Source organism: Myxocyprinus asiaticus, chromosome 35 (genome assembly GCF_019703515.2).
Source record: "Myxocyprinus asiaticus isolate MX2 ecotype Aquarium Trade chromosome 35, UBuf_Myxa_2, whole genome shotgun sequence".
Classification (NCBI taxonomy): Eukaryota; Metazoa; Chordata; class Actinopteri; order Cypriniformes; family Catostomidae; genus Myxocyprinus; species Myxocyprinus asiaticus.
The window spans coordinates 37,922,322-37,983,269 of NC_059378.1; the positions used below are offsets into that span (position 1 = coordinate 37,922,322).

At 37.0% G+C, this 60,948-nt stretch overlaps 3 protein-coding genes across 8 annotated transcripts in view; 1 reads left to right on the top strand and 2 right to left on the bottom strand.

Moving 5' to 3' along the window:
• The window catches only part of LOC127426607 (coiled-coil domain-containing protein 50-like), a 44,529-nt gene extending 26,017 nt beyond the window's left edge, over positions 1-18,512 (top strand). The window contains exons 6-12 of the mRNA XM_051673531.1: positions 11,595-11,697; positions 11,859-11,944; positions 12,360-12,419; positions 12,697-12,813; positions 14,770-14,879; positions 14,966-15,060; positions 15,145-18,512. Of these exons, the coding sequence (XP_051529491.1) occupies positions 11,595-11,697; positions 11,859-11,944; positions 12,360-12,419; positions 12,697-12,813; positions 14,770-14,879; positions 14,966-15,060; positions 15,145-15,290 (717 nt within the window). The 3' untranslated portion in view covers positions 15,291-18,512. The remainder of the gene's footprint in view (positions 1-11,594; positions 11,698-11,858; positions 11,945-12,359; positions 12,420-12,696; positions 12,814-14,769; positions 14,880-14,965; positions 15,061-15,144) is intronic.
• A 5,516-nt stretch (positions 18,513-24,028) lies between these two features.
• LOC127426600 (protein FAM83E-like) lies at positions 24,029-40,262 on the bottom strand. Of its 6 annotated transcripts, XM_051673510.1 has the most exons (10): positions 39,913-40,262; positions 38,996-39,813; positions 36,918-37,064; positions 34,405-34,529; positions 33,629-34,060; positions 31,330-31,383; positions 31,167-31,220; positions 30,828-31,053; positions 30,435-30,614; positions 24,035-24,690 (listed from the first exon to the last, which is right to left on the bottom strand). In XM_051673510.1, the coding sequence occupies exons 2-10, from the start codon at positions 39,461-39,463 to the stop codon at positions 24,502-24,504; spliced, it is 1,875 nt and encodes a 624-aa protein (XP_051529470.1). In that variant the 5' UTR covers positions 39,464-39,813; positions 39,913-40,262; the 3' UTR covers positions 24,035-24,501. The 6 variants fall into 6 exon arrangements, with proteins under 6 accessions (XP_051529475.1, XP_051529471.1, XP_051529472.1 ...); XM_051673515.1 differs by having other exon boundaries at positions 24,029-24,690; positions 30,435-30,611; positions 30,828-30,936; positions 38,996-40,262; XM_051673511.1 differs by having other exon boundaries at positions 24,030-24,690; positions 30,435-30,611; positions 38,996-40,262.
• Positions 40,263-43,137: 2,875 nt separating this feature from the next.
• On the bottom strand, positions 43,138-53,507 carry LOC127426608 (epithelial membrane protein 3-like). The gene is made up of 5 exons (XM_051673532.1): positions 53,384-53,507; positions 51,865-51,953; positions 49,192-49,294; positions 46,350-46,490; positions 43,138-44,961 (listed from the first exon to the last, which is right to left on the bottom strand). The coding sequence occupies exons 2-5, from the start codon at positions 51,940-51,942 to the stop codon at positions 44,786-44,788; spliced, it is 498 nt and encodes a 165-aa protein (XP_051529492.1). The 5' UTR covers positions 51,943-51,953; positions 53,384-53,507; the 3' UTR covers positions 43,138-44,785.
• Positions 53,508-60,948: the final 7,441 nt, after the last annotated feature.

Below are 60,948 nucleotides of genomic sequence, written 5' to 3' on the forward strand. Positions count from 1 at the left end.
ACTAGGGGTCCCTATACAAAATGCCACAACTAGCTGAACTGTGTGACGTGGACTGGCGGTGCGAGACGGGCAGACCGCTGTGTGAGGAGGAGAAGCCGTTGAAATGTGCCGTAAATCCAGCAGTTTGAGGTGAATGGAATGGAGAATTGAATTCAGTGCACTGAATGCAACCGCTCGGCTCTGAAGAGAAAATCTGAATGAGTGATTGCATACCAGCTCCTTTTATACCCGTATGTCCGGGGGAGTGGCATGCAAATTCCACTCGCCAATTCCCATTGGCCTTTTTTCAAAAAGCAGAGGTGTTTGGGGCTCCCAAGAGTGACCCCTAGTGTAACTACATCAACACAACGTCGAGTGAGTGATAGATAGGGAACTCTGTTTTCAGTTTCCTAACATCATCGTTTTTTGTGTCTTTTTGAAACGGTAATGGCATTTTCGAAACACTCCATTTTTGGTGGAGGAAAACGGCATTCTAGTGTGGATGAAAGGCGTAAACGTAGTAAAATTAATTCTTTTTCAAATTAAAATGTATTCAGTTTCCTACTGTCATTGTTTTCCAAAGTGTGGTAATGGTTTACAAAATGGTAATGCCACTTTCAAAATGCTCCATTTTTGGGATAGTAAAATGTCATTCTAGTGTGGATAGAAGGCATAAACATAGCAAAATCAATGCATTATAAAATGAAGACATTTTTGTTTGAAACTTTTTCATTTTCGTTTCAATACTCAAGTTTTCTGTTTCCTTACGTCATTGTTTTCCAAAGTATACAATAATGGAGAGCGTTTTTAAAACGCTCTGTTTTCAGTGGAGGAAAACTGCATTCTAGAGTGAATGAAAGGCGTAAACATAGCAAAATGAATGCATTTTCAAGCAAAAATTTGTGTGGATATGATTCAAAAGAGAAAGTCCAAGAGAGAGCAGACACTTCATGTATAAATTATGTATAGACATCCCTTGGCAAGTTCAATTACTTGTGATTTGCAGTCTTCGTAAGCATTTTGTTCATTCTTCTATTGTTATTTATCTTTCAAGCTGCGTCCTGCATCTGATCGAGTGCTAGTTGTGTAGAGATGCTTGTTTGTAGCAGAATAAAGAATAGACAGAACATAAAAGAAAAAAAAGAAAGAATGAAGACTTAAACCCTACTTGTATGAGTGGGATCTTGCACTCTGATATCCATTTACTTCAAGGATTCTATTCTGCTCTCAACACATCCTTTATTTAGCTGTTGGGCGACATTTCTTTTGCCTAAAGGAGTGGCTTTGTCATCTTTGTTGTCGGAGTGGTTTTAAAAGTGTTCCCATGGCGATGTCTGTGGTATTTCCGAGGTGACAAGTGGTTTGGCAGGGTGGAAGTGACCACTCATCTGGGAGGGCACATCCCGTTGGATGCTTCTGTAGTGAGCGATGTGAAACAGTGAGGTTCTGTATTTGTGGAAAGACTGTTTACAAGAAGCTTTCTGAAGCAGTCTGTCTGGAGCCTTTATTCTACACTTTGGAAAATGTTTTAAGGAAGTAAATGTCTATGGTGTTTCTGCTTGTACTAGTGTAAACAGTGTCGCAAGTAAGTATTTGGACACTTAAGCCACACTTAAAAATGTATGAAGGTTTTAAATGATAAAACATTTGTGTGTGGGTATGTATATATATATAGCAGTTACAGAAATACTCAAACCAACCCGTCCGGCACCAACAATCATGCCACGGTCCAAATCACTGAGATCACATTTATTCCCCATTCTGCTGGTTGATGTGAACATTAACTGAAGCTCCTGACCCGTATCTGCATGATTTTATGCATTGCTCAGCTGCCACACGATTGGCTGATTAGGTAATCGCATGGATGATTGTTGGTGCCAGATGGGCTGGTTTGAGCATTTCTGTAACTGCTGATCTCCTGGGATTTTCACACACAACAGTCTCTAGAATTTACTCCAAATGGTGCCAAAAACAAAAAACATTCAGTGAGCAGCAGTTCTGTGGATGGAAACGCCTTGTTGATGAGAGAGGTCAACAGAGAATGGCCAGACTGGTTCAAACTGACAAAGTCTGCGATAACTCAGATAACTGCTCTGTACAATTGGGGTGAGAAGAATTGCAGATGTGGGTTGGTGCTGTTTTGGCGGCACGAGCGGGACCTACACAGTATTAGGCAGGTGGTTTAATGTTGTGGCTGATCAGTATATATTGTGTATATATTATATACACTGGCGGCCAAAAGTTTGGAATAATGTACAGATTTTGCTCTTATGGAAAGAAATTGGTACTTTTATTCACCAAAGTGGCATTCAACTGATCACAATGTATAGTCAGGACATTAATAACGTGAAAAATTTCTATTACAATTTAAAAAAAAAAAATTTTTTTTTTAACTTAAACTACTTCAAAGAGTTCTCATCAAAAAATCCTCCACGTGCAGCAATGACAGCTTTGCAGATCCTTGACATTCTAGCTGTCAGTTTGTCCAGATACTCAGGTGACATTTCACCCCACACTTCCTGTAGCAATTGCCATAGATGTCTTGTTGGGCACTTCTCACGCACCTTACAGTCTAGCTGATCCCACAAAAGCTCAATGGGGTTAAGATCCATAACACTCTTTTCCAATTATCTATTGTCCAATGTCTGTGTTTCTTTGCCCTCTCTAACCTTTTCTTTTTGTTTTTCTGTTTCAAAAGTGTCTTTTTCTTTGCATTTCTTCCCATAAGGCCTGCACCCCTGAGTCTTCTCTTTACTGTTGTGCATGAAACTGGTGTTGAGCGGGTAGAATTCAATGAAGCTGTCAGCTGAGGACATGTGAGGCGTCTATTTCTCAAACTAGAGACTCTGATGTACTTATCCTCTTGTTTAGTTGTACATCTGGCCTTCCACATCTCTTTCTGTCCTTCTTAGAGCCAGTTGTCCTTTGTCTTTGAAGACTGTAGTATACACCTTTGTATGAAATCTTCAGTTTTTTGGCAATTTCAAGCATTGTATAGCCTTCATTCCTCAAAACAATGATTGACTGGTGAGTTTCTAGAGAAAGCGTTTTCTTTTTTGCCATTTTTGACCTAATATTGACCTTAAGACATGCCAGTCTATTGCATACTGTGGCAACTCAAAAACAAACACAAAGACAACGTTAAGCTTCATTTAATGAACCAAATAGCTTTCAACTGTGTTTGATATAATGGCAAGTGATTTTCTAGTACCAAATGATCAATTTAGCATGATTATTCAAGGATAAGGTGTTGGACTGATGGCTGCTGGAAATGGGGCCTGTCTAGATTTGATCAAAAATGACTTTTTTCAAATAGTGATGGTGCTGTTTTTTTACATCAGTAATGTCCTGACTATACTTTGTGATCAGTTGAATGCCACTTTGGTGAATTAAAGTACCAATTTCCTTCCGAAACAGCAAAATCTGTACATTATTCCAAACTTTTGCCGCCCAGTGTATATATCACTTGTGAGAAGAATATTTTTATTAGGTGTCATTTCTAATCAAGCTGTAATTTTGCCAAATTATGCAAAAGGTGTAAAATATTGTTTAAATGTGTGTATTTAGGATACATAAAATATCAGCTATGAAATTTGCCTTATCAAGAAAAGGAGTCAGCCGTTTTATTTCAAAACATTAAAAATGACATTTCCATCAGTGTCATTAAATTAAACCTAATTGAAAGATCAATATGGTTTGCCTGTTTTTAGATTCAGAGATATTAAAGGCTGGAAGCTCTTTCTGTTTTCATAGATCATCAAGCATTTTAGGTGTTTGGCTCTTTTGCAAATGGTCTGCAGCTTCTATGCTGAAATAAAAGAGGATGTCCTCCAGACTAACAGCACTTGCTGTTCTTGTTAGCTCAGGCTGTTTATTGTCCAACGTGGGCTGTAGTTGCTGACTGTGCATGATCACCAGGTGTTGAGCATCCTCTCTGTCTAGTGCTGATGGTTTTAGACAGCAAACAAGAGAGCAGTCAATACAGTTCAGTGAGGCAAAAGGGATTTTTACTGGTAACTGATGTACTATGTGTTTTTCAAGCCAGTTAACTGTCTAAATAGAAAGAGTCTAGCTGTGTACGGTCAGTGGAGCTGTAGCTTTTTATTACAGCTTTCTAGCAATGGCTAAATTTACCCATCATTCATATTTTTGCTGTGTGGCGGCATGCTGATTAGAATCTACAACTCTGTTTGGCTTGTAACGTCTGCAGATATTTTCCTAGAGTGAATTTATCTGCTTGTTACCCCATATGACGTGTTTCAACACTATGTCAACTATTTTAAGATGATATTAACTTATCAGAAAGCTTCAAGTGCACTGACAATAGAGGAGGCAAGGCAAGTTTATCATAGCAGATTTCATACACCATTGTTATTCAAAGTGCTTTACTGTACATAGAAAAGAAAAGTTAAAGAAAATAATTACACATAATAAGAAATAATTAGACACAAAAAAGTAACATTTAAAATCATAACTTTTATTAAATCAATGAATGAAGGTCATTGACAAGTAAGGTTGTCTGAGATTATAAAAATTAGAAATCTTTTAAAAATCTAGTTTAACCTCCTGAGACACAAGCGTGACTGCTGTGTAGATTTTCCATTCCTCTATTTGTTTTGTAACTAGTAGCATCTAATCAACAAGCAAAAAAATAAATAAATACAAATTCTAGAGCAAATAATTTTCCTGAAAATTGATGTCCACATATGTGGACAGTGAGACTAAGTTGTGAAATTTTAAATAATACCAAGCTATAGAAAGTCAGATTTTTTTAATCAAATTGTTTATTATGTTTCCAGGAGTGTTGCTTATTCATGTTTTTGAGATGTTACAGACATGACATCAGAAATTAGCATAATTAATTCTGATTCAAAGTAATGGCCAGCATTATCCAATCACTGCCAACCATGTAAAAATAAAATTATACATTATAAATTCTGAATCTATGTACTGATTACCATTATTCCATGTCTGCCAAACATGTTGAGTGGTCCAAACATCATCTGCAGCCTGAAACTGAACTTTAAATAGGAAGTTTGGATTGAATGCTGCATAGAGAGCTACATAATGCACACTTGCTCCCTATTTAGTGAATAACTTAACCTCCAGTGTGCTGTCTGTCTGCGCTGGTCTCAGAACAGTTTGAAATGCACCTTATTTTCATCCTAACTCCATATAAATCCTCTGAAAGCAACATTTTCCAGCTTTTGGATGAATACATTTATTCTCAATGTGAAAATGCACAGTAAATATATAGGATTACTAAGGAAAAAATGCATTAAAGTACACATTAGTGTTAAGCAGCATGGCATTTTAGGATAAATCGCTCAAATTAAAAAATGGCATATCAGATGAAACTAGAGACTCTAATCTTTTGACTCAAACAGGTTTCAATGTAAAAACTTAATTAGGTTTCTCACCAGATGTAGTTCTGTTGCCGTTTCTCCAAAAGACAAACTCTGCTGTGGTCATCGCCCTGTTGTTTTGTCACATGACTCTGTACTTCGAAAGTTTAACACTTTACTGATGACACTGAGTCTCCTGAAATTAAATCAGTTGGTTTAAATTAATTTAATTGTGTTGCATATAGCAAAGCGAAAATACAACATCCACACGTGTGCATGCGGGGTCTCACGAGGTTAAAACACATGGATCAAGTTTGTAGGAATCCAATCCTTGTGTCCATGTTGGTTTACATTTTTGAAAAACATTTATAGCATTTTCTACCAAAAAACAAACAAAAACAAAATTATGTAAAAAATGTCATGTGGTGTAACCATCAAGTAAAATGTATTAAAATACTTTCCTTGCACCTTGAATACATGTGAGTAGTGTACACAACAAAATAGGTTTTCACACATTTTTCAAGGTTAAAAAGTATTTATTACAAATATGAATTTTCAAATCACAAATATCAAGAAGTTTTCATAGGGTTACTCCATTTGACATGACTAAAATGTGTCAAAATATCTGATATAAAAAAAAAAAATTAAAAAAATCATAAGGGTCTTGCTTGTTTTATGATGTTTTTGTTTTTTTGGTTTTTTCAATTTGGAATGCCCAATTCCCAATGCGCTCTAAGTCCTCGTGGTGGCGTAGTGACTCGCCTCAATCCGGGTGGCGGAGGATGAATCTCAGTTGCCTCCGCGTCTGAGACCGTCAATCCGCACATCTTATGATGTGGCTTGTTGAGTGCGTTACCGCGGAGACCTAGTGCGTGTGGAGGCTTCACCCTATTTTCCACGGCATCCACTCACAACTCGCCACGTGCGCCACCGAGAGCGAGAACCACATTGAGCTACCCAGACCCCCTATGATTTTATTTTTTATTTATTTTATTTTTTTTTAATCACCTGACTTTGATTTGGTGAGCAAAAGTTTTTCAAATATTGATCATATTTTAAAACAAAATTGTTTCACAAGACATAAAATTAAATATTCCAAAGTTATGCCAACTTTTCTTTTTCCAAGAATTTCAGCTTTTAATTAGACTTTTTATTTACTTTATTTTATTGTACTGTCACCAGATGGATTCACCGCTTATTTTTACTTCAAACTTCAGGAAAATTGTTTTATTCAAAAATACTTTGAAGTTGAAAACATGTTCATCATAGTCAAGAAGAAATTGTTTTGTGAAAATTGCATTTTTTTTTTAAATAACTTAATAGATCTGGACAAAACAATGAGTCATGTCATTGACCCATAAATGAATGAATGAATGAAAAAGGAGAAAGGAAAGAAAAACTTTTATTTAATTTAATTAATAAATATTTAATAAATAATAAGACTGAAGTTCAACTAAATTAAAAATAAAAATGTTGCACAGGTAAACAGATATGCATGGTGTGTTTATGTGGATATTTTTTCTTCTAATTATGTGTTGGATTAGTTTGAATGGCAAAAACTTATTACAGAATTGAGAATTTGTGGCTGTTGGTATATGAGTGTACAGGACTTATAAACACACACAGACTTCTCCCAGCCTCTGTCACTGCAGTCACATTGAGGGTGGGTCCGTTGGCATCAGCATGAAAACTCTTTTACCATGGTGCCAAACCATGGCAAATACCTCACCATGGTGTTGAGTCACCAGAAAAGGGCATGTTGAATGCATGTTTTAATTCTCTCGATCACCCTTAAGTATGCTTGACAAAAGAATTGCAAACCCGCAAGCATTTGGCCCTAAAAAAACGAACAGCTCCAAGCTTGCTAGGACTGGAATACCCATAAACCCACATGACTGTAGCATCTGATGTTTGTTTATTTATGTAGGATCAGTGGGGAATTTACTGTTCAATTACAAGAAGTCATTTACTGACCCTTTGGTAGTTTCATACACGTTTCATTCGACATTAGAAGGGATGTTTTTTAGTAATAATGACTTCATTTCAGTCTGTTTCTCACACAAAAGGGATCATATGGCTTCAGAAGACTTATAGTGCTCAAGCAGTATGGACTGCTTTTATGGTGCTTTTCTGTCGCTTTAAGAGTTCCACAGTGTCCATCTTCATTCACTTTCATTGTATTTAATTTTTAATTGTAATTTTTCACATTACTGCCCTCTAGTGGACAGATAAAGTACATACTACTTAGTGTGTGCTTCTCATTGCTTGTTTTTTATTTTTTTGGGGGGGGGGGGTCTGGGTTGGTGGTTGGGGCGATTTTGGGAGCATAAATTATCTTTCAGTTCAGCTCACTTAAGAAAAGCATTCCAAATTGACTTCCAGATATTTTCATTGTTGATAATTTATGTTGAGCTCACTTCCTTCCTGTTATTATTTCCCTTATTCAGCTGCCCCATTTCCTGTTGCATAAGCTGACCCATGTGACAAAAAGCCTTTTTTGGGGGGTTTCCTGTTCTGTCTGTGTAACTTATAAAGGGTCATGAAATGGGCCAAGTGTGAAATTATGTCACATCACGTGTCAGACTCAAATAATATTGCTAAATAACAATTTACCATTGTTACCTGCCAGACTTAGTAGTAGCTACCACTGTCATAAATATTTTTTATTAAATTAATTCTGAACATAAATTCATGCATTCGCAACCCCTTTTACTCCCATAATTTTTCGTTTTTTCTGAAGGAAACAGGAAATCAATAAGAAATAATTGATTTTATTCATCGGGAATTGATTGGATGGTGAAAGCTGGGCTGTGGATACTAGAATGGAGCCAGTTGATTGGAGGAGAGGAGCTGAAAAATAAGAGGGCTCGGTGACATCAGCAGAAAATTCAAGTTGTTATAGAGGCAAAACAAGTTATTACATTTTGATGAAGGATTATGAAGAGAAACATTTTCTTTAGAATGACGTGCACCGATGAACAGTTAAAGGGGTAGTTCACCCAAAAAAAAAAAAATTCTCTCATCATTTACTCACCCTTATGCTATCTGAGATGTGTGACTTTCTTTCTTCTGCTGAACACAAAGATTTTAGCACTGTTGGTCCTTTCAATGCAAGTGAATTGTGACCAGACTTTTGAAACTCCAAAAATAACATAAAGGCAGCATAAAAGTAATCCATAAAATTCCAGTGGTTAAATCCATGTCTTCAGAAGTGATATGATAGGTGTGGGTGAGAAACAGAACAATATTTAAGTCCTTTTTTTTCATAATCTCAACTCTCACACTTTCAAAATGTGAAAGACTGTGAAAGTGAAAGAAAAAGTGGAAATTTAGAGTAAAAAAGGACTTAAATTGTTGCGCACCCATACTTATCATATTGCATCTGAAGACATAGATTTAACCACTGGACTCTTTATTGAACATTTTGAAAACCAAAAGTTTAAGAAAATGGTTATATTTTACTCTAAAATCAAAAGAAACAAATAAGAAATAAATGTTTTGCCTATAGAAAATTAGGCTTTTTGACAAGCACTTTGTGACATTATTTTCATGACAGCTACGCACATTTTACCCCCCAATTCTCATTCAGTGTCCATTATGATATTCTCATTACTGCAATGAAAAAAAACAATATTATTTCAATTAAAAAAAAAGTATTTATACATCATAATAGAACTCCTTGGTACTGCCATTCATTTGGGCTGATTTTCTCCCCCTTTTCTCCCCAATTTGGAATGCCCAATTCCCAATGCGCTCTAAGTCCTTGTGGTGGCGTAGTGACTCTCCTCAATCCGGGTGGTGGAGGACGAATCTCAGTTGCCTCCGCATCTGAGACCGTCAGTCCGCACATCTTATCATGTGGCTTGTTGAGCGTAATACCACGGAGACATAGCGCATGTGGAGGCTTCACGCTATTCTCCGCGGCATCCACACACAACTCGCAATGCGCCCCACCGAGAGCGAGAACCACATTATAGCGATTACGAGGAGGTTACCCCATGTGACTCTACCCTCCCTAGCAACCAGGCCAATTTGGTTGCTTAGGAGACCTGGCTGGAGTCACTCAGCATGCCCTGGATTCAAACTCACAACTCCAGTTGTGGTAGTCATTGCTTTACTCGCTGAGCTTCCCAGGCCCCCACTTGGGCTGATTTTAATAAAATAAAATCAAAAGAATTGAACTACAGCATCTTTTTTTTTTCTTTACTGTAATACAGTAAAAGAATGACTGTTTTACGGTAATGAGAATCATCTTATGGGAGTAGTAAAAGGAAAATATACTGCACTTTACGGTAATGAGAATTGGGTTGTGAAATATGCATAAGTGTAGTGAAAATAATGTCATAAAATAAATGTAGGCTTAATTTTTTGTAATGTAAAATGTAATTTTATATATTTTTTTGGACCCACTTTATACTAGGTGTCTTTAACTACTATGCCCTTAAGCATTTGTTACAATGTACTAATTATGTAAATATGTGTTGTTACATTGTACTTACATTTAAAGTACCTTCATTTAATTTCATCTTTAGTTACACTCATAACCTTACCCCTAATCTTGATCCTACCCAACCCTAACCCTAAATTTACCTCTAATCCTACCCGTTTTCTTACGGTCTTTCCTACGGACATTTTCTTGACAGGTTTTGTGAGAATCACCCCTAAAGGGCCAATTTTGATTTCATGTTGACTTAAAACGAAATGTCAGAAAGATTCTGAAACTGTTCGAAAGAGAACCCATATTAATTTATTTAAATTTACAGTAGTAATGATAACTTACTTGGGAATTTTGGTGAAAACTATGGTTATCATGCTAAATTATTGTTAGGGAAACCATAATCAGATACACTCAAAGACAGACAATTATTCTCACAGTTCCCACTCAAAGTAAACACTTTAGATCTACATTGCTCTTTATGGTAATGTTCCGTGATGTCAGTGTAAATGAGGTTTGCAGTAAATCAGCAGATCTCAGAACTGTCCTGAGAATGATCTCTGTGGGCATCACACACATATAGAGTGTGTGTGTGTGTGTGTGTGTATTTTAATGTACTGTTTTCACAGACTGTGATGATGCATTTCCAACTTATTTTAGCAGCGTAACTCTAGCAAAAGTTTTTATATTTAATTTTTTTTTATTGTTCAATGTAAGTTTAATATCATATATATATATATATAGATATATATATATATATATATATATATAGATAGATATATATAGATATATATATATATATATATATATTTAAGCAATATCACACGAGCAAGAGTGTGATATGGCCCTACATCAGTACTGCTGTGATTCGGCCGCAGGCTGAGTGCCGCAGGTAATCACAGCAGTGCTGATTTAGGGCCATATAGCACGATTGCTAGTGTGATATTGCTTATATACAACAGTTCAATGAACAAGTAAATTTTTAAAAAATTAGGAAAAACTGAGTACGGTCATAAAAAAGCATTTGTGCATGGAACTACTTTCTTACGCGACGGATCAGAATCTGCCGTTGCTGGTTCAAACCAAATGATGCGTCCAAGCCTTCATTAGTAATTCATAAATGTCACTTCAGAAATAGTACACTACGCCACCACAAGGATCTACAGTGCATTGGGAATTGTGCATTCCAAACTGGGAAGAAAAGGGGAGGGAAAAAATAAATAAATACGTTTTAAAAAAAGTAAAAACTGTTGTAATGCGGTTTCTAATCCAGCTGCTGAGGGAGTGACAGAAAATGTGGCATCTTCTGTCATAATCCACCGCTTTCTATTTTATTCTTCTTTTGGAAAGTCCTGGAAATGTAATAGTGGATTTTGTCTGTTGCTGTTGGAGCAAATGGGAGCACAAAAATAATATTTGCTGTGGTCTCCAATTCACCGCTATAAAAGGTTTACCCTGTTACTACACTTCAAACCTGGAAATGTGAAAAAGGTCTTTACATGTTCTTGGTCTTATTGTGCATGATTCATCGATGAACATTATTCCAAAGGAACAAATGTTTATCTTTGTTACCTTTTATGAATATATAATAATCTGTGGTGCCTCTGAAATGACTTTTAGCAAATTCCAGAAAAATATCAACACACTATATTTATCAACACCTCTTTTACTCGGAAGTACGCCACCATATGCAAGTAAAGAGGGTTGCGAACGCCATTTCACGTTGACTTTAACAGTTATGGTTACTATTGATCGAAAGCACACTGTATAATCACATGAGAAAAAAGTCATTTTTATTATCAAGTGTGTGTAAGAATTTATTTTTTTCTTAACAGGAAATAGCAAAACAGTTACAGGAAGAAGAAGAAATGGAGATGAGACAGCAGCAGGCTGCCGCTGGTTACCATGGCAGTAACTGCGTCTCTCCACTCTGTGAAGGTAGCTGATGATGTAATTTAATTTGTTTTGGTCACAAATGTATTTAAAATAAATGTTTGCATAGTATGCATAAGTGCTATATATTTAGGTCTTAAAATAGCTCTCTCTCTCTCTCTCTCTCTCTCTCTCTCTCTCTCTCTCTCTCTCTCTCTCTGTTTCAGGGTTGGGAGTTTGGGAACAGGTGCTTCAGGATGCTGAATTAGCCCGAAGACTACAAGAGGAAGAGGAAATGCTGCATCACAGAGAGGTGTATTATATTGACAGTGTTTTTTTTGTTTTTTTTTGCTTTTTGTTTTTTTGCTTATACAAACACATACACACACTTGAGATCGGCTACTCGACCCAAGCCTGTTGAGTTTTGTGTTGGGTTTGGGTAAATTGATGTAAATGATCATAAACTATATTTCTAAATATTTTGTATTCATTTAATCGTAACCTGTAATTCGCTATCCATTTTTAAGTTAGAGCTGTGAGAACTTGTGCTTCTGGGTCTGTTTGCCAATAGAGAAAATAAAAAGAGAGTGATTTGTGCCATGTTTGGTCTTAATATAATACAAAACTGGTTAGGATCTCATTTACGAGCTAGGTTCAGCTTTGTAATGTCTGCACACACACACATTGACTCACTCATTCTTTTTTATTTTATGTCTACTGTTCTGCAGTTTTCTCAGAGTTCTGGATCAGAGGTGGACTTCATAGCAGCCCAAGTAGCCCAAGATGAGGTACAAAAATGTTTGGGATAACCTTACCCCTAACCCAACCCTTACCCTAACCCTAATCTAAACCTCAACCTCCATAGCACCAAATGTGAATTTAATGAAATGATGGGTGAATAGATAGATAAATGTTACATTTAGTATTGTATAGCTCAAGAAGATCAAAAGGTTAAATATGCTATTGATTATTGAATGCCTCTTTCAAGTAAATATCAAGTGTGAAATTGCTCCAGAACTCTCTGGGGAACAAATACTAACTCAGCTGTATATGTACGTTTATAAGGAGATCGCCAGATGCATGCAACACCAGCATAGAAGAATCAACAATAGGCCAGAAGACCTAGAGATCCAGACGAAGCCGATTGAACCAAGAGATGAAGGCAAGACTACAACCAGAAAGGTCTGAATTTCTGGGATATATAAGTTTTAGTTTATAAAACACAGTGCAGACCCTAAATTCCGACTGAATGAGATATGTTTGATGCCGAGTAAAATAGCAGACAAATGCACATGTGTGACTGCACATCAATTTAATTCTGCATTAATGCACCAAGTTGCTGTCTTGCTTGGCAATCATAACAGCCTACAGTTTGCAGTTTGCTAATGCAGTCATTTTATTACACTTGTTTTAATAAAAATTGTATTACACATGTAACACATGGCCACTTGTGGCTTAAATCTGCAGTCCATTCCAACAAAAAAAATTAATTCAGTCATGTCAACTCTCTAAAATAAATGTAAATATATTTTTAAATATTAAATATTATATTTTAAATATTATAATTGTATTGTCTTCCCTGAGGTCCACTGAAAATGTTATTTTTAGAGTTATGTTTTTTTTTTGTTGCACCAAAACAGTCATAATTTAGTATTATATGATAATTTTCAGCACCTCCTTTAAACTTCAACTTAAATGCCCACTGTTATGATTGGCTAACATCATGCAGCTCCTCGAAATCAGCCATATTTGAAACTCAATCAATGGGAATGAACAAGCTCCACAACATTATAAAACTAAATTTCAGGGTTTACACATAACACACATCCAACACATTGCATCTGAATATATTAAACTGTTCATCTCAAGCACAGCTTTTAACACTCAGCACCATAAACTATCAAACAGTCATGACATTTGAAATATTCATAAATGAAACTGGTTATGTATGGTTTTGCAGTCGGGTCCAATAGTGTTTTAACTTCCCCATCCTTCGATAACAGTTCCTTTGCAATACTTGAATCGTATTGTGACTGGTTCACAAGCAATCCACGCTTAAATGAGCCGGTGGAAAAAACGCACATACAGTACATAGTCCAGAGCATGGTGAACTGATGCACACACATAGGCGCACATTGCCGGAAACGCATCGAAACGGTCAAAGATGTCCATCTAGTGTATGTTTACATACACCAACAATTAAAAATAGCACAGATGGCGCAAGAACGCAGCAAGAGGTAGAGCAGCTGAATTAATCACCTTTTTTGAGTCGTAACTTGACAGTGCATCTTTTAAAAGCGGCGCGAAATACATGACAACGGTCAAAGACATCTGTCTAGTGTAATTTTATATACAAAAATAATTAAAAATAGTCCAGATGGGTCCCCTTTGGTGTTCAGGAATAGTTGGCCCCACTAGACCTGTCTGTCCTGCTCTCTCTGTTTACGAGATGAACAGAGCACCAGTGGGCGTGGCCAAGGGTACGATGACGCAGTTTGTGGGATGTGTACAAATGAGCAATGTCTCGTAACGTTGCGAACACACAGATATCAAAACAAGATGTTTCAGCAGGGTGGCAACTATAAATGCTCTTTCTAGACTGGGGAGGAAGTTTTGAGTTCTGAAATTTACAGTATGTTTTTATAGTAGAGTTACCTCTTATATGTCTAAATATCAAGGAAAATTTGATTCTCCATTTCATGACCCCTTTAAGGTGTTTTTAGTGATATAACTAGTTGGTAGGTTTGGTCTTGTTGGACTTTATCTGCTTACGCTGCACTATTATACATGCATACAATCCCTTTGAAGCTGATTAGACAGGTGGTGCTGGGGATAAGGAGGGTTTCAGAGAGAAGATTCGTAGCATGCTGAACTGAAACCGGCTTACCTGCAAACAACTAAAATGTAAAAAGAGTACACAAGTTAATTGGCTAACAGATTACATGTTCGAAGGACCTATCAGCTTGTGCCATGTAGAATTTCATGGCTGAACTTAGAATCATTTAGAACTATCACTATTCAAAGTGACATTAAAAGTGTTTTGAAGAAGTGTCTACTGTATATTTACCACAGTGCTAAGTAAAGGGGCATTACTGGACCTGGTACATAGATTCAGGGCTGTATTTCCTTTGGACTCAGGCGCTCCAGATGTTGAGAGAGAGGCTGAACTCAGACGGACTGCACTCATCTGTAGAAGAAGAGGACTACACCATAGAAAACCATCTACCAAGCCCGTCATGCACTGCACTGTGAGTCACACACACCCTCAAATTACTTATGTTCCTCAAGAACATATTTCAACACTTATCTTAGCACCTTGTTTATCTCTTTTCAGCCGAACACAACAGATACACAATATTGCAGAAGAACTGGACCCAACGTTTAAGGCTAGAAAGCTCGAGAGCCAAATTTCCACCAGCCCCCTGTCAGGTACCAACATACAGTTATATAATAGGAAACATCAATAACTGTAATTATATGCCACATCAGCAGCATTTCCTGTTTCCTCCGCAGGTTTGTGTTTGGCCCCCCGTAACCCGCACAGTATCTTTTATGACTATTTACCAGAACCCACCTTTGTACCACCAACAAAACGGCAGAGCGACAAAGCAGGACGCCACAAAGCCAAAGACAAGAAAGAGAACTGTAAACAACAGTGATCATGTAACTAACACAGTGCTGTCTGCTTAAATATGGCTTAACCGTGTTGTTTTGTCTTTGTAGTGTAAAAACAACTACAACTAGTAAACAACTAGTATTGTTTAAACAACTAGTATTGTTTAAACCAGCTTGTGGGCACAGATTAGGCTTTTTTTAGGCTAACAATGTAAATGGCGATTTCCTGTCGAATTTAATGCTTTATCTAATGCTGTATTCCATCCAATACCTAGAAAAGTGCGATAGAATTTGATGTCAAACTTGGAAACTTGTATGGAAATCCATAAGCCAGATTTGACCAATGTAAACATACAGATGCACCGTTATTGATAAACGTTCACTTTTAAGCAAATAAGTGCATTAATGCATCAAAGTTTCTACATTGTAGGGCTGTCAATCGAGTAAATTGGATTTATCACAATTAACCTGGGTAGCTCAGTGGTAAAGACACTGGCTACCACCCCTGGAGTTCACTAGCTCAAATCCCAGGGTGTGCTGAGTTATTCCAGCTAGGTCTAAGCAACCAAATTGGCCCGGTTGCTAGGGAGGGTAGAGTCACACGGGTGTTGTTAAGGAGGTGATGTCTGTTTGTTCCATAAACATTTCCTGCTAGATGCGAACTCAGACTGCATTCCAAACAGGATAAATCACCCTCCAAAGGGCACTTTGAAGGAAGAATAATCATGATAGTTATGCTTTTAGATAGCTTCAAACTGAATTTCCAATAAAAATGACCTAAAAAGAGAGTTCTGAATTACCCATATTTTTGAGCCATTCAGAGCTCTTAGAGTGGATGGTAAAGTCTTCCTGTAAATGGTAAAGTTACTAACGTTAACACGATTGTCATAAAATGCCATTATTAAAATGTGGACCATGTTGTTCGGTGGCTGGATGTTCCTTGGATCCCTGGAACTAACGGAAATTAAAGTGTTGAAAAAGCAAAGACAAATGGACGCATGAAACGCTTCAGTGAAACGAGACGGCTGGATGGATATGTGCAGTACTAACAACTGTAGCACACATCTTGTCTCTGGTAGGTGAACAAAAGTGAAGCCAAATATTTGTAAGTTTGAGAGGTAGAGCTCTAAAAGTGACTATCGCTCCCATTATATGAATGAACCTCCACAAGTCATTGACTTTTACATTTAGCAGATGCTTTTATCCAGAAGAAAGAGAAAAGTATTTTTATCATTAAAAAAAGAAATCCTTACCTGTCTGCAGGTCACGTAGACAGCTTTATTGAAAAGCTTCATTGATTATAACAGGAGCGATCCAATATTCCCGATCTTCCCACTGAGGAAATAATTGTGAGCATCTAAACTACGATACAATTTCATTGCCTCTCTCGCATAGATGCGCTCAGTATCAACAACACGTCTGGATATGTCACTTCAGGTAAACGTTTGATGTTCTTTTTTGACACCTCATTGTTTATTTAGAATTTTTGCAAATATCTCGATTTGTTCATTTTTAGTTTGACTCTAAAAGGAAGTGCTAGTAATTTTATTTTGACAGTTCTGGGTTGCCGCTACCGGAAATACTTCAGGGCCAAACATGTACAGTAGCATTCTAATTCTTTGGTTATTGTTTACATCCTTGAAATAGTCTATAAACATATGCGTCAGACAGACGCTTTTGGAGCGTGTCACCTTTTTTCAGTGCTTCTCTGCATTTTTAGGATGTTGTGTCAAGTTAAAAGTAGTTAAAACTATGAAAATCGAATCTCGAGATCCCTGCATTCTGTTTTGCTTTGTCCAGTTGTCAAGAACGCCTCATAATTAGCGGCTCTCATTCAGTGGCTGCGCTGCTTGTGAGGTTTGTTGAGGCGCGCTGACTGACCCCTGCTGACGTGGCGCATTAAAACATGAAGTTACATATTCTTCAAGCTTGAACTGCTCAGATGGTAGAAAATTATGCACTTTAATTGCAGAATTTACGTAAGGGTTAGTAAGCAATATTACCGGTAATTGCATACATTTTTTTAACGCATTATTTTTTTATAGAAATGTATCATTCTAAATAACGTTAAATCACCAGCCCAAAATTTTTGCAAACATTTGTGTAAAACAGTAAATATCTGTTAATAATTGCACTGCTACAGTACAACGGTAATGTTGCTATTTTAGTTCTTTACGTGTCATCTTCGGAGCATCAGGATTTACAGGCCAAAGTATATTTCGGTTGCATGCGTGCTGCTACAGCTCGCGCACAGTGTGCAATGTAAATTTCATCATGCGTACAGTCCGTTCGTACTGTCTGCATGGGGCCCAATATTTCTAGACACCTGGACAGTCCACATCTTTGGTGCATGCGCCTGGCATTGACTGTACTAAAGAGTATCACAAAGCAATCGTAGTGTGCATGCATCAAATGTGTCGGTACATGTCGCAGCCAAAAGACTGTACTTTGAAATGTCGGTGGGTGAGACAGAACGGCATGTGGAAACAAAGTACACCCTAGCTTAGACTTTATGGTGGGATGTCAGAGATATAGAATATCCCACATCCAGCTTTGGTTGGATACATAGCCGCAGCATAATCTACATAGAGTTTTTTAAATCTTCAGGTTTTTTAATAGGAATATGTTTAATATACAGTGAAACAGGTTTGACTGAAAAAAGCAACAGTTAACTTAATCAAGGAAAAGGTGCCATAGACCTGTTTTGTATTTTTGTTTAAGGGATAGCATGCCTTATTTCTGTTACTGTTTATTTGTGCGTTTTCTACACAATCATCTGATTTCAAAACATATTAATATAATTTTTTTTCCATGTTTGTTTTGTTAGAGTGCGCTCCTTATTTTCACCTCTTAAAAAAAGAAAATGTGTTTATTGATATTGGGAAAGACTGTGCTGAAGGTCAGAGGTCACAAAGACCCTGTGAAATCATTTACAAGAATTTTAAAATCCTGTTTTTCACAGCTGAAAATTTTGTGGATTCTTTTAATTAATGTGATGCTGGGTAATTCTGATGGTGTTAAATTATAATATCAAGTATCATGTCAGCCTACAGTATTTCAGTGCAGATTTCTCTGCTGCCCCCCACACACACTGTAAGACGATGACATCAGCGTCTTGAACGCTCCTCTCAGCTCTGAAACACTAGAGGGCAACTGTTCTTGTTTTCCTTAAACATAAAGGTGAGAGTTCCCATGCTTTATTTCTAACAACATGTAGGAATGTGGTTAACATCTGTTGTGTTTTCATAATAAAAGTCCTCAGAACACATTTTAGTAGAGTTTTTAATTGTACATTAGCAATTGATCCATGACTGAAATTATTACAACTTTGGGGTGTACTATAAAGTGATTTATTGATTAGTAACAGAACATCATTATTGTGGATGGTGTTATTTCTTCAATCTTCTCAATAAACAAACATTGGGCCTAGTTTTTCCCCACCAACAAGGATCATTTTAATTTTGCCAAATAGGACTTGTTCCTAGAGTATTTTGTTGGAAAAGAGTTATCTTTTTTTTTTATCAAACAGAGTCCTAACCCTAAGCCTAATAATCAACTACCCCCTAAAATTAGAAACAAATTAGAAATTAATATGTTAAGAATGTTGGTCAGAACCCTAATCTCAGCCCTACCCTCAAATCTGATCATCATAGGAATGTTTATGCAGGTACATGTTCTACTTGCCAAAAATCTCTGTAAGCGGCAATAAGACCCTTGTATTAAACATATTGAAGCGTTAGATTTAGCCAAGCACATCCTCTAAAGAAAAAAGTTACATTTGTTTTAATTGGTAACCCTGAGCAAACAATTCTAAGTTCAAAATTGTCTCTTTCAAAGCATAGGCACAACAGTATAAAAATAAAAGAACAAGTACATTCTCCTTCTAAGTTAACAAAAGTTTCATAAACATTTTGAAAGAAGTCCTGTGAATCCAGTTGTATAGCTCATTCAGTAGGATTCACCAAACAAATAACACTGCACAGAAACACTTTCTACATATCCACAGATCATTCTACAGGTGAATGTGTGTGTTTATAGCAAGATGATCATTATTAACAGAGTGAAACACTTTCATGCTTCTAAAGGCATGATCTTGTCCTCTGAGACCAGCAATGCCATTGAGCTCTGACTGCTGCCTCAGCTGCTGCCGTGTTCCTGCTGCAGAAAACATAAGCTGTACTCTTCAGGAAGAGACGTATAATTCTGTCCTGATAAACAGAGAGAGATAAAAGGCTTTAAGTCTGCTAATGGGTGAATCTTACAAAGAGGAGCCTATGTCACATTTGTCCTCCAGAAAAAAAATTATATATACACCAGTCAGCCACAACATTAAAACCACTTGCCTAATATTGTGCAGGTCCCCCTCATGTCGCCAAAACAGTGCCAACCCGCATCTCAGAATAGCATTCTGAGATGATATTCTTCTCACCGCAATTGTACAGAGTGGTTGTCTGAGTTACCGTAGACTTTGTCAGTTTGAACCACTCTGGCCATTCTCTGTTGATCTCTCTCAACAACAAAGCATTTCCATCCACAGAACTGCCGCTCACTGGATGTTTTTGTTTTTGGCACCATTCAGAGTAAATTCTAGACTGTTGTGTGTGAAAATCCCAGGAGATCAGCAGTTACAGAAATACTCAAACCAGCCCATCTGGCACCAACTATCATGCCACGCAATAATCTAATCAGCCAATCGTGTGGCAGCTGTTCAGTGCATAAAATCATGCAGATATGGGTCAAGAGCTTCAGTTAATGTTCACATCAGCCAACAGAATGTGGAAAAAATGTGATCTCAGTGATTTGGAGCTTGACATGATTGTTGGTGCCAGACGGGCTGGTTTGAGTATTTTTATAACAGGATCTCCTGGGATTTTCACACACAACAGTCTCTAGAGTTTACTCAGAATGGTGCCAAAAACAAAAAACATCCAGTGAGCAGCAGTTCTGCAGACGGAAACACCTTTTTGATGAGAGAGGTCAACAGAGAATGGCCAGACTGGTTCGAGCTGACAGAAAGGCTACGGTAACTCAGATAACCACTCTGTACAATTTTGGTGAGCAGAATAGCATCTCAGAATGCGGAGCATGTAGAACCTTGAGGCGGATGGGCTACAACAGCAGAAGACCACGACGAGCACTTTATTAGTGACCATGGTGTATATATATGTTGTTTTATTAACTGTGCTGCACGTAGAGTAACATTTATGGTACAGTAGTGGTATCAGATGGTAAAACTATGGTACTCTGATATAAACACCATGGTGTTGAATGATTACTATATTCATGTACCATGACATTTACATGGTACTCCGAATACCATGGTATTTCCATGGTTCGTGTCTAAATATTACTGTGTTACCATGTACAAACAACCATGGTAATTTGTCCAAAAACATGGTAATACCATGGAACATGTCATAAAACATTGTATCACCATGGTACATGTCAAAAGACCTGCTAATGTGTCCAAAAACATGGTAATAACATGTTATATGTGCAAAAACATGGTACATTGTACCATGTCCAAACAGCCATGGTAATATGTCCAAAAACATGGTAATACAATGTTACATGCCCCAAACCATGGTAATATGTTCAAAAACATTGTAATACCATGGTACATGTACAAAAACATGCTATTAATATGGTACCATGTCCAAACAACCATGGTTATATGTCCAAAAACCATGGTAATATCATGGTACATGTCCAAAAATGGGGTATTACCATTGCAACATGTCCAAAAAAACATGGTATTACCATGGTACTTGCCCAGACAACCATGGTAATATGCCCAAAAACATGGTAATACCATGGTAAGTGTTTAAAAAACAAGGTATTACCATTGTGTCATGTCCAAAAAAAACATGGTATAACCATAATACCATGTCCAACATGACCATGGTAATAAGATGGTACTTTTTTGTTAGTAAGGAGAGTTCCATTAATGCAACTAGTTAAAATAAAAATAAAATAATTGACACTTTTTGGGTAGACAACATAATACCTACACGGATTGTTTTATGTTGCCGACAACATCTGAAAGTCATGAAAAATGCAATAACTGATCTTGCAGAAATTCACCTGGTTGTACTGCACATCAGTGGTACCATTAGTCCCTTTCTTAGTGTCGTCATACCCTTGGGTTAAAACTCACCTAGTTTACACCTCTTTCATCAGACGTTTTTGGAATCCTTGACCACACTCCAGTCCTGGCATCCAGATTCCACACCGTGTCCTGCAGCCTGAACTGAGGCAGCTAAAAGCAGGACCAATTTATTGACCAGCCTCATTCTCCACATATACTTGTCACATTTGTCTCAAAGATGCTGAGAATAAAGATCTTCTCCAGCAGAACTGCTTCAAAGAAAAGTCTTGAGACTCAGTGGTGGACTGAGGCACTCACACGTGAAATCACAATTGTAAGTGCCTAAACGTCACAAGTTTACACACACACATACACACAGATGCATAAAGTGCGTCTCTGAAAGTGAGTCATCAACTTTTAGAGGGTTTTACATAAATGCTGACAACATCCAGTTGAAAAGTGCAGGGATATCCTTTTAAATAATGCCTGGAATTTCTCTTTGGAAAGAAGAATGTCCAAAAAAACACCAATCATAATTATTTATATATATATAAATCAGTTTTATGATAAATGATTAGTCATTCATTTTTAAATTCACTGTACTTTTCTATTAGGTGTCAAACTTCTGTTTAATTTAAGCAGCCTAATAAACTCACAAACTAACACAAACTAATAAAATAGTTTGTGTTTGCCGTTTCAGGTTGACTTTAAACAGAATATACAAGGTGCATTAAGAAAGTATTCAGGCCCCTTAATTTTTTCACATTTTGTTATGTTGCAGCCTCATGCTAAAATGCTTTAAATTATTTATTTTTTTTCACATCAATCTACACTCCATACCCCCATAATGACAAAGCAAAAACCAGGTTTTTGATAACTTTGCAAATTTATTAAAAAGAAAAACTGAAATATCACATTGACAGAAGTACTCAAACCTTTTACTATGACACTTGAAATTTAGCTCATGTGCATCCCATTTCTCTGGATCATTTCTTTATTTTTATTTTTATTTTATCCCCTTTTCGCCCAATTTGGAATACCCAATTCCCACTACTTATTAGGTCCTCGTGGTGGCACCGTTACTCACCTCAATCTGGGTGGTGGAGGACAAGTCTCAGTTGCCTCCGCTTCGGAGACCGTCAATCAGTGCATCTTATCACGTGGCTCGTTGTGTATGACACCACGGAGAATCCACATGTGGAGGCTCATGCTACTCTCTGCAATCCATGCACAACTTACCACGCATCCCATTGAGAGCGGAACCCCTAATCGTGACCACAAGGAGGTTACCCCATGTGACTCTACCCTCCCTAGCAACCGGGCCAATTTGGTTGCTTAGGAGACCTGGCTGGAGTCACTCAGTACACCCTGGATTCGAAATCGCGACTCCAGGGATGGTAGTCAACATCAATACTGGCTGAGCTACCCAGGCCCTCTCTGGATCATCTTTGAGATGTTTCTACACTTTGATTGGAGTCCACCTGTGGCAAATTCAGTCGATTGGACATGATTTGGAAAGGCACACACCTGTAAGGTCTCACAGCTGAAAATGCATATCAGAGCAAAAACCAAGCCATGAGGTCAAAGGAACTGCCTGTAGAGCTCAGAGACAGGATTGTGTCGAGGCACAGATCTGGGGAAGATTACAAAATATATTTGGCTGCATTGAAGGTTCCCAAGAGCACAGTGGCCTCCATAATTCTTAAATGGAAGAAGTTTGGAACAACCAGGACTCTTCCTAGAGCTGGCTGCCTAGCTAAACTGAGCAATTGGGAGAGAAGGGCCTTGGTAAGAGAGGTGACCAAAAACCCGATGGTCACTCTGGTTGAGCTCCAGAGATCATATGTGGAGATGGGAGAAACTTGCAGAAGGACAACCATCACTGCAACACTCCACCGATCTGGGCTTTATGGCAGAGTGGCAAGACGGAAGCCTCTCCTCAGTGCAAGACACACAAAAAAGCACCTAAAGGACTCTCAGAATGTGAGAAACATGATTCTCTGGTCTGATGAAACAAAGATTGAACTGTTTGTCTTCAATTCCAAGCGTCATGTCTGGACGAAATCAGGCACCACTCATCAACTGCGCAATACCATCCCAACGGTGAAGCATGGTGGTGGTAGCATCATGCTGTGAGGTGTTTTTCAGCGGCAGGGACTGGGGGACTGGTCAGGCTTGAAGGAAAGCTGAACGTAGCAAAATACAGAGATATCCTTAATGAAAACCTGGTCCAGGCTCAAGACCTCAGACTGGGCCAAAGGTTCACCTTCCAACAGGACAATGACTCTAAGCACACAGCCAAGACAATGCAAGAGTGGTTTAGGGACAACTCTGTGAATGTCCTTGAGTGGCCCAGCAAGAGCCTGGACTTGAACCCAATCGAACATCTCTGGAGAGACCTGAAAATGACTGTCCACCGACGGTCCCCATCCAACCTGACAGAGCTTGAGAGGATCTGCAGAGAAGAATGGCAGAAAATCCCCAAATCCAGGTGTGCAAAGCTTTTCGCATCATACCCAAAAAGACTTGAGGCTGTAATCACTGCCAAAGGTGCTTCAACTAAGTACTGAGTTAAGGGTCTGAATACTTATGTCATTGTGATATTTCAGTTTTTTCTTTTTAATAAATGTGCAAAGTTATCAAAAATCTGTTTTTTGCTTTGTCATTATGGGGTATGGAGTGTAGATTGATGTGAAAAAAAATAATTTAAAGCAATTTAGAATGAGGCTGCAACATAACAAACTGTGAAAAATGAAGGGGCCTGAATACTTTCTGAATGCACAGTAGATTCGAATACAAAGAGTCTCTTCACACTTGTAGTGTTTGTGGTATTAGCTTTTAGAAATCCATTTAAAAGTTAAGAAATATCTTAAATTAGTATTTTCCCTTTCATTGAGAAAACACAATTCCTGTATCATGTAGATTCACATATGTTAAGTTCAACACATTTTTATTAATACGTCAGTAAACCAGACTTTTATTACTGATCCCATTTTCTATCTTCAAGTGTAACACTATTGTTTATGAATGTAGGCAATTACCAGCAGGCAGTAAATCCCCTATTTACTTGCAGCACTGTTTATTACAGTTACATTTACATGTATTTAAATATGTGGGAATTATTTTAACACTGGTGATGTGACATCATAGTCTGGAGTTTCCATCAGTCAGTGCTCTTCCTCATTTTTATGGTCTCTAAAACGAGTTCTCCATGTCTCCCTCTGCAGGCTGAATCCGGAACTCCTGAAACTCGGCACAAACACGCTGGGCATACTCCTCAACAGTCCAGATTTTACCTCATCATTTCGCTTTTTCATAAGTGCCAGAGCTGGAGTCAGGGGGAGATTATCACAGTTCTGAAAAATAAAAAATAAATCAAATAAAATTGTATTTATGTATTTTATTTTTAAATGAACTTTTCAGTTTTATGAATGTGTGCAATGCTGTGAAATAACAGGATAATTTCGACTCGTCACTCAGTTTGTGAACGAAAGGGAAACGTGTTTTCATTAAATGCAATTGTAATGGATGTTTATTGGGTAATTGTGCCAGAGGGTAAAAAACAAATTTAAGTAAGCTCGTAAAGCAATTGCATTAATTGTTAACTAGAAATATGTGTAACTTGACCTGTAAATGTGGGAATGCTTTTCCAGCTGGGGGAACGTCTTGATTTAGCGTTACATTAAGCCAGAGACTATTTAGCCTGAGACAGAACACTTGTTTTAAAATCAGACACTATTTAGCAGAGACGGGACACTTCTATTAAAATGAATGGGAGAAACTGGAAAGCCCAACTGTCAACGGATGTAGAAAAGGAAGTCCTGCCTTACAGGTAAAAGAGCCAATCACCTTTTAGACAATGATATCATCTGTCAATCAACTTTATAACACGCATGCGCATTAGCGATACAAATCTGGAAAATTGATTTTCTGAGGTAAAGGAGCACAATTTATGACACCATTGTTGTCAGATTTTACTGCTGATTTAAAATATGTTCTTTGGACGTAATCTTGACCAATCATTTTGGAGATTTTGGTCTTTCCCCATTCAAGTAGATAGGAGCTGCACTTGTATGCCACTTGTTTACATAACTGATCAAGAGCTTTCCAAAAATGGCCGCAGATTGGACTGACTTGCTAAAAAGTCGTTGGCTGTTTCTCAATGTGCGCTCTTTTGTGTTCTTACGTTCTCGTGGACTCGTTCGACGATCATCATCCACTGCTGAAGTTGAAGTCCAATAAAGTGCAACAGTCTGGTTCCGGAAGTAAAAATCCTATTCATTTATCCCACTGACTAATTGATTTTCAACGATAACTTATAAAAGGTAGACCTACCATGAGCTACGAGGTTATTCATCGATAGTAAATGCTTCCGTTGAAGCCATCAGTCTGCGTCATTGTTTAAAAATCGTTTTTGATAGTGGAATTCATGGTAAACAACTACATTACCCATGGTACAGCAGAGAAAGATCCACCAATCAGAGAACTGCAGCCAAAGAAATCCGCAAAATATGCTTCGGAGCGACCACGCACTCCCCTGACGCACTTTGAATGACGTAATCAAGTTGGTGTCCCTTCACCCTTAAACTACTTATCTCTTTGTACATATCAGAATATTTTGCAATAAATGTAAAATATATTGTTTCTATACTTGTAATTAGCAACTTAAAATCATTAGTTTTATATATTCCCATAATTCGTAATGCTTCATGGGATTGTAGTCCATGACCTCATGAAAGACGGTAAGTACACAGCCTTATGCCTTTGTCTTTATGTTGATTTTCAAATGCTTTTTTGCCTCAAAACAAAGTTTGTGATAATGTGATTTACCTCAGAGCTGGCTGGTTTGGTTCATGGCTCACAACTCTTTTATGAAGGATTTTATTAAAAGTCTATGGAAGAAATGAATAAGGAAAATACTTCCGGAACCCAGACGGCTGAAAAAGTGGGCGGGCACTGTTGCACTCTATAGAGCTGTTCAGCCGTAATGTCAATTTGTAGGCGAACCCAGAAGTCTAATTCATCATGGGTTCCCTCTGGATTTTCCTATGGGTTTTTATAATGGGGTTTTTGAATTTATGTGTAAATTAAGGTCCGAGGTAAACATTAATTGATATGTTGACGTTTTGTTCTACAACATAAATTACACACTTTCATACCTCAAACGTGAATTTTGAAGCCGCCGTGTGTTAAAAAGTTTGCAATTCAATATGGCTTCAAAATTCACATTTGAGGTATGAAAGTGTGTAATTTATGTTGTAGAACAAAACGTCCATGTATCGTCAAGTAATGTTTACCACGGACCTTAATTTACACGTAAGTTCAAAAACCCATTATAAAAACACATAGGAAAATCCAGAGGGAACCCAAGGTGAATTTTCTTCTGGGTTTTTGGACTACAAGCTGAACAGCTCTATCCTCAAGAACGCAAGTACCGAGAATGCACAAAACTACCCAAATGTGTTCTTGATCAGGCCGAATATCGAGGATGCAACGGATGGTGACTTGTGGGCAAGAACCCGGTACTAAGGTGGCAGACAAAGGACATTTTTCATTATGTTTTACCTACTGATATATCAGTGGTTTTCCGTCAAGAGTTTCCTACTGTAAGCTTGAGTCGTCGTTATACTCCTTCAACATTTGTTGTTTTATTGGGCATCATTTTAATATAGTAATAAACACACGCCTTGTTGATAAGAGAGGTCAACAGAGAATGGCCAGACTGGTTCGAACTGACAAAGTCTACGGTAACTCAGATAACCGCTCTGTACAATTGTGAAGAATATCATCTATTTTGAGATGTGGGTTGGCGCTGTTTTGGCAGCACAAGGGGGACCTACACAATATTAGACAGGTTTTTTAAATGCTGTGGCTGATCGGTGTATGGAATTGCAGAGCGTTTTCAAAGGGCTCTGTTTTTTTTTTCTCCCCATTTCTCCCCAATTTGGAATGCCCAATTCCCAATGCGCTCTAAGTCCTCATGGTGGTGTAGTGACTCGCCTCAATCCGGGTGGTGGAGGAAGAATCTCAGTTGCCTCCGCGTCTGAGACCGTCAATCTGCACATCTTTTCACATAGCTTGTTGAGCGCATTACCGCAGAGTCCTAGCGCATGTGGAGGCTTCACGCTATTCTCCGGCATCCACGCACAACTCACCACAAGCCCCACCGAGAGCGAGAACCACATTATGGTGACCACGAGGAGGTTAACCCAACGTGACTCTACCCACCTTAGCAACCAGGCCAATTGGTTGCTTACGAAGCCTGACTGGAGTCACTCAGCACGCCCTGGATTCAAACTTGCGACTCCAGGTGTGGTAGTCAGCATCTTTACTTGCTGAGCTACCCAGGCCCCGGGCTCTGTTTTTGTTGGAAAACAGCATTCTAGTGTGAATTAGAGGCATGAACGCAGTGAAATCAATGTGTTTTCAAATTTATGGGGCGGTCACACTAGGCTTTGAGCACGCAAATTATTTCGGGCAACGCAACGGACCAGGATTTGATGTCACTAGGGAAGACTTCTGGTGTAAGTAAATAATACTTCACAAAAAACAAATACTATTATATTTAAAATATTTAAATATATTGTCCACTCACTTTCCTGCAACAATAAAACACACTTTAAAATCTGTATTCTTTATTTTGAGCCAAGAGATCAGTGTGTGATATTTGTGTTTCTGGTCTCCCATGGTCGGATACATTTGAATGGGAGTGAATTGAGCGCAAAGTGTAGTGTGATCACCCCTTGAGTTTAGTGTGGAGTCAGCAACTGTTGCTGTCCATTATTTTATCAGACCAGTTTTGCTCTTTTTCTAATAAAAGTTTAAAGGAATATTCCAGGTTCAAGTTCAGGGTTTCCACTCTTTTCAAGGCACAATTTTCCAGGACATTTCCAGGACATTTTATGTGCCCAACAAGTGTAATATTTAAGCAAAATACATTTGTCCATTTAAATCTAGCTTTTATTTTGGAGTTTCAGTGTGTTTTGGGCAGTAGATAAGCAGTTCGCTACATGGCCAAGTGTGATTATTAATCCCTGTAAAGCTGTGATTTAATTAAATAAATACACATGTGCTGTGTACTTCAGAGTGCGAACGCGATACGATGGTCTGTGTTCTGAGACTGCTATTGGGTCCTTGAGTAACGTGTAACGTGCTAGTAAGGGCAGATGTGGAGTTTCTGGTGCCCCCTAAGGTAAGATGGTGCCCCACGCAGACTGCCTAATATGCGTATAGGGAGCGGCGGTACTGGCGATGATCATGATTCCGAGACCACATCGTTACCATGTTTTTGTGCATGTAACAAAAACTTTGTTAGCAACACAGTCAAACAGTTCTATTATACTAAAATATTTTCCAGGACCATTAGGTACTTTTCTATGACTTTTCCATGACTGGAAATCTACATTGCAAAATTCCAGGTTTTCCAGGATGTGTAGGAACCCTGAAGTTAAGCTCAGTCGACAGCATTTTTTGCATAATGTTGATTACCACAGAAAATAATGTTGACTCGTCCCTCCTTTAAAAAAAAAAGAAAATCGAGGTTACAGTGAGGTACTTATAATAGAAGTGAATTGGGCCAATTTCTGGAGGGTTTAAAGACTGAAACGTGAAACTTATAATTTTATAAAACACTCACATTAATTCTTCTGTTAAAACTCATGTATTATTTGATCTGTAAAGTTCTTTAAATCGTCTTTTTAGAGTCGTTTTAGGGTTTGTTGAAATTACATGACAACAAAGTTGTAAAATTGGATATAACTTTACACAGAAAAGGTAAGTGATTTTCTAACACTAAAATCATGTTAACACATATTGTTTATGTCTTGTGGTTATACTTTTGAAATCGTGAGTATTTCAAAGTTTACAGATTGGTGCCATTCACTTCCATTGCTTTTTAAAGAAAAGGAGGGATGAGTCGAAAAAAACATTGTGGTAATCAACAATATGCAACAAATGCTGTCAACTGAGCTCAACTTGTATTGAACCTGGAATATTCCTGTAAGAATGTCTTGTTAGTTTTAAATAGAAATTAACAGAAATTATGCTAAAACGGTAAAACCTTGTTGTTGGGGCACTTATAATGGTGATGCAGGAGATGATTCATGTGGTATTTTTGCCCTGAGGCTTTACTATCAAAATTGTTTTTTTTTTTTTTTTACTTTTTAAGTTGGTCATGACACAAGCTGAAAGATTAGAAATGACTTTGCACAAAAAAAGGTTATTAATAGATTCCACTGCACAGTCTGACGCTAGCATGTAGCGTAATGGCTCTACAATCAATGGTATAGCTGTTTATTTTTACTGTTTATTTGTGCCACTGCCCACTTAACAACTAGGCTTCTCTTATAAAAGTGTAACTACTGTAAATGCATGTCCCGTTCATTTGATCACAAAGGGGAAAGCGTATTTCTATAATGCTGTCAATAACTGAAAACTTTTACTTGTTGCTGTGTCGGCACCAATTGGTGTCAGTATTTATTTATTTATTTTAATTTTTCGGAATTTTGGAATGCCCAATTCCAAATGCACTCTTAAGTCCTCGTGGTGGCGTAGTGACTCACCTCAATCTGGGTGGTGGAGGACAAATCTCAGTTGCCTCCGTGTCTGAGACCGCCAATCCGTGCATCTTATCACGTGGCTTGTTGAGCGCATTACCGTGGAGACGTAGTGCGTGTGGAGGCTTCATGCTATTATCCGCGGCATCCACATGAGAGCGAGAACCACGTTATAGCAACCACGAGGAGGTTAACCCAAGCAACCGGGCCAATTGGTTGCTTAGGAAGCCTGACTGGAGTCACTCAGCACGCTCTGGATTTGAACTTGCGACTCCAGGTGTGGTAGTCTGCGTCTTTACTTGCTGAGCAACCCAGGCCCCCCAATTGGCGTCAGTATTAAAGTTCATTGTTGTTTTGCTCAGTGAAACAAACAAACAACTGAGTGCACCTTTAAGATGAAAATATGCTAGAATAGTCCATTAATATTGAATAATATCTAGAATGAAACCAGTTCAACATGGAAAACATCTTAATGTAAATCTAAATGTTTATTTTTGCTTGAAAGCTGCCACATAGAACACATATACAAGAGAAATCTCTCTTACGGTGGTTCGAGCATTCGATAAAGCGTCTGATCGCTGTATACTGAGTTCCAGTGTTGATTTGCTGACTCCTGGTGCTGGGTTTTCTGTCTTCTGCTGTCCTGAACTCACACGTGCATTCACTCTTTTAATAATGTCACTCAACGTGCTGAAAGTCTTGCTCCGGGACAGCTCTGCTGGCTTCTGTGAAAGAAAACAAAGGAATAGTTAAAGAAAGAATTGGAGTGCCTAACATCACTCCTTAATTGTGGTAAATCCACTGTAACTTTCATAATCAGCTACAGTACATTTTTGTAACGGTAGGCCACTCAAGGCTCTCGGATACTGTGATTTTACCATAGTTAGGAGGTGTAGTTAGACATGGCGTGAAGTGTGGTTTATTGCTTTAACATATACCTTTAAATTTGCTGGTTTGGTTCCCTCTGGGTTCATATTCTCTCCTGAAACTCTGTCCCTCCTGAGGAAGGGTTCCCGTCTGACCTCTTGCTCTGATGTTATTTCTTTTCTGTGGATGCAAGGTTTGTATACAGGATATCTCTCCTCATTTTCAGTGATCAACGGAGAAGAGTGAAGATTGTATGTGATTCTCTCAGGCATTTGTATAGGCCTTGGGATAAAAGAGCTGCACATAAAATTGTGAGCTATGTTAGGGAATTGTTCTCAAATATTTGTCTACCTGTTCGTCTTTGTCTTTCTTTTTATTGTTCTTTTGTGAATGTCTCTTTTAATGTTTACCTATTCACCGCCTCGTTGCAATGCATCTGGATTTCTCCTGGAAAGAGATACCGTCTACAACAGAAAAGGCAAATGTATGTATATATGCTAAGCACAAACATGTGTAACAATATATTCAGACGTATTGCCTCTTATTTCAAAAAGCCTTTAGAAAGATACTAACCTTGATCTTTGATATTCTGGATGCCTGAAGTCAGACAGAAACATTGAATTTAACCTGGAATGCAGATAAGAGGGTGAACGGTGTTGGCTTTTCATTTCTATCAGAAAGTTATACAGAAACTGCTTCTGTGTGCAAATATTGTATATTTTGTGTATAATAACTATAAATGTGTGTTCAGTTGTTACATTTGAATAGGGCTGGGAATCTACCCGATTTGATCAAATTGTTTCCAATATGATTTGATTCAATTTGGATTCATTTGGGTATGAATGTCCTCTTTCTTCTTTTTTTTTAAGGAAAAGAAGGACAAGTACATTTTTTATTTCTTTTATTATTTTGTTTTGTGGCAATCAACATTTTGCCACAAATGCTGTTGATTAAGCTTAAATTGTATTGAACCCATATTACTTATTTCATATTTAAAGGATAAATATGAAAGAAATTCTCTCTCAGCAAATGCTGTAAATTATACAGGAAACCTTCTAACTTGGTACATTACAATAATATACCATTTTAAAATGAACAACTGGGCCCAAACTATGCAGTTAAATTACTATTTATTTAACAGCTATAATAAACCAATACTGGAGTAAAGTTTAAAGTAAGAAAACAGATCCATATTTAAGTCCTTTTTTACTATAAATCTCCACTTTCACTTCTTCTTTTGTTTTTGACAATTCACATTCTTTGTGCATATCGCCACCTACTGGGCAGGAAGGAGAATTTAAAATAAAAAAGGACTTAAATATTGATCTGTTTCTCACCAACACCTATCTGAATATATGAAGATGAATTTAACCACTGAAGTCTTATGGATTACTTTTATGCTGACTTTATGTGCTTTTTGGTGCTTTAAAGATTTGATCACCATTCACGTGCATTTATGGACCTACAGAGCTGAGATAATCTTCTGAAAATCTTTATTTGTGTTCTGCAGAAGAAATAAAATCCTACACATGGGATGGTATGAGGGTGAGTAAATGATGAGAGAATTTCTCATTTTTGGGTGAACTATCCCTGTAACCAGATTTGATTAATTTTTTTACGTGGTCCTACATTTGAGTTCAGCACAAGTCTCTCATGAAAAAAGTAATGACATACATTAAAGGGATAGTTCCAGTGTAAATGGGGTGGGGGGGGGGGGGTACTAAGTAGTAAAGTAAATATGGAAAAACTCTTCTAAAGTCATCCATAGCTTTGTGTGAGGAGCAGAACTTAGTTTGTAGCTCTCAAATCGTATTTACATTCAAACTTCATTGGAACACGTGAAAGTGTGAATAATGACTTACATTTCAGTTTGTTCTTCACATAAATCTATTTTCTGGCTTTAAAAGACTTATATAGTACACAAGTTATAGAGACTATTTTTATGGTATTTTTTTACAAAGCCCCTTAAAGGACAGGGAGGGATTTTATTTTTAATTGTTTTGCCTTCCCTTGCAGTAAATTACCAATGGTTTTACTATAGTAATATTGTAGTAACCATGACTATAGTAACCATATTTTGTTTTTGTTTTTTTAGAAACAATCGTTTTACTATAGTAATATAGTAGTAACCATGACTATAGTAACCATGTTTTCTTTTTGTGTAAACAATTGTTTTACTATAGTAATATTATAGTAACCATGACTATAGTAACCATGTTTTTTGTTTTTGTTGTTGTTTTGTTTTTGTAGTAACCATGTTTTTTTTTTTTTTTACAATCTTTTTACTATAGTAATATTGTAGTAACCATGACTATAGTAACCATATTTATTTAGTTATTTATTTATTTTTGTTGACAAAAGCAAAAAAACATGGTCAATTTTCATAAGGGTTAACCACAGTTTTACTACAGTAACCATTTCTGAACTATGAAACTTGTAGAAAAAACATAGGATCCACAAAATTATGTTTTTAATTACCATGTTTTTTTGTTTTCCTTTATTATTACTACCACTACAAATTTCATGGTTAAAATATGGTTACTGTAGTAAAACCATGGTAAACTTTGTGGTTTTACTACAAATACTATAGTTGAACTATGGTTAGTTGGTTATTGTAGTAAAACCATAGATTATTTATAATTAATTCAAACTTTTTCAGAAAATAATTTCCCTTCCTGTCCTCTAAGGGACTCTGTAGAACAGCCACTGGTCATCGTCTACTTTAATATGGAAAACAGCAGCACAGACATTCTGAACTAAATCATATGCGTTTCATGAGCAAATGATGATCAAATAATTTTTTTGGGGTGAACTATTCCTATAAGCACATTGGAAGCCACATCAAGTCAAATAACTGTGTATTTTTACTTACTTGCCCTCCTCTTGATGCCCAGACAGAAATCTGACATTAAACTCATTTGAGGGAAACTCCCATCCACCATGATGTCTGTCCAGGACAGGTCGATGATGGAACGGCAAATCACCAGCATCAGGTGAGTAAACAGTGCTCTCTGGGAATCTCTGGATGACCCCCATCGCCTCCCAGTCCAGGGGGCAGTTGGTTGGTGAAGGGGAAGGACTTGAGATGAACTCGGTGAGTTCAACTTTGGCGTTGTTCAAGTTCAGAGAAACTGACTTGTAAAGTGCGTTGGGTTCATATGCTGGCTTTTCAGTTTTCAGCATGTCTGGGATCGGGAGTGAAGCAGCATAAAGTATTCGAAACTCTCGATCAAAAGATTCCACAACTGGACCGCTCATGACAGTGACGATCTGACGATGCAGGTGAGTGTCATTCCAGGTAGGACTGATCAATACAATGAGAGAAAAATCAAGAGATTACAAAGGATTGAGAAGATGAGATCTAATGATAAGTTTGCTCTTGATTTTGTGAGACACGTTTAGAGAAATAGTTCACTAAAAAATAACAATTCTGTCATCCTTTACTTGACAACCCTTGTCTAGTCCCAAACCCATATGACTTTCTCTATCTGTGGAACACAAAAGGAGATTTTTTTAGCATTATTTCATCTACTGTTATTCACTTTGTACACTTTGTGTTGTATAAACATCTGTATTAGATGCAGAATAATTAGTTTCTTGGCTAATGATCTTTTAAAAGAGTTTTACGACACCCCATTCTTCCTTTACCTATAGCTCCCCAACATCACAGTATCCAGATCCACCAATACAAAGCTGTCCTTGAGTTCTCCAACCACCATCTTTGCATCACGCGTCAGGAACTTTTTACCACCCAAAACGCGCACTCTGATATTCTGAAACATCATCAAGAAAGAAAGATGTCAAACATTTTTAAAAAACTGCCCATCAATGCATACAGTACATGAGCTGTTAGTTCGGTCAACTGCCCGAGAATTCAAGACATTACAGTTCTGAAGAATTTGAGTGTTCAACTAAAGGTCGGTTCATTTTAAGTTTACTGGACATAGTGAGTGATTTTGCGTAACAAGATGAATGCTGTGGAACCGGTTCAAATTCTCCTCATTCATACTTTTAGATACTCTATGATGAAGAGTAAAATTTGTCAAGAATGCGAATTATACACTAAGGTGTGTCTAAAATTCTTTTGTTTATAGGATCAGTCTGTTAAGTCTAAGCAAGGTTGAGTCTGTTAAGGTGTGCATGGAGATTTGTTAAAGATGTGTAGTGGATAGTTCAGCCAAAAATGATAATTCTGTCACCCTAAAATTTTCTCACCCACATTTCGTTCCAAACCAGTATGTCTTTCTGATGCAGAACACAAAAGGAGATGTTTTAGTGATTGTCCAAGTCTGTCTCTTCAATACAATCGCAGTGGATAGTGAATTACTTTAAAGCTTAAAAAGGTCCCAAAAGTATCATAAAAGTAGTCCATCTGACTTACGTTATATTCCAAGTCTTTTGAAGACACACAGTAGGTTTTGGTGAAGTCCTTTTTCATTGAAAATCTTGTGTTCATGAGTACTATGAGATAACTGCGTTCACAGTGTCTCGCAATGCAAGAACTTGCATTGTTTATCACTAAAAACATGCAACAGACATTAAGATTTTCATTAAAAATGACTTAAATTGCAGGTTGTTTCTCACCAAAATTGGATGCCTTCGGAAAACTTGCAAATTGATGCAAGAGCCACATGGACTACTTTTATGATACTTTTTTATCCTTTTTTAAGTTTTAAAGTGAGTCACTAACCACTGCCACTGTATTGAAAAGACAAGTCGGAATATTCATTAAAAAATATATATATTTTTAAGTTCCGCATAAGAAAATGTAATATAGGTTTGGAATGACATCAGTGGTGAGTAAGGGGCCGTTTACACCACAATGTTTTCAACTAAAACCGGAAAACTTTTTATGCGTTTTGGTTGTTCGTTTACAAGGCAACGGCGTTTTGGGGCCTGAAAACGCACATTTTTGAAAACGGGTTTCAAAGTGCAAGTTTTTGAAAACGATGCCGTTATCATCTCCGTGTAAACATACAAAAACGCGAATTTGTGAAAACGATGACGTCATGCGCACGCGTATTACGTGTTATATAAAGAATGATGGATTGATAGGCATCAATTTGAGATGTATAATTATCAATATGAATACTGGTGTCTGTACAAATAACAATAATCAACTATTTATTCATTTGGAGTGTTTTGTATGGAGTGTGAACATTGTACAGTAGGCAGAATCGTGAAATTAATGTATGGATTCAGATGGGAAAAATTTATTTGTATTTATTTATTTACTTAATATTATTTGATGTACCTTTACCCTGCAATTAATTCACACACTGCTTATGTATATAGCCTATAGACAGAGATGTGATGCCATGTACAGTATTTAGTGATATGCTTAGAATATGAAAACATGAGGCAGTGAAAATTCATGTTAGATCCAGTGTACACAAGACCCCTCTCTCCGTCAGAAGATAACCATATATCAGAGTTCTGTCTGATATCCAAAACCAGTCAACATCAACAGCTTATGTTAACTTACTCTCCTACCAGCCCAAGAAGGCAGGAGACGGAGTGGTGGTAAAATGAGCAGAGTTTATTGAATAATCTTGAGAGTTCAGTCTATAGGCATGCGCGCGAGTACTTCAAAACAACGCGCGAGACATTCAAAACTACAGTGGCGGACTACAGGACTGTGTTTGTGCTGCTCAAGATTTTGAGTTTATTGACGCTTCTCCAGCAAAGTAATTGTAGTTATAAAGCAACCTCATCGTCCGTCCAGACAAAATTGCTCGATGCTTTCGCCATCTTCATTGTTTGTATTCACCGCTCTGTGGAAGAATGCTTATGTGCGCAGGCGCGTAGTGTTTCTTTACAAAGTGACATCGCCAACTACTGGCCTGGCGTGCATAATACAGCGTTTTTAGTCGTTTTCGTGGATCCGTATGAACGGGGATCATTTTGACAACGTTGTCATCTGTATGCGAAACTTTTCAAAAACGCAAAGGAAAAACGTTTCCATTTTTAGTACATCGTTGTCGTGTAAACTTACCCTAAATGATGACAGAATTTTAATTTTTGTGTGAATTGTTCATTTAAAGGTACCATAAGTCAGAAGTAACTCTTGCACCACAAAATGTTTTAATGAAAACAATTAAATTAATTTCTTCTTTTTGGGTACCAAGCAACACCTGGTCATTTACTGTACATGTACTCACTGGATGTTGAAGCTGGTGTGAAGAGCAGTTCTTTTCCACAGATCTTTGGTTAAGAATGATGTATACTGGAACGCCACGTGCTGCAGTGGACAGGAGATCACCAATCACGGCACTGTCTGACAATTTGTCGGTCACCATGGCGATCAGCTGCCCAACACAAACATCAAAAAAGTAATGTCGGAATGATTGATCTGTATTTACAATTTTATTACCAGTGGTAAATAGGGATAGCCGGATTGATTCTAAAGTATCAATACTTCCAATATCAAGAATATCAATCATCACATAAATATATATATATATATATATATATATATATATATATATATATATATATATATATATATATATATATATATATATATACACACACACAAATTAAACTAGTGATTTTATGATTTAATTATTTTGAAAATGATTGCGTTTTATAAACTTCAAAGTGAAAAAAAAATTAGCAAATAGTGTCTCATGTTAGTCTTAATCTTGACAAATCTAATTTATTTTGTGACATTTATTTTAATGTTTTTTTGTGACATTTGTTACAAATGTATTTAAATTAATAGTTGTTAAAACATGAATAAACAAAACAGAAGTCTAACTGTAATGGTCCATTTAGGCCTATACTGTAAATGTAAAAAAAAAAAAAAAAAAATATATAGCTTTTAAAAATATTATATTAAATGGCACATTTTATCCAAAAGAATCATCGCGGAAGCAAACTGGTATTGGACATAATTGAGTTTTACTTGTGGATTTTGACTGTACAGTTTAGTTTGAATGCATTTTTGTACAACTAATGAAGAATAACTTGATAGAAAATACAGCTAATTTAGCTGATTTATGATGCAACAGGTTTGTGCAACTAAACTACATTTCCCATCATTACATGTGGCCGCAAAATATATAGATAAAGCATCAGCTGCACACCTAATGTGTGTCTTTGCACTTCATTTTGTTGCATTTGTGCTAAAAAAGTTTTCTGTCTATGTCATTAACAAATTTTTGCTATGCAAATACTGGACATGTGAGCATTTTAAACGCTACAGTATGGGACGCTTTGCCGTCAGGGTCCCTCCCAAGGATGCCAACACTTTCTATGCGAATACTGGACGTGTGAGCAATGTGAGTGCTACAATATGGGATGTTTTGCCATCAGGGTCCCTCCCAAGGATGCCAACGTTTTGCTACGTGAATACTGAACGCGTGAGCATTTTGAGTGCTACAATATGGGACGTTTTGCCATCAAGGTCCCTCCCCAGGATGCCAACTTTTGCTACGCAAATACTGGACATGTGAACAATTTGAGTTCTACAATATGGGACGTTTTGCCATCAGGTTTCCTCCCAAGGAAGCTTAATTTTCGCTACACGAATACTGGACATGTGAGCAATTTGAGTACTACAATACGGGACGTTTTGCCGTCTGAGTCCCTCCCAAGGATGCCAACTTTTTGCTGTGCTAATACTGGAATGTGCGAGTAATTTGATCACATCAATAAGGGATGTTTTGCCAACAGGGTCCCTCCCAAGGATGCCAACTTTTTGCTGCACGTGTCAGCATTGTGGTTTCAATACGGAACACAATGACTTCGGGACGCTTTGCCATCCGACCATTTTTCTGCTTAAATATGGGACAATATGCATCACGAATGAGATGTCTTAATTTCGACGTCCCAGCTAATACGCCAAACTAAATTATTTCCTACAATAATCACTTGAATGCACATCACATCGTTATTATGACTTCCGACCTCGTAAGTATGAACTTCTAAAGAGGATTTGAATGCAGCATATGCATAAAGGAAATGCAAATGCACATAGCTCGAATGGACTTTCTGTGACATGTTCCAAGTAGGCCACTAAATGGATGCTAAATTGCAGACAAATCTTTCGAATGAAATGACTCAGAAATTCACCAGCTGACCAGTGTGATCTGATCAACAAGACTAACAAGGTTTGTCCTTTTAAAACATTTGTTAGAAATGAACTCCAATCAAATAAGGCTAATTTGTACACTCTTTCTCCTTTAGTTTGTAGCAAATTTCTAAGGTAAGGACTGAGTTTAGCATCTTATCTTACTTTATTGGCTCCATGTAGGAGTCTCCTGAGGATTTCCCGTATTGGAGGTGCATTTTCTTGAGGTGGATTGGTGTAGACATGAACTTGGCCCATATCCATCCAGTTGCTCTTTTCCGGCCATCCCAGCTCTAAACATGGCGCTGGCGTGTCGGACTGTACGGGAAAATATTGTCCAGAAAAGTCTTGCGCATCAGAACCAACCTCCTCCTTGCCATTTATATCCTCCAGTACTGCATCACTGCTGCGATAATCCTCGACCCAGCTGGAGATCTGATCCACCTCCCCGGGCGAGAGAAAATGTCCAATTTGCTCTCTGTTGAGTTTGGTGTAGAACTCACCAGGGCCTGAACTCACCAGGCTTTCCACGCAATACCGCTCTGCCTCGCAGTGCAAGAAGTCTGGACTGGACTCCGTCAATGGAGAAAAGATGGTATTCTCATTGAGGCTCTGCTCTTGAGAGTTTGACATGATTGGAGCCTAAAAGTTGACAAGATATTCTTCTATAAAGGGACAAAGACTGCAGTATAAATCATGATGGTGTGTAAACAATAACTAGCAGCAGCTCTAGGATAGGGTGGAGATTTGGTAAATATTCAAATAGTTGAAGTTCTTCTTCATATGTCAACACAGCCAACAAAATCAGGATACTCCATAAAGAAATGGTTATAGTGCCTGGAAGTTTTGCAGAACTCTGAAACGTCTTTAAATACAGTAAATCCTTTTGTGCAGTCCACCAAGTCCTGAGCGAAAAAGCTCTAAATGTAAACTTCAGGAATGTCCCCAGCCTTTCGCAAACATTTTCTCATTGGATTTGTTGACTATATTTAATGTGAAAACAAAGCCTGAAAGTTAATCCGGTGAATGGTAACACTTAAAATGAAAAGATCACAGATTAGGTATCAAAAGACGTTGCTTACCTCCCTGTTTCACTTACACACCCTCACAAGTCCATTGATTGTCTCCATCAAGTTCTGACATATCGCTGGCTCATATCTCCTCCCATTCTAAGTGGACTTGCTCTGTCAAGTGTTAAATTACTTTTCACCTTGTAATCATTGAGAGGAACTTGTCATCACTCCAATCAGCCCATTTTCAGCTTTAGCCCAAATTAACATTTTGTGCAGCAGCTTCGAAAAACATGTTCTCTCAATCCACGTTCTGTTTTATTATGAGGTTTGCGGTGTCTTATTGATATTAGATTTCAGTCCTTATTGTGTTTTTAGGAAGCACATAAAGTGTCTCCTTCTCTCTCTCTTTTTCTGGCTCACTATCGTGACAGGTTCTACCAGATGAGCGAGTCTTCTCTAGGGAGCCGAGATTTAGAGCGTCCTTTCCTCCCAGCTACAGTCGAAGGGGGGGGGAGGCTGTGCATCCACACCTACCCAGATGCATTTTTTTCATATTAATACATCTTACACACATTGCATAAGTGTGGACTTGAGATCATATGTTTTAACTGACGCTTAACCATGTGCAGAAACATGCGTTTTGTAATCTACATGCTATGTAGGAGTATTTAATTAATTAAAGTGCTTCATAAAATGAGTGGTGAGCTCACCTTTGCTCACCTTTGAGTTTGCATGAACACATTCTTGTTTTTAATCACCTTTTCTGTCAGCAGGATGAGCTAAGCAAAGGTTATTTTTCACTAGATGAGATCTACGGGGCTTTTGAAAGCAGAGAATGTGTGGTATGATGTATGTTGTTGTGTTGACAAGTCATTTACTCAACCACCAAACTCAAGCAAAGTGCAACATTTGCCATTGTGATTTACTGAGTGCATGTTGCTAGTACAGAGTGATAACTACGTCAATATATACCATTACTACACCTCTTTTCTCTGCAAACAACTTAGTATATACACGGTACACAATGACTCAGTCGATACAAAGCAAATCCCTAGTGGACTTGAACTGCAGCATTTTTGTGATAAGATTTTCGTCTTTTCTATTTACCTTACAGGCAATTGAATGGGCAATGTTTTTCTTAGAGTAGTTTACTCTTGATATTTTTGGATGTTGCCCAACATGATCAAACGGGAAATCGACATTCAGCCGAATTACTGCATCCCCAATCAGACATTTTTGCATCAATTCAAGCGTGAATACATTTACCTCTAACACGTTGTGCAAGACACGTGTTCTGGTCCCATGGAAACCAGGAAGTAATTGCATTTACATGAGCAACGGTAAGTGTGATTTGGATGTTGCATTTTCACTTTAAAATGACAGTTTTACTCCACTGACGGTTAGGTTATTTATAACTAATAATACAAATAAACAACTAGCTTTTCATTCAACAACACTTCCAGCTGTGGCCAATGGGGGCAGCGGTTCAAATTTCGGTAAGCACAGCAAAACTTTCGGGGGGTCTAATACTTATGGGTCATTGACAAATAAGGTTGTCCAAGGTGTTAAAATGAGAAATCTTTTACAAATCTAGTTTAAAGCACTTGTGTCAAGTTCTCAGAAATGTAATCTTTGTGTCCAATTTGTTTCCATACATCTTCTACAAAAAGATGTAAAACTTTAAAATTGTCATGTAGTGGAACCATCAAGTAAAAAGTATAATAATTATTTTTTGCACCTTGAATATATTAGAGTATAAACAACTTCATCATTAATTTCCCAAAAGTTCAAATACATTTTTCAAGGTATTGAAAAATACTTCGAAGTATATATATATATATATATATATATATATATATATATATATATATATATATATATATAGTATATAGTATGAATTTTTTGGTCAAAAGTTTTCTCAAGGTTACACCACATGACTTGAAATAAATGTGCCTTTTCATAAAAATGTCAAAATAAATATCAGATGTTTTTTATAACTTCAACCGCCCCCCCCCCCCCCCCATTTCAGGTGATGTCTAACAAATAGAGTGGAAGTACCTTTGGATAAAAGTTTCTGCTAAATAACTCCTATTTACTAATGGAAATGATGTAAATATTTTGTAAATATATATATATATATATATAAAGAATTTAAGGCTTTTAGGATTTCATTTCAGGCCTCCTCCTCTAAACAATGCAAGTGAATGTCCTCCATTTTTTGACGGTCCAAAATGCATATTTAAGGTGCATCAAAATAATCCACACGACTCCAGTCGACAAATAAAGTTCTTCTGAACCCAAACGATTGATTATTTTGAGAAACAAAACAATACTTATATATTTTTTAACTACAATTGTTCGCTTCCGTACATCTCTGTGACGTGCGCTCATGAGAGGGATGACGTAAGCTCGTTGGTAAGGTCACGCGTCACGTGGAGGAGGAGTCAGGAAGCGCATCATTGTTTACATAGTTTTTTTTTTATTATTATTATTTGGAAATGATTTATTTATTTTATTTATATTGAAATTGTTTTGGACTGTTTTGGTTTGTGAACGGTTTACAAGTTTCTCTTGTAAACAATGACGCGCTTCTTGACTCCTCCTCCACGTGACGTGTGACTTTACCAACAAGCTTACGTTATCCATCTCATGAGCGCACATCACAGAGATGTACCGAAGCGAACATTTGTAGTTGCAAATTTTCATTTTTGGGTGAACTATTTCTTTACCTGATTCAATCATTACCCCAAAAATCATAATATTGTGCTTGTTTTCAATGGTTATTTTGCTTGAAAAACAGTAATAGTTTGAAGACTTTAAAGTATTTGTTTAACTTTTTATTTATTTATTTATTTAGTTAGTTAGTTTTTTTGATTTTGTTTTTTGTACAGATTCAATGACAACTGCAGCAGATGGTTCCATCAGCATTGTGTTGGGAATGACAACAATTTCCTTTGCCCAGCATGCATTTCATGTACAAATGTACAGTACTGTATATAGACTTCTACTTGTATATTTGTTCTGTAAAAGATTGAGCAGGGCTGACAACAATTTAATGTTTAAATATGGTTAGAGTTGCATTATATTAAAGTCTTCTTTTGTTTTGTATTGTTTTGCAGTGTGTACTTTCATCTTACACCTTTTACCCTATTCTTTTTTCAGGTGATGTAAAGATAGCTGAATCTAACCTAAATCAAATGTAACTCAACTTTACTTATGAAATGAGACTGAAGACTCCTCTGTTCTTACTCAACGGACTCAAAGTCAGCAAATTAAGCCTCCCGAGGGAATCTCAACAATAAAAGCTTATTTTATTGGTTACAAATTCTTAGCAGGAATAAGCAAAGGTACAATGTACAAATGTAAAATAAAAATCAGCTGAGAAATTTCAGCTGTATTGTTGATGCCATAAGCGCCCCCCATTAGGGTGCCAAGTGCTCTCTTGTATGCTTAATGCCATTGGCATCTGAGCAGTTGTGCACTTTTCCGACCTGTTTTATATTACTCAAGCTCATTTACCAGGGCGTCTCCTGACGATGTCAGCTGTAACATAATGAGGGCTGTCAATGTCAGTGTCAGTTTCCTGATGACCTTCTGTCTAAACATGGTCATATACCACAGGAATAAATCTTTAAGAGGATAACACAGAAGAGTCTAGAATTAGACATCACCTGAATGAGTTTGGGGATCATTAGACACACTTAGTTGAAATTAAAGAGGGGTAACCGATTTTGGCAGCCTCTAATATCAATATAATTTAATATTCCACTGTCAGCATTGGTTACAAGGGGGATGCCATGTCCTCCATCCCCCCTCAACTCGAGGCCTGGTTATAACAGAATAATACAATGAGTGCCCAGTTTTAATATTGTGATAAAAAAGGATGTGTCTGAGGTTTTGTGTTTCCAGTTCTAACATTTTCATTTGGGACATTTAAACTAGTGATCCAAGTGAAAGTGACCCAACCACTGTGACATTGATCGTGTCAATCAATGGTTTTTTATAATCCAGCTTTCTTTGCACAAATACATTTAAGATAACCCCTCATACAATTATGCCTACTTCCCTGCTATATAGTAAGAAGTAAGTTCTTCATTAATTCCAGTACATACTCTAAAAAGAATGCTCATAGACACAATCCCATTTAATTATCAGCTTGAGTTTTAAAGCAGCAGTTTCCCACAATGGGAAAATACAGCAGCTATTGTTGCAACTTGATGCTTGCTTTCTCCAAGTACTCCTCGCTGCAGATTGTAGCGCGATGACGTAGTGGATCTAATCCCATGCATATAGAATTTTAGTGACGTAGTGGATGTTTTAATGCGCATGCGTATTCACATTTTAATGTTTTGTTTTATTAGGGTAGCGTACTTAACATGAATACATTATATATTCATATAACACACACACAAACACATGTATATATTAGGGCTGTACAGTTAATTAAATTAAAATCGCGGTATGACATTGTGCGATTATTAAACCGCAAAGGGCTACGACGATTTAATTAAATTAATAGACAAATCAAGCTGTTCGCTTCAAAGTGTATGCATGCTGCTCTGTCCTGTCTGTATTGTGTATAAGCATTATTACTGTGTATTCAGAGCAGTTCTGTGCTCCGCAACTCCATCCCGTGCTCAGAGTAACAGATGTGCTCCATTCGGTTCCCTGTGCTGAGCGCCTCATTTTTAAAGCGCTCCAGATTCACTTTCATTTCACTTTTGCAAACTAGGCAGAGGATTAGATCCACTACGTCATCGCGCTACAGTCTGCAGCGAGGACCCTCTCATTTGTTTACCTAAAAAGCATTAAAGCAGGTGTCAGGAATTTGGTCCGGGATAATAAATTAAACAGAACAGCAAGCCATATTATAATAGCTAGAGTTTAAGCATATAATATCGACAGTATAAGTACCCATGCTGCATACAACTTTAATTGACAATCAGGCCTTTTTGCGCAGATGGACATAAAGTGAGCCACTAACAAGCAAGAGAGGCACGCACACCCAGGCTAGGATGTAACAGTAGCCGAAATGACCCTTTTCCAGTTCACGAGAATCTTGAAGAATCTCTTTCCTTTGAAAAGTGTAGATAAGTACAGCCGCAAATGCTGCAAAACCTGTGAGAGCATACAATGAAAGTGGGTGAAAATATAAAGTGGCCACAAGGGGGCAGCACATACAATACTATGTTACATAATGCACGTTCAACTATTCTAGGTGTATATGGTGTGCTATCTATCTGTCTATCTATCTATCTATCTATCTATCTATCTATCTATCTATCTATCTATCTATCTATCTATCCATATACCTGTCTGTCTGTCTGTATACAATATATAATTAATAACATTATAATAACATAAGATGTTGTAGTTATCTAACTAACTATCTATCTATCTATCTATCTATCTGTCTGTCTGGCTGGCTGACTGGCTGTCTGTCTGTCTGTCTGTCTGTCTGTCTGTATACAATATATAATTAATAACATTATAATAACGTAAGATGTTGTAGTATCTATCTATCTATCTATCTATCTATCTATCTATCTATCTATCTATCTATCTATCTATCTATCTATCTATCCGTCTGCCTGCCTGTCTGGCTGGCTGTCTATCTGTCTGTCTGTCTGTCTGTCTACAATATATAATTAATAACATAATAACGTAAGATGTTGTAGTATCTATCTATCTATCTATCTATCTATCTATCTATCTATCCGTCTGTCTGTCTGTCTGTCTGTCTGTCTGTATACAATATATAATTAATAACATTATAATAACATAAGATGTTGTAGTTATCTATCTATCTATCTATCTATCTATCTATCTATCTATCTATCTATCTATCTATCCGTCTGCCTGCCTGCCTGTCTGTCTGTCTACAATATATAATTAATAACATAATAACGTAAGATGTTGTAGTATCTATCTATCTATCTATCTATCTATCTATCCGTCTGCCTGTCTGTCTGTCTGTCTGTCTGTATACAATATATAATTAATAACATTATAATAACGTAAGATGTTGTAGTATCTACATATCTATCTATCTATCTATCTATCTATCTATCTATCTATCCATCTGTCTGTCTGTCTGTCTGTCTGTCTGCCTGTCTGTATACAATATATAATTAATAACATTATAATAACATAAGATGTTGTAGTTATCTATCTATCTATCTATCTATCTATCCGTCTGCCTGCCTGTCTGTCTGTCTGTCTACAATATATAATTAATAACATAATAACGTAAGATGTTGTAGTATCTATCTATCTATCTATCTATCTATCTATCTATCTATCTATCTATCTATCTATCCGTCTGCCTGTCTGTCTGTCTGTCTGTCTGTATACAATATATAATTAATAACATTATAATAACGTAAGATGTTGTAGTATCTACATATCTATCTATCTATCTATCTATCTATCTATCTATCTATCTATCTATCTATCTATCTATCTATCATATAATTCAAAAGTAGTATGTAGTAACACTCAGCTACCTGCAAAAATTTGACACAGTCCAGTTAAGTAGAAAAGTCCTCCTTTGGACATGGTAAAGAGCTGACCGAGGAACACCATGAAGGAGATGGAGGAGAGGACAACAGACAATATCATTAGCGCTTGTACTGACTGAAGCCATTCTGAAAGAAAGAGAGAGAAAGAGAGACTATTCATCACATCTCATGATTAAAATAATTGAAGCTATTCAGAGCCATGACAGAACTTCAAAGGTCAGGACCAACTGATCTAACACCTTTTTTACCATAAGAGAACGTTTAACTTAATAAAATCACAGAATACATTCCACATTAACATTATTTCACAATTACTTGAAAAAAGTTTACAGCCACAAACTATTTTTACATTGACATTCTTTAAGACACTTCAACAAGTCTTTAAAGTCTAAATTACCTTCCTGTTCACACATCTCTAAAAAAAATAGTCTTTACAATAAATATATAATATATGGGTGTTTCTTTAACTTTCGTTAAAACATTCCCACCACAGTGTAATTTCCAGAACATCTCAAATTCTGTATTGTGTTCTGACTTCAAATTACAGTTGAAGTCAGAAGTTTACATACACTTATGTTGAAGTCATTAAAACTAATTTTTTAACCACTCCACTTTTGGCAAGTCGTTTAGGACATCTACTTAGTGCATGACATGAGTAATTTTTCCAACAATTGTTTACAGACAGATTGTTTCACTTTTAATTGGCTATTTTACAATTCCAGTTGGTCAGAAGTTTACATATACTAAGTTATCTGTGCCTTTAAGCAGCTTGGAAAATTCCAGAAAATGATGTCAAGCCTTTAAACAATTAGCCAATTACCTGTGGATGTATTTTAAGGCCTACCTTCAAACTCAGTGCCTCTTTGCTTGACATCATTGGAAATTCAAAATAAATCAATTATTTTTTTTTTTTTTTTTGGACCTCCACAAGTCTGGTTCATCCTTGGGAGCAATTTCCAAATGCCTGAAGGTACCACGTTCCTCTGTACAAACAATAGTATGCAAGTATAAACACCATGGGACCACACAGCCATCATACCACTCAGGAAAAAGACGCATTCTGTCTCCTAGAGATAAACGTAGTTTGGTGTGAAAAGTGCAAATCAATCCCAGAACAACAGCAGAGGATCTTGTGAAGATGCTGGAAGAAACAGGTAGACAAGTATCTATATCCACATTAAAACGAGTCCTATATCGATATAACCTGAAAGGCTGCTCAGCAAGGAAGAAGCCACTGCTCCAAAACCGCTATAAAAAAGCCAGACTATAGTTTGCAAGTGCACATGGGGACAAAGATCTAACTTTCTGGAGAAATTTCCTCTGGTCTAATGAAACAAAAATTGAACTTTTTGGCCATAATAACCATCGTTATGTGTGGAGGAAAAAGGGTGAGGCTTGCAAGCCAAAGAACACCATCCCAACCGTGAAGCATGGGGGTGACAGCATCATGTTTTGGGGGTGTTTTGCCGCAGGAGGGACTGGTGCACTTCACAAAATAGATGGCATCATGAGGAAGGAATATTATGTGGATATATTGAAGCAACATCTCAAGACATCAGCCAGGAAGTTAAAACTCGGTCGCAAATGTGTCTTCCAAATGAACAATGACCCCAAGCATACCTCCAAATTTGTGACAAAATGGCTTAAGGACAACAAAGTCAAGGTATTGAAGTGGACATCACAAAGCCCTGATCTCAATCCAATAGAAAATTTGTGGGCAGAACTGAAAAAGTGTGTGCGAGCAAGGAGGCCTACAAACCTGACTCAGTTACACCAGTTCTGTCTGGAGGAATGAGCCAAAATTCCAGCAACTTATTGTGAGGAGCTTGTGGAAGGCTACCCAAAATGTTTGACCCAAGTTAAACAATTTAAAGGCAATGCTACCAAATACTAACAAGTATGTAAACTTCTGACCCACTGGGAATGTGATGAAAGAAATAAAAGCTGAAATAAATCATTCTCTCTACTATTATTATGACATTTCACATTCTTAAAATAAAGTAGTGATCCTAAGACAGGGAATGTTTTCTACGATTAAATGTCAGGAATTGTGAAAAACTGAGTTTAAATGTATTTTGGCTAAGGTGTATGTAAACTTCTGACTTCAACTGTATGTGGTGGAAATGACACTGATGGAAATTACATTTGTAACATTTTTTTACTTTGGACTCCTTTATCTTGCTAATGCTAATTTCATAGCTAACAATTTATGTGTGCTAAAAACACGAAATTAAATAACATTTTTATAGCAAAATTATATCTTGATTGGAAATGACCACTCACAAGTGATATTTACCTTGATTTATCTTTGTTGTTTTTTTCCCCATATATTTAATTTCAAGCATGCTCACAACATGCCACAACTGTCGTTATTTCTGGAAAAAACTGATAGAAATAATTTTCCCATAATAAATATTTAAATGTTTTATGTTTGTTTCACTCTTTTATTAGATTATCATAGTTTTAAACAAGCAATAATTTGTATTTTTATAAAGGATTTTCATAGTTTAATACTGAATGTCTGTGTAAAACCAGGCTAAAACTGTACAATCTATACATTAAAGGAATTTGAAAAGTACAAAAAATAAATTGAAAAAAGTTTCCATTTAATTTTAAAATAAGAAGAAAAAAAAAAAAGTTAAAATCCGTTTGTTTAAATAAAAATCAACCCCTGGGACATGAAAGTGGCCATAACTGGAGAAACATCCATAATTATTAAGTTGTACTTAATTATACTTAAGCTTATTAGAAGTTTATTCTTTAAATCATACACACTATTTATACAGTATTAAACCTATTTATGACTTCTGTTAGTTACAGTACTCACCGCTCTCATTGGCAGATGAACACAGCCAGGTTTCTGTGCTGTTGTCAAACATACATTTATACCAGAGATCTGTATTTTCAATGTCTGCCCAAGACCACCAGGACTGAAATAATAACAATAAAAATAATTTTATTTGTATAGCACATTTCATATAAAAATGTATCTCAAACTGCTACATAGGTCAGTATATACTTAACCCTTTAAGGAGTGAACCCACTGAAGGTGTTTTTAAATATTTCCTGTTTCAGTGGCATACCCAAAATTGAAAAAAAAAGAAAAAAGAAAGAAAGACATTATATATCTCTGGGTGTAAATAAGGTGGCTCCAAAAAACTGCTTTTGTTTTGTTTCAAACCATGTCAACTGTATCTGAGAAACTTTTTGTGTTGATACGACAAAGCAATCAAAAGTTATAGCATTACAAAGATTATTTATCATAGTGTCCAAAAACATCTCCAATCAAATAAAACATAATAATTGTACATAAAAAACTAATTACACATGCAAACACAACAATGACTAAAGGTTTGCATAGCATGCAGAGATGATTTTAGTAATCCATTTGACTCAATGAGTCTGCATCATCGAGTCTGTGTCATTTACTTGGCGCCATCTCCTGGTGGCCAAATGCAACATTGAGCTTCATGTGGATTATCTAATGATCTATGCATCCGATTACCTTGAGTGTGGGCTCGTTTGAAAGATAATCACCTCCTGTAAATAATGGTATTTTATGTTCACTTTATTTTTGGTGAAGTTATAAATGAAAATGTGGCACAGAAGCAACACCAACATAATTGTCAAAGACATAGACTTAGCTATTACTCGCTATATTTTTGTCTGTGAGTAAAAAAGACAGGTTGTATTTTACTCTTTGAAAGCTTTCTAATGACGTATGGCACATGGCTATTTAATCAGTTTGATGTTTTTACTGATTGCAATAATATGTACAGTGCAATTTTTTAATATAAATTATAAAAACGGAACACTTCTGATTTGTCTGACAATTTCAAAACACTTGTTCAGTTTTGGTCATAATGCCTACATGCAGTGGAAAGTACAGCATCTAAGCTTTCAAAAGATAACTATTTTGTATTGATTAAGACTGTAGTTTGTAATATTCGGATGATTTTGTTTTTCTCGTGGGTTAAAAAAGCATAAAAACGATGATAAAACACGAATAAAACAATAATAATAAATGTGTAAGAGTAAAGTAAAAAAGAGCAAACAAAAAAAAAATATATATATATTAACCCTTTACACCCTGAAGGCATTTTTTGAAAGATTTTCCTTCTAAAAGGCAAACAAGAAAAGAAAATGCTTCATTTAATAGAAAACACTTTAAATTATGAAGAAAATTATTTAAAACTATTCTAAAATGTTCTGCTTTAGACACTGCTGAGAAAACTCTTCAAATAGTAGTTCTAAAGTTCAATTTTTTTGTTATTTTTCATTTTTGACATATATCTTAAATAAGAGAAGTCTGACAAAAAAAAAAAAAAAAACAACAAAAACATTGTGTTGTTCCCCAACATGTCAAGTGTACCTGGCTTGTTGATACTACAAAGGAATCAAATGTTAGAGCATGTGGAATGAAAATGTCCCTTCTTTACTCCAAGTGTCCAAAAACCTCTAAGTATTCAGGTGTTTTATTGAACATTAAAGTGGAATAACTGAAAACTATGATTGCAAACATCTAAAAAATATATACAAATACTTCAACTTACATCAACTAAGTGCCTAATAATGAAATTTACCTCACATGACTACTTATTTCATCACTCCAAAAAATGTGCATTAAGCGCCCTGTGTATGTGCGCTCATGACAGTCTTTGAGGAATATTTCAGGAAGTACACATCGCATTATGTCGAGTTTGGGCTTGTTTGATTTAGAATCATCTGCTGTATGCTGTGATATGCCATTTTCTATATCATGTTTATTTTTCATGTAGTAATAAACCAGAATGTGACACAATTCTGTTTCTGTTTATTATACATATGGATTTCACATGCAAATACTCACTGTAGTTTGGTCTATGAGTGAAACAAATTTACTCGTTATATTCTACTAATCAAGACCTTTCCAGAGATATATAACACATGGCCATGTGATCTTTTTGATCTTTTTACTGTTTCTAAAAATTATTGTTGCAATCGCAAATTTGCGAATGATGAAAATGCAACAGTTCTAATTTGTCAGCAAATTTAAAAGCAGTATTTTAGAACTGGTCAGATCAGCTATATTCATTGTAAAGATAAAAGTCCACACTTTAAAACGACACCTATTTTGTGCAGATTAAGCAATTAGTAGTTGAATAATACCATTATATTTTTTTTTTCTGTGATCAATGCCGCTCAAGGTTTAAAAAATCAAGAAAACTTGGAACAATATGTCTTAAAATGCTTACATTTGGTCTCATTTCAATTGGTAAAATGTTCCAAAATTTGAGCATGTATAATGGCTAAGCAGCTTCTCATGATTGACTATTTACATTACAAAATAAAATAAAAATCTGCATTAATAAAACCTCAGATTACAATATGAAATATATGATGATGGACTCTTGGTTTCTTTATAGGGTGTAAGAATAGATTTGTACCTGTACTGAAATGGCAATAGATCTACATCTTTGACATTTTCTGACATCAAAGCGGAAAGTGGGTTTTGACTTACCTTTTCCATTGTGGCAATGAAAAGCATCGCCAGAGTGACCAAATGCAGAACAGTAACTGACATCAACAAGAAAGCCATTTTGGTGGATCCTGCAAACAGACAAAAAGGTTGAGCTGTCTCCCATTCACACATACACAAAAAGGAATCATTTGGGAAATAATGAGTGTGTCAGAATTGCCTCTGTTGTGGCTGATATTAAGAAGCAGTGTGTAAACATTTAAAAGGGTAAAGATCTGTCCACTGATCTTCTGCTTTGTGATTAAACAAACAGAAGCATACATTTTCCCCCCTATTCTGTCTGTGGATATGCATTCCATGCTTATACGATGTCAAACATATAGAGGGGTGGTCACAGGAAGTGTTGATTCTCTGTTGATATTCTGAGAGCATCTTTTCCAGTGAAACATTTCAGACTTACGTGTGAACTTTTATTGAAGCGCTGTTATATTACTTCACTGTCATCATACCTATAAATGAATCTTCGCCTCACTGCTAGAAGCTTTTCCATAATCATTTTTCAAAGACTCACAACATAGCCACAAATGTTCCATGACTTTTCTGTGCAAAATCCATGATCAGAGGAGACTTGCAACAAAACGTCCATTCATAAGGACTGTGTGTCTTGTTATGAACGGGATGGTGATGGAAGATTGGGAATTACACAACTCTTAGAAACGCAGATCCACCAAACCCCAAGATTCCACACCCTCGATGTCACTACTGTGTTGTTACTTAGTTTCAGTTTCCAAGCCAAAAAAACAAGGGCTGTTTTTTCAATCGCTCTATACGGTGGTTGTAAGATGACGTATGTTGTCAACATTCTTTTCTTCTCATTAATCTGACCCACACCTTTCCATGTTTACATGCAGAAGCTGGTTGTTACGTGTCCTGGCACAGATGCGGACCGTTATTTCTCTTTAACTGCTCTGTGTTTGTCATACAAGGCATAATCAAGATGTTCTTTAACCTTGTAAATACAGTGGAGCTGTGATTACCTCTCATAAAAGCTACATAATAACAAAGATCTAGTGAAATCACATTAAATCAATTAAGGAACGCTATTAACAAAATTCTCTAGTTTGTTAGGTCATGTCTCATTTTACGTCTTTTTAGGTCTTTAAGAAGAAAAAAAACAAAACAAAAAAAAAACTCTGAAAATATAATAACTTTCACTTGCAATGGTTCTTTGAAGCAATTTATGTCCAGCAAAGAGCTCTCTCCTTATCAAGAACCATTTTCACCATAGGATTCTTAAGTTGCTATATGATCTTTGGAAATTAAAGTCGTTGATGTTACATTAAAGGTTCTTCTACATCTGTTAACCATGAACCAGAATCTTTTAGAACTTAAAAAGGTTCTCCAATGGCATCAAGTAGTAAAACCAATTGGAAACTTTATTTTTAAGAGTGTAGGAATGGTTTAACACAGTTCTTCTAAAGTATCTAAAAGTTAGAGTACAAAATCACACGCACTAGAAAACCATTATTTGTCTTTTGAAGAGGTAAAAATCACAGCTTACCTTGCTACAACAAATCTTCTGAAACCAAACCCTGTTTGAAATCTTCTGTTATTTCTCCTTCTCTTTAGCTGGTTTCCTCCCCCTCTCCTCCACACACACTCACTCTCTCCACAGTCCATTTGGGAAAAACGGTCCAGGGAGGAATGTGGGCTCGGTTGGAGGAGGAGTTTCCTTCACAGCTCCAGAAAAAACTCTGGGTTTGAGCTTACAAACTAAAAATGACCTGAAGTTTGTTTCCACCCAAACCCAGAGAAGGAAGCATAATTTTACCGTAACCATTACATAAATACACAGTCAATGAGATGCTTTTCTGATATGGTACATTTAGCAATTTAGCAATTTTTTATATATATTTCCCAAGAATTTACCTTTAGAAATCACATTGGAAATCTTCTCAATGTCCAGTTATATACACAGTTATAATAAATACAGTGCTTCAAAAAAGTATTTGCCCCCATCCTGAGTTCTTCTGTTTTTGTGTGTATCTCATACTAAATTGTTTCAAAAATTCAATCAAAGTCTAACATAAAACAAAGTCAATCTGAGTAAACACAAAATACAGTTTTAAAATGATAATGTTATTTATTGAAGCAAAAAAGTTATCCAATACCAACTGGGCCTGTGTGAAGCCCCTTTAGTTACTAAATCCCCAAATCCAAGAAACCGCATTCATAATGGGGTTCAGCTGGACTAGACACACCCAGGCCTGATTACTGCCAGCCCTGTTCAATCAAATCAACACCTAAATGGAACTTTTTCAGCAGCATGACTGTGATGAGGAGGGTGTTGTATATACATCCTCTTACTTAAATTGTAGAAAGTCCCTGACTTGATTAAATTGTAGAAAGTTATTACAAAAAATTTCACATCTATCATTTAGATTAAGTCAGTTTCATTGAGCCAACATAACTTCATTAGGTTCGTCAAACTCAATTTACTAAGGTTTATTTCATAAATGTTCTTATGTTGGTCCAACTTCATTTGAACAATCATTAGTATATGCCAAGGAACAAGTGCAGGGATAGTGAAAGCAGCACTCGAAGCAACATCCTCAAACGAAGTACAAGCGCCATTCTTCACTACAGTGGTAACCCCCAAAACTCCAGCAGACACTCTTTGTAAATAGCAATATAACAGAACATTAAACATTAACAAGTGTCTCATCTTGCGCAAAAATGCATAAAATAACACTTAATTGCAACATCTGTTCTACCATTTAAAGCATGCTTGGAAATGGAAATCCCCTGCTCAATGCTACATTAACACCACAAAAATTATTCATGCAGTCCCAACTCAAATGGATTAAGTTACCTTCCATTTTACAAACTGAAATGAATAAAATGCAATGAAATCAAGTTGTGACAAAATGTTCTAGAACTGTGTTGTTTTAGCTTATTTTAGTGCAGCAAAAATCCTTTTGTTGAGTGGTATGGAAAGTACTGTACAGTTGTGCTCAAAAGTTTGCATACCCTGGCAGAAATTTTGGCATTGATTTTGAAAAGATGACTGATCATGCAAATAAACTGTCTTTTATTTAAGGATAGTGATCATATGAAGCCATTTATTATCACATAGTTTTTTGGCTCCTTTTTAAATCATAATGATAACAGAAATCACCCAAATGGCCCTGATCAAAAGTTTACATACCCTTGAATGTTTGGCCTTGTTACAGACACACAAGGCGACACACACAGGTTTAAATGGCAATTAAAGGTTAATTTCCCATACCTGTGGCTTTTTAAATTCCAATTAGTGTCTGTGTATAAATAGTCAATGAGTTTGTTAGCTCTCACATGGATGCACTGAGCAGGCTAGATACTGAGCCATGGGGAGCAGAAAAGAACTGTCAAAAGACCTGCATAACAAGGTAATGGAACTTTATAAAGATGGAAAAGGATATAAAAATATATCCAAAGCCTTGAAAATGCCAGTCAGTACTGTTCAATCACTTATTAAGAAGTGGAAAATTCAGGGATCTCTTGATACCAAGCCAAGGTCAGGTAGACCAAGAAAGATTTCAGCCACAACTGCCAGAAGAATTGTTCGGGAAACAAAGATAAACCCACAGGTAACCTCAGGAGAAATACAGGCTGCTCTGGAAAAAGATGGTGTGGTTGTTTCAAGGAGCACAATACAATGATACTTCAAAAATTTGCTGCATGGTCGAGTTGCCAGAAAGAAGCCTTTACTGCGCCAGTGCCACAGAAAACATCTTGACATGCCTCACAGCTTCTGGCACACTGTAATTTGGAGTGACGAGACCAAAATAGAGCTTTATGGTCACAATCATAAGCGCTATGTTTGGAGAGGGGTCAACAAGGCCTACAGTGAAAAGAATACCATCCCCACTGTGAAGCATGGTGGTGGATCACTGATGTTTTGGGGGTGTGTGAGCTCTAAAGGCATGGGGAATCTTGTGACAATTGATGGCAAGATGAATGCAGCATGTTATCAGAAAATACTGGCAGACAATTTGCATTCTTCTGCACGAAAGCTGCGCATGGGACGCTCTTGGACTTTCCAGCAAGACAATGACCCTAAGCACAAGGTCAAGTTGACCCTCCAGTGGTTACAGCAGAAAAAGGTGAAGGTTCTGGAGTGTCCATCACAGTCTCCTGACCTTAATATCATCGAGCCACTCTGGGGAGATCTCAAGCGTGCGGTTCATGCATGACGACCAAAGACTTTGCATGACCTGGAGGCATTTTGCCAAGACGAATGGGCAGCTGTACCACCTGCAACTATTACAAAAGACTGCATGCTGTTATTGATGCTAAAGGGGGCAATACACAGTATTAAGAACTAAGGGTATGCAGACTTTTGAACAGGGGTCATTTCATTTTTTTCTTTGTTGCCATGTTTTGTTTTATGATTGTGCCATTTTGTTGTAATCTACAGATGAATATGAATCCCATAAGAAAAAAACAGAAATGTGTTTTGCCTGCTCACTCATTTTTTCTTTAAAAATGGTACATATATTACCAATTCTCCATGGGTATGCAAACTTTTGAGCACAACTGTATGTGTGTGTAAAATAAATAATATTTTTCCGCCCCCCCCCCCCCCCCCCCCCCCCTTTTGATTATGTTCTTGCCCTCTTTCATTCATTGTAGTATGCTTTAATTTAGGCAATTAGAAAACTACATGGAGCAATCTGGAAAATGATTTCCTGCTGGAGGAAACACAGACCACCCAGAGAAACATTCAGTTCACACCCATGAATCCTCCGTCAAGTGTTCAAATCTTTCCGCTCCAACAAAAATGAATCATTAGAATACAAATCCTCGGAATTAATTATTTATATTCAGTTATGTATATTCTAATTGCATTACTTTAAATGTAAACATCCGAAATGAATCTCATGAATAGGGGAAGGAATGCAAAGTAGTTTGCTCTGATATGTGAATCATTTATTTACATTCTCATTTACATCAACATTTGTTATGGAATAGTGCGTTTCTTTTAACAGAGGTTTGATGTGTTGCTTTGCTGAGAAGACTGTTTGCTCTGACACACACATCTACGCTTTTACCTTGCTGGTGACCGCGGGCCATGCATACCAAAGAGTCCGTTCACACCGAACACGTCTTTTGTCCGTCCATGCTGTTTTGAACTGTTTTTCTATGTAAACGTGCGCTAGAGGGACGTATTTGACCATTGCGTCACGAGCTACGCATTTTTTAGACGCAATCAGGTTGAAAAGATCAACTTTTAAAAAAGCGCCTCGAGACACGTTCTGTTTCATACGTTGCGTCTAGCTTTTTTTTTTTTTGCCTAAATGCAGAAATGAAGGCGACACATCAGCAAATATCTGTTTCTAGGCAGCGTGGAACATTTACTTGTTAATTTGCTTCATTGAACACAGTGAAAGGAACAGTTATATGCGGCCAGTCGATTCACTAGTAGCTTTTGGAAAAGTGTTCAGTGTTTTCACTTTCAAAACAATGAAGTAACTTTTTCAGTCACTGAAGGGGATGTGTACTGTGCTTGTAAGCTCTTTTCTTCGACTTTCCCGTGTCGAATCGCTGATTTTACCACAACCCCAATTCCAAAAAAGTTGGGACAGTATGAAAAATGCTAATAAAAACAAAAAGGAGTTATTTGCAAATTATATTCAGCCTTTGCTATCAGGGGCGGAGCCAGGAGTTTTTCACAGGAGTGGCCTGGCAGGGGCCAGCGATCAGTCTGTAGTGGCACAGAAATTTTCAGGTGGCATTTCCGGAGGGGGGGGGGGGATATAGTGACACCTGGGACAGAGAGGTGCGGCGACCTTGGTGTGCACACATGTTAAGACTCCTGTGTGTTGTGGTTGTACAGAGACAGTCCACCTCTAAAAACTAAATTGTGCCCAAGACAAAAAATGACCAAAGCGGCAGTTGCGAGCAGGGTGGCCAATGGGCCACCCCTGGCCACCCCATAGCTCTGCCACTGTTTGCTATATTGAAAGCACCACAACTACACATAATATGATGTTTTACCTTGTGAATTTTTTATTATTATTTATTTTTATTTTTTTAATGTACAGTAATTTCAAATCAGATAATTGCAACACGCTCCAAAAAAAGTTGAGACAGGGGCAATTTACAAGGCCATGTGAAACAGGAGATGTTAAACAGGTAAGGTAATCATGTCATAGTTTATAAGGAGCAGGCATGTGCACAGATAGACATCAAAGGGGTCTTGAGCACCTGCGCTTTTTCTTCCTCAAGAGAAAGTGCTCTTTATTCTGGGGTGCTTTTTTTAAATTTTTTTTTTTTTTAGCTTCCCTGTCAAACAAATATATTTACTGAATAAAAAATCTAAATATCAGGTCAGGAGATGAGACTTTGTCGAGTCCCGATGCCCTCCCTCCCTCCACCTCTCTCTCTCTCTCCCTCCCTCTCTCTCTCCCTCTCTTTCTCTCTCTCTCCCTCCACGCAGCAGTGCAGCACACATCAGACACACAGACAGGCAGACAGACAGGCAGGCAGCAGCCCCTCCCAGCTCCTATCCCAGTTGTGTTTTTCTTGGCTTGTGTGGAGGTGAGTGGTGATGAACAAAAGACTCACCTCGACTTTACAGCTAATTAGCCAAAAGCCAAATATAGTTAACTTGTGTCTTTCTAACATGCATGACTCATGAGCTACTAGCTAATGTAATAAGTTAGTTAAAGTTTAGCATGTATCATGGCCATACAGGCTTATGTACTGTACTTAATGGAGACACTACAGGTGAATACAGTCAAATTTGTGTCTAATAATGTCATCACAATCGCCACATTGATATGCAAATGAGGCGTTAACTAATTACATTTCGCTAATTTGCATACATTTGACAAGGCACTGCAGGTGAATAGGATAAACAAAATAACTAAAGCATATCACCACAGAACTTCCCCAGTTAATGACTTACATCAAGAGTCTTTTCCCCTGAAATGTTATGTTTAAATATGCAGATTAGCTTGTTTTGGTTAATTTAGAAGAAATCTACAGATGCAAACAGACGGAGGGGAGTAGGCGTAAAACAAACACCATCTAAATATGTTCTTTCCATTAGAGTAAAAGAAGACATGGAAGCAAAATAGACCAAAATCTCAAAATTGACCACTACATGAAAAAAGTGTCCTGCCTTAAACAGTAACTTCATACTTTTGATCATAGGCTCCTCATCTAATAACTATCCATTCAGTTAATTTGTTGTATGCTGATAGATTTTTATATGATACAGACAGCCCTCCCTCAAATGTGAAACTAAGTCCTTGTCACCATCAGTTATTGTGTGTGTGTGTGTGTGTGTGTGTGTGTGTGTGTGTGTGTGTGTGTACACACGTGGTAAGTGTAATTATAATAGCAATAATAATAATAATAATAATGTATTTGATCAATACATTAATGTTTCAGGCAATACAGTATTCTATTGCTTGGCTGCACAATGCCAAAAAAAAGAAAGGATACAGAAAAGGAAGGAGAAGGAGTGCCAGGAAACAGCCAAGAGTAGCAAAGTTTTATATAAATAATTATGAGAAGTGCCCTTTTTTTCCACTTGAGCCCCTGCCCCACAAAATGTCTGTGCACGTCCCTGATAAGGAGCATCCAACAACAGCCTAGTCCTTCAAGAACAAGGATCATTTGAGACTTGTCAATCTGCCAAAAGATAATCAGTAAATAATCCAGCACTTTGAGAACAATGTTCCCCAAAGACAAATTGGAAGGATTTTGGACATTTCACCCTGTACAGCGCACAATATAGTCAAGGAATCTGGTCAAATCTCGGTGCATAAAGGGCTAGACGAAAACCACTTCTGAATGCACGTGATCACTGATCCCTCAGACGTCACTGTCTTAAAAAACATCACTCATCTGTAATGGATATCATGAACATGGGCTTGAGATTACTTTATTATACCTTTGTTAGTCACAATTTACCGCTTCATCCACAGATGCAAGTTAACACTTTACTATTCAAAGCAGAAGCCATACATCAACACTGTCCAGAAGCACTGCTGACTTCTCTGGGCTCGGTCTCATCTTAGATGGAAAGTAGAACAGTGGAACTGTTTTTTGGTACTGATTTATTATTTTGGCTGAACTATTCACTCCTTCTGTAATTTATTTTAATGCAGCATCTGTTGTCTTTGTTCATGTCCTTTATTAAATCATAAACCTTTCATCCTATTCCACTCTGAATCAGTTTTAGGAATAGCCCATTATGCCAAACCGAATCAAATGCCTTTTTAAAATCAATGAAACAACCAAATATCTTCCCCTGCTTTGTTTGGTTTAAGTGTGTGCAGTGTGCAGAGATGATTGGTTGTTCTCTGTTTATGACATGAATCCAACTGGACAATTATGTAAAATCTTGTGTTCTTGGAGATATTGGGTTAATCTGGCATTTATAATGCAACAGAATAGTTTGACAAGATTGCTGCTCACTGTAATGCCCCTGTAGTTGTTTGGGTTAAATGTCACATTGTTTGAAGATTGGGGTAATTTGATTTTCTTTGCTACTTTCAGGAAAATATCCTGATTTTAAAAGCAAATTAAATAATTTGAGAATGGCCTCTCTCATATTTGGGCTGCTATGTTTCAACATCTCATTACATATTCCATCTAATCCACTAGACCTTTTATTTTTGAGGGATTTGATCTCTTCAGTGAGTTCCTTCATTGAAATGGGGGTGTCCAAATGATTTAATTGACCCTTCATTGTACATTCCAGGTTATGTAGTTGGGAGTTTTTTGGGTGGGGTTTGTTCATTTTGTGTATAAAGGATTCCAAAATGTTCTGTCCAGGTATTTGGGTCACAGATAGGAATTTGTTCTTTTTGGACTTATTTAAGTTGTTCCATAATTCCCAGAATTAATTTTGATCATTTGCTTCCTCTACTTTATTGCGCTTTGTTGTTATATGTTCAGCTCTTTTGCTTTTTAGTAGTGACTTGTATCTTTTAAGAGTTTGTTGGTGGATGGCATGTGTTAGTTGATTTGTGGGGTCTCTGTGTTTTTTATTTGATAACAATAATAGTTCTTTTCTTAACATTTGACATTCTTTATCAAACTGGTCCACTTTAAGGATTTCCTGTTTTC

Excerpts from the sequence above, each read along its gene's own strand:
- LOC127426608 (XM_051673532.1), bottom strand. The coding sequence starts at position 51,942 with ATGGCTTTCTTGTTGATGTCAGTTACTGTTCTGCATTTGGTCACTCTG. Across the intron at positions 49,295-51,864 it reads TCATTGCCACAATGGAAAAG|TCCTGGTGGTCTTGGGCAGA; the intron begins GTAAGTCAAAAC and ends TTATTATTTCAG. Across the intron at positions 46,491-49,191 it reads TTCATCTGCCAATGAGAGCG|AATGGCTTCAGTCAGTACAA; the intron begins GTGAGTACTGTA and ends TCTTTCTTTCAG.
- LOC127426600 (XM_051673510.1), bottom strand. The coding sequence starts at position 39,463 with ATGTCAAACTCTCAAGAGCAGAGCCTCAATGAGAATACCATCTTTTCT. Across the intron at positions 37,065-38,995 it reads TCCTACATGGAGCCAATAAA|CTGATCGCCATGGTGACCGA; the intron begins GTAAGATAAGAT and ends TGTGTTGGGCAG. Across the intron at positions 31,384-33,628 it reads GGGCATCAAGAGGAGGGCAA|GTTAAATTCAATGTTTCTGT; the intron begins GTAAGTAAAAAT and ends TCTGCATTCCAG.